The sequence below is a fragment of the Muscardinus avellanarius genome (assembly GCF_963383645.1).
Source record: "Muscardinus avellanarius genome assembly, chromosome: 1".
Classification (NCBI taxonomy): Eukaryota; Metazoa; Chordata; class Mammalia; order Rodentia; family Gliridae; genus Muscardinus; species Muscardinus avellanarius.
In genome coordinates this window covers 84,562,346-84,634,434 of record NC_137786.1, presented here as the reverse complement: position 1 = coordinate 84,634,434, position 72,089 = coordinate 84,562,346, and the positions used below count along the sequence as shown (strand labels likewise).

The following is a 72,089-nucleotide window of genomic DNA, read 5'->3' as shown; positions in this document are numbered from 1 at the left end:
AATATTTTTTTATTTCAAGTAATCATGGGACTTTAACTATGACATTTTTACTGTTATTTAATTAATCAGAATATCATAAATATATGTGTTGATAGAGGTAAAACTAGTTGATGTTGATAGTGGTAAAATTGTAGTTGAAATGTAGGTATTTATTCTAGAATGCAACCTGATTCAGCAGCAGTTTTATTTCTCACAGACTTGATTGCATAAATAAGTAGATGAAAATGGAAATTTTATTCAGACAATATAAAAAATTCCTTGAATTATTCTCACATTTTATGCCAAAAGTTCTACCGTGGTTGATCACCAGAAATATTTTAGTGATCTGTTAGCTGACACTTGGATTAGATGCACCTCCTATTTTATGGTAAGAAAGAGTAGAAAACTACTAGATTTGAAGAATGACTGTTACATTTGTACTAGAGTCATTTTCTTGCTTAAGCAGCATATCGAATGGTCTCCTGGCTTGAGACACCCCACATTCCTCAGCTCTCAGGACATTGCTCCACAGCAACACTAGGGGTGAGTGAATCTGGTTTAATTCGTACATCGGGAGAAGAGTAAGTATGAAAAGGGAGTAAACAAGGAAAATGAGCATCATCACCAATCCCACAGATGTTTCCAGGCAGATGAGTTTTTAAGGAGCACTACCTACAAAGCATGAGGCTCTGGGAATTGAGTGTACATAGCTTTTGAAAGTCTTCATCTATCCCAGTTGGAAAATCATTGTCCTAAATAATTGAAAAATGTAGAACTATTCTCACCTTGGGTCCTTTAAAATCAATTGAGTTGAGAATATGTGAGAAGTACACAAGCCTCAAATTTGATTTTTTTTTTGGTCTGTTTTTGTTATTGGGGATGAGGATAGGGCCATTTTATTTTGGAGCTACATCCCCAATCCTATTTTATTTCTCTATTTGAAAGAGCCTCTCATTAAGTTGTAGAGGGCTTCATTACATTGTTGAGGCTGGTCGCAAACCTGTGATCCTTCTGTCTCAGCCTCCCAAGTACTGGGATTCCAGGCATCTTTCCTCATGCCCAACTGTGCCTTTTTTTTATCATTATGTATTATAAGTTATTGAGACCTGGTAAGACATGCTGTTTCCATATGTTTTTCTTCAAGATGATTTCGATTTATCTCTAATATAACATTGGTTGTTTTGTTTGCTTTAAAAGCTTCATGGTAATAAAGCATAGCATGCATATAAATTTGAATAAATATCAGTCTGTAGCATGGTCGTTTAGCTGCCTTTAGAAAAATAATTAAGCAATTGTGTATTGATAGCATGATTGTGTGGTAGTTTATAAAGCTGATTGATTTTTTACAAGAGTCACTATACACAATGTTCTCTAGGGCTATACATCACTGTAGACAAGCATTTTAACAGATAATGTGCTGGGACTGGTGGCAATGGATCAATTTTCCAATAAAGTTCATTTATGTTATATTAGTCATTGGACTTAATCACACTTTTATTTTTTGGCTGCTTGTGCAAAAATCATTACACAGACTTGTTTGTTTCAACTTGTGCAGATTTACAAAATATATCCACAGTGGACTGCTCTTATTTATACTTCCAACTATATTTTTGAGTAGTAGTATTTACATTACCATTGGGTCACTTCTTTTAATCTTTAATGAGCTACTTTAAAGCTATGGATATATTTTCTTTGAGTTGGGATAATAGTAATGCAACATGAAAATGTAACCAGTCTCCATGATGCTATCCAATTCACCTGAGAGAACCAGCAGCTGAGGTAATAGATCAGTTCAGAGGCATGCAAAGTGGGAGTTTTTGATTGATGCAGTTCAGTCCCTGAAAGCTTAGAATTAGTAGAAATATGAAATTTTAGCATAAATTATAATGAGTATTTGCTTTCAAATTTATGAAATACATGTCAACCATTATCTTTTTAACTAACTGCCAGACTAAGAATATGGGACCAACTACTCAGGTAGTTGTCTATGGGCCTACTGTAGGTTGCTTTTATGATGTTGAGATATCTTCCTTCTATTCCAATTCTCTGCAGGACTTTTAGCATAAATGGATGTTGGATTTTTCAAATGCTTTTTTAGCATCTATTAAAATGATCATATGATTTTAGTCTTTGGTTCTCTTTATGTGATAAATTACATGGACTGATTTTTGTATTTTGAACCGGCTTTACATCCCTGGGATGAACTATACCTGATCATGGTCATGATGTAAAATTTTCTTGATGTGGATTTGAATGAGTATTGCTAGTATTTTTTTTTAGCGGTTTTGTATCCAAGTTTACAAAAACAAATATAGGCCTATAGTTTTCCTTCCTTGAGCTGTCTTTATTTGGTTTTGATGATGTTGGCTTAATAGAATGTATTTGGGAGAGCACTGGTTTCTTTTTCTATTTCACAAAATAGATTGAGGAGTATTGGTATTAGCTCTTCTATAGAGGTTATATAAAATTCACTTGGGAAACCATCTGATCCTGGGGTTTTCTTTGATGGCAGGCTTTTTATTGCTTTTTCAATATTATTGATTGCTATTGGTTGGTTTAAATTTTTTATATCATCTTGATTCAGTTTAGGTAGGTTGTATTTATCTAGAAAGTTGTCAATTTCTTCCAGATTTTCTATTTTATGAAGTATAGTTTTTCAAAGTAGTTTCTGATAATCCTCTAGATTTCTACACTGTCATTTGAGTTGGTTCTCTCTCTCTCTCTTTCTCTCTCTCTCTCTCTCTCTCTCTCTCTCTCTCTCTTTGGTTAAGTTGGCTAGTGGTTATTTATCTTGTTATTTTTTTTTTTTAAGAAACCAGCTTTTATCACTTCTGGGAAGATGGCAACCAAGAAAAGCAGCGTTTGCGAGTCCTGCTAAAACTCGATCTCTGTTGCCACAAAATCAGCGTTTTTCATAGTCAGAAAACACCATCAGCAGAGAAATAAAAAATGTAAACACAAGGGACAGAGACAAAAAAGACTTAAAGAACAACCAGAGACCAAAAATCAAGCCCACAATGTGGCAGCGGAGCTGTGCCAGCACCATCTTCCCACACAGCACCAGGCTCCATAGAGGAAAGGTAAACAAGGAGCTGAAGTGAGCAGCTGTGAATCATTCTGCTGTAATTCAGCAGTTCTTTCAGCTCAATGAACATCTAAATCTCCCAGTGGCCAAGCTCATCACGCCTTTCAGGGACTCAGAACAGAGCTCAAAACCAGAAAAGAAATGCACCAGCCTCAGGGCCGAGGGTGTAACAGTGGCGCCATATTGCCAGCAGCTACAGTGAGTTCACCGTGCCCTGCAACAGCTCCAGATCTGCGCGCACAATAACCGTGAGTGTAATTGCGGCCCCTACAGGAGAAATCTCTGTACTGCACTCCCAGGGACTTACGTAGCTTTGATAATCTCCTTGGGTCGGATATTTTGCAGTCCAACCCAGTGAAGGACTAGTGGTGGCAGAAATACCACACCCTAGTCACAGCTCCCCATGGGAAAACGCCCAGCCCAGCACCCCCATGGTCTCCCATAGCCTCGATTAACTGCCTGGGTATGAGACTTTGTGATACAACCCAGTAAAGGAATAGTGGCGGCTGAGATTACAACAGACTCAAGATACAGAGCACCCTAAGTGAAGTCGTAGTGACCCAGGGAAGGCACAAAATTCTCAAATCATGGGAAAGAAGAACAACAATGGAGCAATGAATGCCCACAACCCCGTATTATCAGAACCTGATAACAGAGAAATTCAAAGATCTCCAGAAGATCATATAATGAATATAACTGTATAAATAACACAGGAGTTTTGAAAATAATTTAGAGAGAGTCTAAAAGAAATAAAGGAAGCAATCATTGAGGTAAAGGCCTCAATTCAAAGTATAAACAATCAATTAGACCACATGGAGAATAGAATCTCACTCCTAAAGATGATCACTCCAAAAACGAATGCATAATTTCTAACTTAGTAAAGAAATCAGACAACAGGAATCTGACATTGAAGAAATATGGGCCCATTTTAAGAGAGCTAACCTAAGAATCATCAGAATTGAGGAGGGAAAAGAAGGTGAAACCAAAGGGATCAATAATCTCTTCAAAGAAATAATAGCAGAAAATTTCCCAAACATAGAGCAAGAGGTCGATACACAGGTCCAGGAAACTTATAAAACTCCCTTTAGACAAGATCAGAGAAGAGATTCCCCATGCCACATAATTGTCAAAATGACCAATGTGGAAGCCAAGCAGAGAATCTTAAAGGCAACAAAAACAAAAGGCCAAGTGACATTCAGAGGCAAACCAATTAGAATCACTCCAGACTTCCCAAACCAAGTCATGAAAGGCAGAAGGGCTTGGAGTAACATATTCCAAACTCAAAGAAAACAACTTCCAACCAAAAATTTTTTACCCAGCAAAACTATCTATCAAATTAGATGGGGAAATAAGAAGCTTCCATGACAAACAAACTCAAGGAATTTATGTCTTCAAAATCAGCACTAGAGAAAATACTCAAAGAGATTAACTACAAAGAAGAAATAGGTAATGCACACCAGAACCAGAGAAACAAGATTTTCCATCCAGCAGACAACTAAGCAAAGAATATATTCATGTGTTTATAGGTTAAAATCTTTGGAGATTCATTATTTATTTCAGTCTTTTACTATTTCTAAATTGTATTTCTAAATTGTATTGCTTGATTTTATTGTTGCTAATTTTTAGGATCTCTATTTGGAATATTAATATACCCTCAGATATAGCATTTGGAAATATTTTATCCCATTCTATAAGTAACTTTTAACTCTTTTTACATTGTCTTTGGATGTACAATTAAAAAAAAATTTATTTTAGTAAGTTTGTTTATTCTTTTGTTGCCTGTGTCTTTGAAATTATATCCAAGAAATCACTGCCAATTTCAATGTTGTGAAGTGTTATAACCCAGGTTTTCTTCTAAAAGTTTATAGTCTTAAGATTTACATTTAGGTCTTTTATCTATTTTGAGTTAACATTTGTATATGGTGTTAGGTAAGGGTCCAATTTTATTCTTTTTCATGTAATTATTATTTTTCAACAATATTTAGTGAAAAGATTATTATTTCCTTCACCAAATGTTCTTGGAAACTTTGTCAAAAATAATTTGATCATATGTGGAAGAATTTATTTCTAGGCTTTTTAAAGGTTTGAAATCAGAAAGTGTACATCTTCTAGCTTTGTTCTTTTTCGAGATTGTTTTGGTTATTTAGAGTTCACATTTCATGTTAGGATAGATTTTTTTCTGAAAAAAAAATAAATGTACGATAGTTTTAACTTAAAAAAAATAAAAAATATCCTCTGGTATGAAAGAAAGCAAAAAGAAATACTGAAATGTTATCTCTAAGTGATCAAAAGTTTGATATCAGACAAATGAATCTGTTATGTGAGATTATCATTGTTAATTCTGGATAAATTGCTATAATATTAGATGTCAACCACTAAGTCAAGTATGGGAAGGAGGGAATGGGTGGGGATTTGGTAGGGGCTAACTGGGCGATGTGTGCATGTATGTCTACACAAGTTTTTATCCCATTATGATGTATGAATACAGTGCACCAATAAAAAAATAAAAAATAAATAGTTTCTTTTGGTCTTCCTGTTATTGATTTATACTTTTTATTCCATTATGGTCTGAAAAGATGCAGGGAATTATATTACATCTTTTGAATTTACTGTTGCTTGCTTTGTGGCCAAGAATGTGATCTATTTTGGAGAAAGTTCCTTGATTTGCTGAGATGAATGTGTATTCTGCTGTTCCTGGTTGAAATATTCTGCATATGTCTATTAGATCCATTTGCTTTACCGTTTTCTTTAGTTCTGAAGAGTCTTTACTCATCTTTCTTTTGCCTTGAAGATAGATCTAGTGATGTGAGAGGTCTGTTAAACTCTCTCAATATTATTGCATTCGGATCTATTTGAGATCTGATATCCAGGAGGGTTTGTTATACAAATGTGGCTTCACCCACATTTGGGACATAAACATTTACTATCATATCTTCTTGGTGGATGTTTTCTTTTAATAAAAGGAAGTGCCCTTCTTTGTCTCTTGTAATGTGTTTTAGCTTAAAGTATGTTTTGTTGGATATTAGTGTTGCTACCCCTGCCCTCATTTGGTCTCCATTAGCATGATATATCTTTTTACATTCTCTCACTTTCAGTCTGTGAATGTTTTTGGCTGTAGGTGAGTTTCTTGCAAACAGCATATATTTGGATTGTTTTTTAAACCACATTGCCAGTCTATGTCTTTTGAATGGTGAATTAATCCTTTGATGTTTAGAATTATTAAAATATGATTTTTGTTTCCTGTCACTTTGTGTTCTATCATCTGTTTGGTATAATATTATTTCTTCTTTACTTTGATGACCAACTGATCATCTCCTCTTCATCATTTCATCTCTTCTCTGGTTCTGAAAATTGCTTCTTTTTTCTTCTTTATGGTTTATTTCTCTAAGTATTTTCCTTTAGTGTTGGCATTGAATTCATTACTTTTTTGAGATTCTGCTTATCTTTAAACACTTTGGTTTCTCCATCAATTTTGAATAATAATTTTGCTGGATATAGCAATTTTGTTTGGAAGTTGTTTTCTTCCAGGGTCTGGATCAAATCATAACAGTCTCTCCTGGCATTCATGACTTGGGTTTTATAGTCTGGGGTGATTTCTATTGTTTTTCCCATTCTTTTGTTCTCACTGCTTTTAAGATTCTTTCCTTGGTCCGCTCTTGGGAAGGCCCAGAGCCGGGCTGGGGGTTGGCAGTCTGGCTTGCTCCCGGGAAGGCCCGGTTCTGGGCTTGGGGCAGGCGGCCTGGCCTGCTCCTGGGAAGGTCGAGCCATGGGTACTGAGGAACTCAGCACTGCTGTGCTGCGCTGGGCCATGATTCACTTAGAACATCAGATCCTGCTCTTTGTGGTGAGGCTGTGGGACCTCACTCTTGGAAGGGAGAAAAAATTCAATCGTATGGAGTACCTGATCCCACAACCTCTTCAAACCACAAATACTGTCTTCTCTTATTCAAAAAAGAAAGAAAGAAAGAAAGAAAGAAAGAAAGAAAGAAAGAAAGAGAAAAAAGAGAAGAAAAGAACGAAAAAGAAAAGAAAAAATATTGGAGAGGGGTCAAGATGGCTGTGGCAACAGCCAGGATTCTGAAGATGCAAACAAAACATATCCAACTGACCTTGGAACTTTTGGAAAAATTCCCCGCAAAGGGAGACTGCTTCTTCCTTACATGCTTAAGAATCCTGGACATCATCTGTAAGGAGGGAGCTCAGCAGAGACCTAGGAGAAAGGCGGTGTTGGCAGTGGTGGCTTTGGTGGTGGTGGAAGCTTATATTTGAGAGAGGCAGAGATCTGATCCAACTCACCCTGATCTTCTGAAGAAATTGCCCCAAAGGTGGAGTGCTACGGTCGCTCATGCTAAGGAATACTGGATAACATGCAATGTGGGGAAATAGTTTGGGAAAGAATTGAGATGGTGGAGGCAGCAGTAACGGCAGCAGCCAGTACTTAGGAGAGGCAGAGATCTGATGCAACACACCTGGATCTTTGGAGGAAATAACCCCAGAGGCAGAATGCTACCACCGCACACGCTTGGGACAATATGCTGTGTGAAGAGGGTGCTCAGATCGAAGCCTGCCAAGGGGTGAGGCTGGTGCTGGGGACAACTAGGCTGGGATCAGAGCCTGCCTGAGACAAGGCCAGTACAGGGGTCTCCGAGGCCAGGATGGGTGCCTTCCGAGGAATTAGGCTGGTGCCGTGACCAGTGAGGCCAGGATTGGGGCCTACCATGAGGCAAGGCCAGAGCTGGGTCCTCTGAGGCTGGGATTAGAGCCTGCTGAGGGGTGAGGCCAGGGCTGTGGACAGCCTGGTTGGGATTGGGGCCTGCCGTGAGGCAAGGTTGGTGTTGGGGCCTCCAAGGCTGGGATTGGAGCCTGCCAAGGGGTGAGGCCAATGCTGCAGCTACCAAGGCCTGGATCAGAGCCTACTGTGAGGCAAGGCTGTTTCTGGGGCCTCTGAGGCCAGGACCAGAGCCTGCCGTGGAGTTAGGCCTGTGCTGGGACCAGCGAGGCTAGGATCGGAGCCTAGCGTGAGGCAAGGCCAGTGCCGGGGCCTATGAGGCTGGGATTGGTGCCTGCTGAGGAGTGAGGCCAGTGCTGGAGCCAGCCTGGTTGGGATTGGGGCCTGCCGTGAGGCAAGGCTGGTGTTGGAGCCTCTGAGGCTGGGACTGGAGCCTGCCGAGGGGTGAGGCCGATGTTGGGGCCACTGAGGCTGGGATTGGAGCCTGCTGTAAGGCAAGGCTGTTTTGGGGGCCTTAGAGGCCAGGACCAGAGCCTGCCATGAGGCAAGGCCAGTGCTGGGGCCTCCGAGGCCAGGATCAGAGCCTGCCGAGGGGTGAGGCCAGTGTCAGGGCCAGCAAGGCCGGGATTGGAGACTGCTGTGAGGAAGGCCGGTGCTGGGGCCTCCGAGGCTGGGATCGGAGCCTGCTGAGGTGTTAGGCCTGTGCTGGGGTCAGCAAGACCAGGACCAGAGCCTGCCATGAGGCATGGCCAGTGCTGGGGCCTCCAAGGCCGGGATCGGAGCCTGCTGAGGGGTTAGACCAGTGCTGGGGCCAGCGAGACGAGGACCAGAGCCTGCCATGAGGCAAGACCAGTGCTAGGGCCTCTGAAGCTGGGATTGGAGCCTGCTGAGGGGTGAGTCTGGAGCCAGTGCTTGTGTGGAAGGGATTGGAGTCTACCATGAGGCAAGGCCAGTGCTGAGGTCTCCGAATCTAGGATCAGAGCCTGCTGAGGGCTTAGGCCATCACTTGGCCAGCAAGACCAGAGCTGGAGCCTGCCGTGAAGCAAGGCCAGTTCTGGGGCCTCTGAGGCCAGGATCAGAGCCTGCCAAGGGGTTAGGCCTGTGCCGGGACCAGTGAGGCTGGGATTGGAGCCTGCTGTGAGCCAAGGCCGGGATCAGAGCCTGCTGAGGGGTTAGGCTGGTGCTGGAACCAGGGAGGCCTGGATTAGAGCCTGCCATGAGGCAAGGCCAGTGCTGGGGCCTCCGAGGCCGGGATCGAAGCCTGAAAAGGGGTGATGCCGGTGCCAGGGCCAGTGAGGTCAGGATCAAAGTCTGCTTTGAGGCAAGGCCGGTGCTGGAGCCTCTGAGGATGAGATCGGAACCTGCCGATGGGATAGGTCATTGTCAGGGCTAGTGAGACTGGGATCGGACCCTGCCATGAGGCAAAGCTGATGCTGGGGCCTCTGAGGCAGGGATTGGAGTCTGCTGAGGGGTGAGGCCAGTGCCAGGGCCCGCGAGGCCGGGATCAGGGCCTGCAATTAGGTAAGGCTGGTGCTGGAGCCAGCGAGGCAGGCATCAGAGTCTTCCAGGTGGCTATGACAGTGCCGGGGCCGTCAAGAGTGGGATCGGAACTTGCGATGCAGCATACACAGAGAAATATCACAAAAAATAAAAAAAAACCAGAAGCTTTCCCTAATATGCAAAAACTAGGAAGAAATAGGTAATAATAGGAGATCTAGTTGAAGAAAGGGCCCTATGGAGGAGCAATTAGGGTGACCATTAAGAGAGGATGGGATGGGGGAGGATGGAATCTCTTTAAAACTCATGATGTACGTAAACAAATGTATCAAAGTTAATCACCAATCAAGCATGGGATCGAGGGAGGGGAAGGGAATGGGATGGGGATTGAATAAGGGCTAATTGGATGATGTGTGCTTGTGATAGCCTCACAAGTCTTGTATTCCATTGTGATATATGACTACAATGCACCAATAAAAATATACATATATATTAAAAAATTCTTTCCTTGGCCTCCATGTTGGTCATTCTGATTATTACATGGTGTCATGAGGTCCCTCTTTGATCTTGTCTTAATGGTGTTCTGTATATTTCCTTAATGTGTAAGTACAAGTCTCTTTTCATGTTTGGAAAATTCTCAGAAATTATTTCTATTAAGAGATTATGAGTACCGTTGGTCTGTACCTCTACCTCTTTTTGATTTTTTTTTACCATCCCCATTTTCTCTTTCATCTCTTGTACACTTGTTTTGAGGCCTTTCACCATATTGTAGACCAGGATTAGGAATTATTCTTCTTTCATTTCTTGTAGGTCAGTATTCATGATTTCCATTATTTCTTCATTGTTTCTAGTTCTCATATGTTCGAGGTCCCCAGGCTTGTTTTTCTGATGTCATGGCATCTTTTGTGGGTATTATGTATAATCCAATCTTAGTAGTAGGAATTTAGAGGTGTCAGCAGGTAAGCAGTCATTTTTCCATTGGTGAAGGTTGGGTAATAAGGGAGGAGCTGGGATAATGGGTACAGGAGTTGGGTAAGGTAGAAAATATGATTAGGTTGAGTAAAAATTTAAGTATAATAAGGTAGTATCTGGTTGAGAAGAAGAGAAGGTTATATAGTATGACTCTTGTAGTTAGTAAACTATTTAAGTATAGAGATATGAAATACCTTGAATATTACTGAAGAAGATACAGTAGGGAAAAAATGTTTTGTGAGAAGAGAGTAGATAGGCTAGAGTGAGGAAGTTTGTAAAAGGAATGGGGGAAAAGAGCAAACAAACACAAATAAAGTAACAAAACAAGATACAAATGCTAACAATTATACATCAAAACAACAAACAAACAAACAAAAAAGGAATAAGAAATAGAGAAAAAAATTAAGGACAAAACTAAAATACAAAGAACTAATGACAGTGTGAGACAACAAAGCAAAAAAAAAAAATCCCAAATAAAAGTGAGAGAAAGCAACAGTCCTACTAATTCAAGAGTTTAGGACTGGGCCCGCATAATATTTTTATGTCTGATGAATGTAGTAGATTGTGTAGTATATTCCCATGTCTTTTATTTACTCTGTACCCTATTGTCAGCTATTGATCCCACTCTCTAAGTTTTTATACCCTTCTCTTGCCTCTGACAGCTTTGTGTTTAGGTGTCAGGTCATCGAGTGTCACTGTTAATGAGTTTTGTGTAAGTCCAGAATTCTGTTTTTCCAGCCTATGGTCTGTGCCCTCGGGTCTTTGCACTCTTCACCCAGGCTCAGGCCTTAGCTTCCCTACTCTCACTGCACCTGTATTTCCCTACCTGCAGGGTCAGAGGGCATCCAGTGTAGTCTTGGAGCAACCCCCTGTGACCCTGTGCAGGTACTGTGCCTATAGCACCTTTCCTGTGTCTCTGTGTTCTGGACTAGCTCGCTGGGTCCCGCGGGTTCTCTGTGCAGTTTTCTGCTGAGTACCAAGTAATGCAAGCAGTTACCTGGCTTCCCTGCTCTGGGTCTCTGGAGGGCTCGCTGTGCCACTACGGATGCTGCCTCTAGTGAGCATAGGGACATTTGGGTCTTTTTCTGTGTCCTTGAAATATGATGCTGGGCACCACTTGCCACTTTAGATGTTGGAGCTCTGTGGCTGCTTTCAAGCTTTTGGATTATTTTTCTGGATTTCTTGAGGCTGCTGCACTGGTGTCAGCCAGAAGTGGGACTCGCAGTTTGGGCCCTTAGCCCATGGCCTGTGGCCCATGATGATGCCAGCAGCCTGGCAGGTCCACAGCAGGTCCGTTGTGTGCTTGGGTTTTTTGCAGTGGATCTCGCAGTTCAGAGTACTGGATTCCTTTTGCCATAGTTCCTGGTTCTGTTTTGGTTCATAAGTTCTATTTATTTTGTTTGTCAAGATGCTGCCTTGTTGGTAGTTGAGCTTTATTTGTTTCAGCTACTGAGATGTGCTGCATCCCACAGTCAGCATTTTGAATCTCCATTCGGAGTAACTTTGAGAATGACATTAGGAATGAATAAATAGCTTGCCTTCTAGGTCAACATTAACTAAAATTTAAAATAAAGGCAAGTGGATGGAAGGGGAGGTTAGCACATGGCAAGCATTCAGAAACTATTTAATAAATGAAGAAGTTTAAAACTCTCTTCCACCATTTTGTTGAAACATTTTACATAATTGGAAAAATATCTTTTGCCTTCTTATTTGGTGAATTCAAAACTTATTTTTTTTTTTGTGTGTGTGGTACCGGAGATTGAACCCAGGGGCATTCTACCTCTGAGCTACACCCACAGCCCTATTTTTAAATTTTTTATTGTGTATCCGGGCATCACCTAGTTCTGGAGGGCCTCATTAAGTAGCTGACACTCACCACAAACCTGAGATTTTCCTGACTCAGCCTCTCAAGTACTTAGATTACAAGCATGTGCCACCATGTCCAACAAAAATTATTTTAATCTTTCTTTCTTTCTTTCTTTCTTTCTTTCTTTCTTTCTTTCATCTTTCTTTCTCTTTCCTTCTTTCTGATACTGGAGATTGAATCCAAGGGTGTTTCACCTCTGATCTACATTCCAAGCCCTATTTTTTTTTCTTTGTTTTGAACAGGGTCTCATTAAGTTGCTGATAGTCTCACTTGGTTGCTGAGGCTGGCCTGGAACCTTCAATCCTTCTTTTTTTTTTTTTTTTTTTTAATTGGTGCACTGTCTTTATACATGATAGTAGGATACATACTTTTGTAGACATACATGCACACTTTTCCCAGTCAGCCCCCACCCAATCCCCACCCCATTATCTCCCTATCCCTCCCTCCCATGCTTGGCTTAGTAGTTGACATGTAGTATTATGGCAATTTATCTAAAATTAAAAATGATAATCTCACATAACAGTTTCATTTGTCTGATACCAAGCTTTTGATGACTTAAAGATAACATTTTAATATTTCTTTTTGCTTTCTTTCTTACCAGAGAAAATTTGTTTTCTATTTTTTAGGTGAAACTATCATATATTTATATATTTACTTTTCAGAAAAAAATCTATCCTAATATGGAATATGGACTCTAGGTACCCAAAATGATCTTGAAAAAGAACAAAGCTAGAAGATATATATTTTCTGATTTCAAACCATATAAAGCTACAATAATTGAAACAGTGTAGTACTATTCTAAAGGCAGATATATAATTCATTGGAGTTAAATAAAAGCCTAGAGCTAAATTCTTCCCTATATTGTCGTTATTTTTTACAAGGTTTCCACGAACATTTGGTGGTAGAAATATTAATCTTTTAAATAAATATTGTTGAAAAATAATAATTACATGGAAAAGAATAAAATTGGACCTTTACCTAATCCCATATACAAATATTAACTCAAAATAGATAATAGACCTAAATATAAATCTTAAGACTATAAACTTTTAGGAGAAAATCTGGGTCATAAAACCTCACAACATTGAAATTGGCAGTGATTTCTTGGTTATGATTTCAATGGCACATGCAACAGAGGAGTATACAAACTCCCTAAAAAATAAAAAAATTATTGTATATGCAAAGACAATGTAAACAGAGTTAACAGTTACTAATAGACTGGGATAAAATATTTCCAAATGCTATATCTGAAGGTATATTAATATTCCAACTAGAAATCCTAAAAATTAACAACAATAAAGGCAAACAATACAATTTAGAGATAGGTAAAAGACTAACATAATGAATCTCCACAGATAACCAATCTTAGTTGTCTGTTGGATGGAAAATCTTGTTTCTCTGGTTCTGATGTGTGTTACCTATTTCTTCTTTGTAGTTAATCTCTTTGAGTATTTTCTCTAGTGCTGGTTTTGAAGACATAAATTCCTTCAGTTTCTCTTTGTCATGGAAGCTTCTTATTTCTCCATCTAATTTGATAGAAAGTTTTGCTGGGTAGGAAATTTTTGGCTGGAAGTTGTTTTCTTTCAGAGTTTAGAATATGTTACTCCAAGCCCTTCTGGCTCTCATGACTTGGTTTGTGAAGTCTGGAGTGATTCTAATTGGTTTGCCTCTGAACGTCACTTGGCCCTTTGTTTTTGTTGCCTTTAAAATTCTCTGCTTGGCTTCCACATTGGTCATTTTGACAATTATGTGGCGTGGGGATCCTCTTCTCGGATCCTGTCTAAAGGGAGTTCTATAAGTTTTCTGGACCTGTGTATCGACCTCTTGCTCTATGTCTGGAAAATTTTCTGCTATTACTTCCTTGAAGAGATTGTCGATCCCTTTGGTTTCACTTTCTTTTCCCTCCTCTATTCCAATTATTCTTAGGTTAGCTCTCTTAAAATGGGCCCATATTTCTTCAATATCAGATTCCTGCTGTCGGATATTTTTTTCTAGATTAGAAACTATGCGTTCATTTTTAGATTGCTCATCTTCTAAGAGCGAGATTCTGTTCTCCATGTGTTCTAATCGGTTGTTTGTGCTTTGAATTGAGGCCTTAACTTCATTAATTGCATCCTTTATCTCTTTTTGGCTCTCTCTGAGTTCTTTTCGAAGCACCTCTATTATTTCTATAGTTATTTTCCTGATTTGATCTTCTAGAAATCTCTGATTTTCTGTTTTATCGGGTTCTGATGTTGTGGGGTTGTGGGCATTCATTGCTCCATTGTTATTCCTCTTTCCCATGATTTCGGAAGTTTGTGCCTTCTCTGGGTTGTTCCCTTGGGTCACTATGACTTCGCTTAAGGTGCTCTGGATCTCGAGTCAGTAGTATCTCAGTCCCCACTACTCCTTTACTGGGTTGTATCACAGAGTCTCCGACCCAGGGAGTCGATAGAGGCTGCTTTAGACTATGGGGGGGGGTGCCAGGTTGCACGTTCTCCTATGGTGTGATATCTCTGCCACCGCCACTCCCCCACTGGGTCAAGTCCCAGGGAGTAAAGTACTGGGATTTCTCCTCTGTGGCCCGCAATTTGACTCACTGTTCTTGAGTACACAGATGTAGCTGTACTGGCCTTGCTGAATTCGGTGCTGCTGCCGCCGGTGGCAATATGGCGCTGCTGCTACGCCCTCGGCTGTGGGGCTGGTGTTTTTCTTCTTGGTTTTGATTTCCACTCTGAATCCCTGCAGCGTGTGCTGAGCTCGGCCACTGGGAGCTTTAGATGCTCCCTGCGCCGAGAAATCCCGCCTGGCTGTTCCACAGCGGCTCACCTCGGCTTGCTGTAGCCGTCCGGTGAACTCGCAGCTGCCGCCGGCAGTAAAGCACTGCTGCCGCGTCCTTGGGCATGAGGCCAGTGTATCTCGAGACTCTGTGGCTCTGAGCTCTGTTCTCAGTCTGCTTTCTCTCTGGAGCCTGGTGATTTTTTTGTTTCTCTGGTGATGGTGTTTTCTGGCTATGAAAGGCGCTGATTTTGTGGTAATGGAGATTGGTTGTAAGCGGGCTCTTAAGCCCCGCTTTTCTCGGTCGCCATCTTCCCGGAAGTCTCCAGGATTTTTCTTGATGACAGAGACATTTCTCTTTATTTAGTCATTCTCCCTACAACCAACAATGGCCATGAATAAGTTACACAAATAAAAAATTTTGTTTTGAGTAGGCTACCTTTTAACTTGTTTTAATTTTTTTTTTTTTTTTTTGCAGTACTGGGGATGGAACCCAGGGATACCTCCAAGCTACACCCCCAGGCCTATTTTTTCTCTATTTTGAAACAGGGTCTCACTGAGTTGCAAAGGGCCTCACTAAGTAGCTAAGGCTGTCCACGAACCATGATCCTTTTGTCTCAGCTTCCCAAATGCTTAATTTATAATAGTTTTAAATCAGGTTTAAGCATCTCTTTCTTGCTTATAAGAATGCCTTAAAAATATGAACACTTTTGCCCTAATGTTTCACATGAAAAAGAACTATGAGTAATTCTTATAGTAGCTAACATTAACTCTGGGGAACTGTTAGTAACTCTTCATATTTGAATAGGTAAGCTTAAAAAACTCCAAAATGTTCTTCCAGTTCTTAAAAATTCTAGACATCCATGTGTTTTAGTCTTTAGCATTAAATTTTCACTTTTATTAGTGCATTCTAATCATACATCTTGGTAAAGTCCAAAATGATAAAGACATTCATGCACACAGTACTTGGTGAGCTCCCAAAGGACTGAACTCAGAGGTATTCTACCTCCAAGCTACACCCTCAGCACAGGTCTCACTAAGTAGCTGAGGCTGGCTTCAAACCTACAATCCTTCTGTCTCAACCTCCCAAGTACTGGAATTACAAGCGTGTGCCACCACACCCGGCTTAAGGTCTTTAGGATGCAGTTTACTTAGCAGGGACCTAGAAAATCACAAATGGTAAATATTAGGTTTGGATTTAACAGTAAGAGAAAATGTCATATTTCAATTTCTCAGCTGCAATTTTTCTGGCAAGCACTTCCTCCTGCTGCACCTTTTAGTACCATTGGGAAAAATGCATCCAGGACCTCATGTTCTCTGCAAGCAAAATTTCAGTTCCCTTTCCTAGTTCCCAACCCTAGTGGAAGCCTTTCTGACATTTATCAGCACAGACAAGCCTGAAGACTCCCAAGCTCCTTTGATGATGAGATTTACAAAAATAAAAAGGAGTAGAAGGCTCGTTCACCAGAGGGCAGTCTGAATTGATTGTGAACACGTGTTTAATATGTGGGTCAATGAATTCTGGGGGTGGGCTCAGGTGGTTCTGTGAAGAAGGTTACATTCTTGAGCAATTTCTGACCTCAAGTTAAACTATTTATAGCTGGGATTATGTCATTTTTGCATGGCTTTAAAGTAAATTGAACAAGCCAATGGACAATGTGAGAATCCTCCACCTTGAAGGCCCCCATTCTTAAAAAAAAAGTGATGAATTTAGATATTTGAAAAAAACTTAATATGGGTCAAGGTGACAGAATTATGGGACAATTTTTAGAAACAAAGTTAAACAGCTCGTTTTTCAGATGAATCAATGGATCCGTGTTCCAATCACACCACCAGTGGCATCAACAAGCTCAATTGTTAGCAAATGATTATCTGAATAAAGTGGGAAGTGTGGGCCCAAATCATAGAAAGTGGCTTTAAATTTACAATATGTACAGATACTCATAATACTTCTTTTTTGGTTGTGATGATGGTGTGATGAGTAATACATGTGTGTGTTTGTTACCCAAACAATAAAATCTCAAGGATTTGCTTTCTCTTGCAGATTCTCTTGAGAATAAGATTCTCTTGTCCACACCGTCTTTTGTATCATTCCTAAATATCTCCAGGTATTTAAAAATGTTTAGGATAAGCAATAAAATTACCAAATGACAATTTGAGGCAAAATACTCAAATTTCAGAGAAGGAAGGAGGAAATTTTCTTTACACACCATCTATGAGATATGAAAATGATAAAGAGAAGCATTGATTAATCCCAAATTCTTGTTGTAAGGGAAGGCAATTGATGTTCCAGATAGATATCTAGTACATTTCTGTGCTGGATCTTCAAGGCCTGTATCTTTTCTATGCCTCATTGTTGCAGTCTAGTTAATCTAGTTTCTTCTGACCTGAAACTCACACTTAACTAGGTAAAACAATATGAATTTAGCTGGGCATGATGGCACATACTTGTAATCCCATTACTTGGGAGATTGACCACAGGTTCCAGGCCAGCCTAAGCAACTTAGTGAGACCCTCAGCAACTTAGGAAGACTTTATTTCAAGATAAAATAGGACTAGAGGGCTGGGACTGTAGATCAGAGGTAGAATGTCCCTGGTTTCAATCTCCAGTATCACAAGAAACAAAGGGAAACAAAAGAAAGAGAAAAGAAAAGAAGAAAGGAAGGAAAAAGAAATAAACAAAGTGAATTTTCCAGCAGCACTTTTGCAATCTTTTTCTCCAGAGCTATTTTACAAGAAAGCTCTCTTTTTGACATATAAATCAGTATAATATTATATAACATGTAGATTACTGTCCCAAGATCAGTAACCTGACAAACTCAACTATCCAGCACACATCCAACTATAAACATGAAGATGAAAAGTTATGTGAACACCAAAGAAGTCTTAAAGAATATTACTCACAGGAAAATCTCTTAGCTGTTACTCAGGACTTATTCACCTCTGTTTTAGATATAATCATTTTATGTTTAGTCAAGCAACTTCTTATTTAACCAACTTCCTATTCTACCAGAGGAAGAGTGACAAACAGGAGGAAGGAGGCAGCTAGATGCAGGAACAGTGGCAATAGCCACATACATCTGACAGTGGCTTTGGATGCCACAAAGAACTTTAAACATAATTAATTTTTTAGGGAGTTTGTATACTCTTCTGTTGCATGTGCCATTGAAATCATATCCAAGAAATCACTGCCAATTTCAATGTTGTGAGGTTTAATGACCCAGATTTTCTCCTAAAAGTTTATTGTCTTAAGATTTATATTTAGGTCTTTTATCTATTTTGAGTTAATATTTATATATGGGATTAGGTAATGGTCCAATTTTATTCTTTTCCATGTAATTATTATTTTTCAACAATATTTAGTTAATAGATTATTATTTCCACCACCAAATGTTCGTGGAAACCTTGTCAAAAATAACTTGACAATATAGGGAAGAATTTAGCTCTAGGCTTGTATTTAAATCCAATGGTTTATATATCTGCCTTTAGAATAGTACTACACTGTTTCAATTATTGTAGCTTTATATGGTTTGAAATCAGAAAATATATAGCTTCTAGCTTTGTTCTTTTTCAAGATCATTTTGGGTATCTAGAGTCCATATTCCATATTAGGATAGATTTTTTTTCTGAAAAATAAATATATAAATATATGATAGTTTCACCTAAAAAAATAGAAAACATATTCTCTGGTAAGAAAGAAAGTAAAAAGAAATATTGAAATGTTATCTTTAAGTCATCAAAAGCTTGGTATCAGACAAATGAAACTGTTATGTGAGATTATCATTTTTAATTTTGGATAAATTGCTATAATACTAGATGTCAACCACTAAGCCAAGCATGGGAGGGAAGGGATGGGGAGAGAATGGGGTGGGGATTGGGTGGGGGCTGACTGGGCGATGTGTGCATGTATGTCTACAAAAGTTTGTATCCCACTATGATGTATGAATACAGTGCACCAATAAAAATAAATAAATAAAATAAAAATGTAAATGTAAAAAAAAAAGAAAAATCCTGATAAGAATATTTTTCTTTCCTTTGGCATAGGTTATAAATTCTGGAAAGACATAATTTTTGACTTGTATATTTTTATAGAAGCTCCAACACTTACCAATATCATATTTGGTTTTGGTAGATTAATTTTCGTTGAACTGATAAAGAACTAATAACTGAAGGATTTGCCACATTGAGGTGGCATTAGCTTTATCATCACTAAAGACTGTGCTTGGATTTATGATCATGACCTGGGTATTAAAGACATGCTTCTGTGCTGAGGGATGCAGGTGTGTATTGTGTATGTCCTTGACCTGAACCAGGGCCTGTTTTACCATTGCAGAAAGTTCCTTCTCCACTGGAAATATTCTTCTTACCCCCAGGAAAGTACAGAAAGAATCACATCTCATGCTAGACAGAAGGTGATTCACTGTATCTAAAAATCTCAGTATAATGTCAAAATAATGGAAATGAAACATTGCTCAAAACAATGACTTTCCTATCTGCAACAGATGGTGTTTTCCAAAGTTATCTAAAGATATCTTTAATCTCATATTGTCTTCTGCAGTAGAGTCTACTCTATATGTATTTGAATTTGGACAGGCCCTTTGAGCATTTTGATGAGCAGAACATGGTGAGCATGGCACTAAACTAGTTCTTGGTGCAGACTTTAACTGTATTTGATTTATTATCTTTCATAGGAATTAAGAAGCTACTTCATGCTCTCTCTCAGAGCCACTATGCTATAAGAAGCCACCAGTCACACAAGAAAGCCATGCAGGCACTGTAGTTCATAGCCCCAGCTGACCTCCCAGTGGAGGGTCACCACTGACTGCCAGCCATCTGAGTGAACCATGCTGCATGCCCAGCCCAAGGTCACTGCTGCCCCAGGTTACTTCTAACCAGCAGTGCCTGAGAGAGCCCCCAAAAAACCACCCAGCTGAGCCCAGCCAATATGTGAACCATAAGAGAAGTACTTTGCCTTACTGAATGTTTATAGACATCATAAGCTACCTTTGATATATAAAAACTATCTTTAGCTCATTTAGAACATTTCAAAATTGAACACTGAAAGTTGAGCATAGTAGAATTTGGGTAGACTTTAAATTTGTCCAGGTAAGGAAATATGGCTATGCAATATTGAATCTGCAATTTTCAACTGCATGTTTGGACTTAGTGTATACTCAATAACTATTTGTTAAATACTGCCTCTTTCCTTCCACATTACACTCAAGTTTAGTTTTCTACTCACTGAGATTCCTATTCTGTTGCAGTAAGTTATAATTGAATTCATAATCCTATCTCGTGATTGCTAAAGAATGTGGTTCTTACAAGTGGACAAGTTTCAGCACATTCTTATGAAGTGATTACTGAAACCTAAATAAGTTCTTATCAACATTATCATATACAATATAAATGTACACACAGAGGTTTACATGCAAATCAGGCTAAATATTATTTAGTTTCTGATTCACTGCTTTGGAAAAGGGTGATAAAGTTCATTTTTATGAGAATTAAGCATTTGATAAGAAAGATTACAGGAGGAATATTTACCTTTTATGACAATATTCTCAGATATTTCAGATTAAACTGGAGACTGTTTCCTTTTTCATACTGTGCTATATTCTGTGGCCTGAACCAGAGAGATTCTTCCTGGGATGTGACTTCTCCATAGGTAGATGGAATTATATTCTGAGAGCTGGCTATGTTGCACCAAGAATACCAGAGAGGCAGGGAATGAGAGAGAGAGAGAGAGAGAGAGAGAGAGAGAGAGAGAGAGAGAGAGAGAGAGAGAGAGAGAGAGAGAGAGATAAAGAAGAAGAAGAAGAAAAAGAAGAAGAAGAAGAAGAAGAAGAAGAAGAAGAAGAAAAGAGAAGAGAAGAGAAGAGAAGAGAAGAGAAGAGAAGAGAAGAGAAGAGAAGAGAAAGAAAGTGCTGGTAGAGCTAGCGACAGAGGTGCCCGGGCTCACTCACTGCTGCCCAGACTTGCTCACTTTCCAGCCTAGTGGGCTCTGTCTGCATTCCTGGCCTTGGATTCCATGAGGAATCCAAGTAAACTTGTAAACTTAATTCAAGTTTACCTCTGCAAACTTGAATTAAGTCCCTTCTTTCTCCTTTTTTGTGGCAGTGGGGGTTGAACCCAGGGGTATTATACCTCTAAGCTACACTCCCAGCCTGTTTTATTGTTTGTATTCTGAAACAAGGTCTTGCTAGGTTGCTGAAAGTCTCACTATGTTGCCGAGGCTATTCTCAAACCTGCAATCCTCCTGTTTCAGCCTCTCAAGTACTGGGATTACAGGCATGCTTCACCGAACCCAGCTTTCTTTCTCTTTTCATGATGAAGATAGTTCAACTTGGATTTGTTGATGAAACAGAGAATGTTGGCCAATTAAGTTCCCCAATGCCTGAGCGATGTATAATCATTTTTAAAACACATGGAATCAGTGTAGACAATCTACATGGATCCCTCCATGGCTGCCTCAAGCCTGCATATCTCTATCTCTAGTCAGTGTCTTCATTGTGCACATTTATCAGCCATCCTTTCTTTACACTCTATTACTTTCTTCACCTTTTTCATCTCTATTATTTTTATAGTTTTTTTCAGTATCTCCCCCTGCCCCGTGGGGATTGGGGATGGATATCAGGAGCATTCTACCTCTGAGCTATTCCCCCAGCCTTATTTTTTTATTCTTTATTTTGAAACAGGATCTCACTAAGTTGCAGAGGGCCTAAGTAGTTGATGATGGCCTCAAATCTGCAATCCTCCTGTCTCAGCTTCCCAAGTACTGAGATTTCTTAATATCATATCATTAACCTTTTCCTGTATTCTTTTTATTGAGCATATGTGTGAGATTTCTCACACTCTTCTTGAGCCTCTTGCATTTGCAAACTATCTTAAGAGTGGAAGGGAAGGACTTTGATTGATGGGATGAATCTAAACACGTCGGCCTCCTGTAGGCAGCCTCTTCTCCTCTTCTATATGCAGCCCGATCAATGAAAACATTTCAGAATGTTTTTACCCAGATTAGATGGTCTCTCCACTGGGAATCCAATTTACTGAGGTGTATGATACATGGTCAGCAATCTCTAGCAGTAATATTTCAACAGGAGCAGCTTTTCCTCAGAGTTTCTATATTCTGAGACCACTCAATCAATCCCTTATGTTCAGTCCAGAGCAAATGGTTGCTCATGATTCATGGTCATTCTCTTGGTAAGAGTCTTAGGAAATTTAGGCGGATATTCTGGGGGCATCTGCAATAAGAGAGGAAGCAGGAGGCATCTCATATGCACAGCCTTCATTGACCTGGACGCCATGTTAGAGTTCATCTTCCTGATAGATGTGTTTATACTGCGGAATTTTGGCCCAGCCCTAAATTCTTGAAAGTTCACATTTTATTTATTTAGTTTTATTTATTTTTTGTGGTACTGGGGACTGAACCCAGAAGTATTCTACCTCCAAGACAAGCCCCCAGTCCTTTTTATTTAAAACAGGGTCTTAAGTTGCTTGAGGATCTTAACTAATTGCTGAGGTTGGTCTTGAATCTGTGCTCCTCCTGTCTCAGGGTCCCAAGACATGGAATTACAGGCATATGCCATGCCATCATGCCTGGCTGAAAATTCACATTTTAAAGCAATATGTTTCCACTAGGTGTGTATCAGGTACCATGCTAAGACATTTAGTTCTTATAAGGAAACATATTTAAACCTCCCAATAAATGCTAGGGTATGTTGCACTATTAAGATTCTTAAAGATGCGGAATCTGCAGCCTGAGTATGGGATAGCATGGTATGTCTAAGAAAGCACAATGAGCAAAACAGGTGGCTTTAAACTCAGAACCATGCAACTCCACATACATGATCCTGACCGTGATGGTAGGTTGCCTCCCTTGTGGTAGACTGCGTAAAATAAATATCTACATATGAATGGACCCTAAATAGTTGCCCTGTGGCTCAACATATAATCAAAATACATTCTGTCTCTATTGTTTGAGCCCTTTCTGTCTGCTGCCACCCTTTTCCGAACACCCCAGGTAAACTTCCATCTCTTCTCCAACCTCCAAATGCCACTCAAATGTCCAATTTGATAGGATGCTGAGGATCTTAAATTTTATTCTATCCCAAGTTACTTTACTCTTTCCTTTCCTTTTCCAAGAAGGAAAGTGCACACTCATGAGGAGACTCAGGTCCAGAATCTTTCCTTTGCACTTAGAAGAAGCTAATCAATAATGCTTCCCCCTCCATCCTCCGTGCACTGATGACCAACAGTGCATTAATGGCATTGCTACTTAGCAGAAGGTCTCACTACCAATGAAATTTATTGTCCCTCTCATTCTCCACTTTCAGTGAATCTTGCTTTACTGCTTCCTGTTTGGCTTTGGAGGTCCTCGGGGTTGTCAGATAGTACCATTCCCTTGGTGGTGTTACATTATTGATTAATATCATCCTACTTTAAAAAATGTTATTTATGGCAGGTGCAGTTCTACTTGGTTAATTTGTCTGTGGTTGGCCTTGCCTTCTCAGTCTGGTAGCATTAGAATGTTTACTTTTTTTTCCTTCTGGAATTGGAGTTTTTATCATTTAAATGAAAGATGTATCCCACACAGAAATATCGCTCATAAAGAATTCTCAGTTGCAAAACATTTCCCTGTTGCTTTCTTTCTGTGAAAGTTTGAGGGACCTGCTTTAATACATTCTAGCTGACAGAATTTGTTTGAACATTATTCTGATGAGGCTCAGGTAATATATTCCCAAGTCACATACTCCCTCTGCAGAATGTTAGTGGACCACACTGGGCCTGGATGCCTAAGCCTTTTGGTAAATCTGCATGCTCTTCACAAGAGAGATGAGGCACATAGACATTACCACTCTGAGCACAGAGTACTACATTTTGGGTACAAAAGGTGGAATGTTATTCCATTACTAGTGAGAGTGTCAAACATCTTGCTTACTAGAGGTACTGGGGGTGGGGAGTAAATTGAAAGGAAAATACCATCTAAATAATAATAATATGGATATGACTTGTCCATTTGGAAAACATACAGAACAGGGATGGAAGCAATATGAAATGAAAAATGGCAAACTGCTTCCTCTTGAATGTCTCACATTTTCTGAGAGGGAGATGTTCCTTGGTCCATACACAAATACACACTTGTTTATGGGAATGGAGGAAAATCTGCAGCAAGACACCTTTACTCAGAAAAGACAAATGAAACCTGTGTCTTCTCAGGTGAGTGCAAATAGAAGACAGAACTGTAAATGCTGTGGCCACAAGATTAAAAATGGGGGGAGGGGTAAATCAGATAACTAGGAAGATTCTCAGGGCTTATGTGCCATTTACTATTTAAGAAAATAAAGATCTACCGTTAACGTTTTGAGAGTTTCGTCCCTGAAAAATGGGAGTCTGGGCATGAATAGAGCATGTTGAATTATTTTTTTACTTTAAAGCATAAATTTCATTGGGACACAGATTCTGTACACTAGATACTCCGTGACTGTACTACTCTCCTGTTTTATGTGGCTCAGCTCCGTTTTTTATTTGTTCTAAACTGCTACATGCAAACACTAAGTGTAGTCCTTAAGCTTTCTATTTAAGAACTGTGTTTATTCCATCCACTCAGATTTGCTCCATTTAATAGTCTACCCAGTGACAGCAACAGTGCTTTCTTGAGTCCTTAGTTTGGATTTCTTTTTTAAACTTTTCTACCCTTTGGTATGCTACTTGAAGAAAGCCCAATTTATAATCTTGAAATATCTCTTTTAGAACACCTAAGGTTTATTAAAAGTTTTCAAAGCCAGAAAATTCTGCCCCCATGATCCTCTCCATCAGAAGTAAATGGTTAATCCATACTGCCTTAAAAAGAACCTAAGTGAGCCAGGTGTGGTGGTGCACACCAGTAATCCTGGTACTTGGGAGGCTGAAACAGGAGGGTCACAGGTCTAAGGCCAGCCTTAGCACCATGAGACCTTGTTTCAAAATAAAAAATAAGGTGTGTGTGTGTGTGTGTGTGTGTGTGTGTGTGTGTGTGTGTGTGTCTGTGTTATAGAGGCAGAACGCCTGTGGGCTCAACACCAAGTCCCCAGTACAAAAACAAAACAAAAACTCCAAAGAGCAGGTTACTTGTCTTCAAGGGACCTACACTATTACTAAACACAGACCTTTGGGTCAATACTATTGGAAGTCTCACAGATAATGATTTGTGACTACTTAAATGGCATAAAAAAATTGCAGTAGCAGCAAAGTGAGAGGTGGTGGTCAGGTGGCTCAATTTACTTCAGATACCATTGGATTTTGTAACCCCTCCCTCTCATGGCAGCTGTTCTCAGTTCTTCCAGCAGGTGCCTCTATAATCACAGAACAAACATTCCACAGCATGGCATGTCACTTTATTTTTCTAGCATAATAATTTAAAGTATTTACACACTGCACACTCACTGTTTTACACAGATACTTATTCATTTACCTATGGACCACATCTAAAAGTTTCTTTGCAAAGACTCAACACACCACGGGGGTTTCTGAACATAGCAGAGGACAAAAAAAAAAAAAAAAAAAAAAAAAAAAAAAAAAAAAAAAAAAAGAAAAAGAAGAAGAAAAAAAAAAGGTTTGGAGTCTTTTAAAGATAGCCAGGGGGAACATTTGTGAAAACCAGTGTTTCCCCCAAGTTCTGAGGCCCCCTAGGAGACCTGTGAACAGCTATAGCCTATCTACATGTTGGCAAGGCCTGACACCCATTTGGCTAAGAACTACATGAACCAACGTATGCAAGCAGCATTTTCTTTGGAAACCTTAAAGAAAATAAGCTTGACGCTTATCCAGGGAAAAAATTTAGATTTATGAAAGTTATCCATTCGGACTGTGAAGGTTTTACACTGATTAAAAATTAGTAAATGCACTAGTACTAATAGCAGTGATACCGGATGCTTTTAAACATCCTTTCCAGCTAACTGATGTGGCAAAGCAGCTAAATTTTCTTTTCCCCAACTATTAGTACAGGTAGTTGTTTTGTTTTCTTTGAAAAGGGCAAGGGTACATTAATCATAAACATTCTAAACCCAGATGCTGTAGAAATCTCTACTATTGCTTTGCCTTCACTTTTATACTAATTGCACAAAAATAGTGGTTAAAAGTATCCTTAATATTTTCCGTCCATCATTAAACTCAATTACAAAATTACCAGCTAACGATATCTTTTGAACTAGGCACGGGGTTCCACACTTCAGAGCTGATGGTAGATAGGTTTCTAGTCCAATTTCTGTAACAGAAAGACAGGGTAAGGTTCCAACTCCCCTGAGCTGGATCCGTGAGTAGGAAGTAGGGTGCCCTATTTCCCCAAGCTGCCCAAGATGAGCCTCTCATCTCAGAGGGCAGAGAGGTCTGCCACCTCTAGATGAATGATGAGTTCACAATTCCATTCTAACTAGATGGTGTTAACAGCTCATTAAGCAAAAGAACTTTACAAAACATCCTTTTTTTTTTTTTTTCTGCTATCTGGGCCTCTACATCCACTGGTCAACATGACATGGTGAACGACATCACCTAGCCAACCAAACCTAAGCACAGTGTTGGCCTAAATCAAGAATGGTATTTAAAAGTCCTTTTTGTTTGCCTTTATGTCAACTTGAAGTACATGACGCACCACTTCTTTGTGGAGCCACAAATTTACTTTGGGACATCACCATATAAAACTACCTAGCCTGCAGTTAACTTCCTGTTACTGCTCCTTTGCGTTGTTCTTTCTTTTTTCTAAGGGGGCACCAACAATGGAAAGGAAGAGGCAAAGAGAGGGATTAGGTGAAGAAATCATTTCAGTCAGTAACATCCTCCTTCACTTTATTATGCATATAAGACATGTAAAGGACTGTGGTGAAGACAGGGAGCAGGGGACAAGGGAGTCTAGAGAACTTTGAGATGGGATCTGGGTTGCAATATAAAGACTAACAAACTCTGTCCTCGTGGAGGTGGAGAGAAAGCAGTGTTCCTCGGCTTTTTAGGCTAAGACCATGGGCACCCACTAATTCTAGAGAAAGGGCAAGGCATGATTATTCCTAAATTATGGTTTCACATTTTGTTTAGTGAAGAATAGACTTAAGACAGGGGAAAATTATAATTTAAACTAGTATGGGATGAAAAAAGTCTGAGCTACAGAGATCCAGCAAGATGCCTGGTCTTTAATGAAACTGCCATCACTAGACCCTTTTTAACCTACAGACATGGTAGTTTCATAGGTGTAACCTAATATGCCATGTGTGCTAGAAATACAAATTAGAAATTAGTATCACTCTCTCCGCCTTCCATAATAAGTGAGAGCTGTCAGAAAGCTCCTTATTTAGTGTTTAAAAGAAATGCACCTAATGGGAGTGAACTATCCTTTCAAATTGAGTTAGGGCAGAAAAAGGGGTGAGGAAATACCTCAAAGGAAAGGGGGCAGCTCCATTGAGGGTGGCCAGCAAAAACAGCACACCGGGACACATCAGTAGCAATGGGGAAGGGCCGAAGGAACAGCCAGAATTAGCTACCAATAACTGGTTACCTTCAAAAGGAACGCTGCCTACGGTGTCTGTGTATATGTACTGTACATATTAACCAGGTACACACATAAATATTTAATATATAAAAAATAAAGTGCTTTCTAACAGGTCCCCAGGCAGGGACAATTATAAAACATTTCACAAAACTGCAAAACAAAATTGATACAATCAAAGAACACTACATCCAACGTATGTGAAAACAGCCAAACACAATATGTACAATCTGGTGGTGTCCCAGGACAAACATCCTGTCATATACATGGTATATACATATATACTCTTTTACTCAATATATTATGACAATATATATTTTAAATTTTTGTTATAGACAAAAAAACAAAAAACAAAAACAAAATAGAAGATAACCTCTACAAAAACACAATAAGGATCACACACATGAGTCCTAGACTAAGGGACGCCTGTCTGCCTCCATGAGGCGACCCGCTGCCATTGCTGGGGAAGATGTGCCAGCGCTCCTTCCTCGGGTGCAGCGCCTCCACGTCCTCCAAGGCACTGTGGGCTGCAGCGGTAAAGTTGGCATCACCAGTAGTGAGCAGGTCGAAGACACAGGACTGAAAATAGATGTCCTTCACTGGCATCTTCTCGTGGCACTGCGTGTTGGCAGTCTCTAGTGTGTAGCCAGGCCAGGCTTGCACCAAGGAGGTGCGTGGCAGGCTGTGCCCCAGGATGGCTGATACCTGGCCCTGCCCATCATCGATGCGCTCGCTCAGGGGGCAGCCGTTCACACACAGCTGCAGGTCCTGGCTTTCCTCATAGGACATGGCCAGGTCCTCGGGCATCCGGATGGCAAGGGTCAGATAGCGACCCAGCTGCCGCACGAATACTGTGGTGCCTATGTAGCGGGCATGCATCTCCACGTAGCGGCCGCTCTCCCGCTCCACAATACGCAGGCTTTTGGCATCGCCGTCCCCGCCGCTGGTTGTGCCATCCACAAAGGCAGCAGGCAGGTCATCTGTCACAGCTTGGTACACCTTCTGATCTGTACACTCATGGTGGGCTTTGAAGATGATAGTGATCTGTAGTAAGACATATGTATAAAGTTTAACACAATGGAAAAGGGAGAATGGTGTAAAACCCCTACACGATGAGACTTCTGGCTCCATTTTGGAGTTGGCTGGCTTAATCTCCAAACTCAACTCACAGACTCCTGTCTCACAAATGCATGGTGAAAATAAATCGTCCCAGCTAGGCTTGGTGGCACACACCTATAAGCTTAGTATTTGGGAGGATGAAACAGGAGGATAGCAAGTTTGAAGCCAGCCTCAGCAACTTAGTGAGACTCTGTTTTAAAGATAAAAAGGCCTGGGGGTATAACTCAGTGGGAGAATGCTCCTGGGTTCAATACTTCCCCAAATAACTAAATGAAAACATTATATAACATATATAAAACCATCTAGCATTTTTTTACAGGTTCATTTAACTATTTTTAGAAAAACTATTTTATTGGTACACTGCAATTATACATCAAAACATCACCTATAATTAAAATCAAAATTTAATATAAACCCAGGGAATGTGAGTCGAGGAAAGAAAGCAACTTTCTTTACTTTCCTATGACAGAGAAATGTTGCTGTAGAGAAACAGGCAATTTTTATTGGTAATTATCTGTCTCTTTCCAAAAATGGATAACTATGAGGAGGGAAAAGGGTTCCTTTCTAAGTTATATGGAAACTTTAAGGAGCTTAATTAACAATCACCAGAACTCTGTTTCTTTAAACAGACTCTTCTTTAAACCATCACTATACCCTGAGACCCAACACTACCAAACTTATAAACACTGAGAGCTGAGACAGAGCTGAGCGGCACCCCAGCAACGGTGACCCATCATGTGCTTTGGAATGACTGCGCTAAGTCCCTTAAATCAAATGCTTCGTGTTACTGGCTAATTCTTGTGACAGGGAACTCATTTGGCAAACAGAGCTCCTAAGCACTGGCAGGGACTATATCCTCCAAACCTAGTTACAGCAAATGTTTTCCCATCAGCACCAGCATCTTCTGACTCTTCAGGTCTCTCCCAGCCAACTCTCCATTCTCCAAAATAAGCATACAATGCAGAGACAAAACCCATCTGCTGGCAATGTAAAAGCCTCCCTTCAGTATACCCATTTTTGTCTCTGTAGCATCCTTTCATTAGAACAGTTATTAAAAAAAAAAACCAAAACAGTGAGCCCTTTGTCCACCTTTGCCTTCAACATGGGGTACAAGTAGCGGAAGGGAAGAAACTATGAGGAGATGGGCTTTTTTGCCACACCAGATGAGAAAACTGCTCCAAAGGAAAAATAAATGCATTTGGAGATTTGTGTTATTGTTAGCAACTGAGGTAACAGCTCATTTCTTTCTTCCTTCTTGAACATAAAAGATCAGGTGACTTCAGTCGAGGGAAGGCAGACAAGCCAAGGGCTGCAAGTGGCTCTGGATGGAGGGAGGGAGCTCTCCAAGCTCCAGCAAGGAAGCTAATCACAATAGACCCTTGTTTAAGGGGCCAGAAAGTGCCCCCCAAGTCCTCACTACCACCCTCAAGTCTAGGTCTGAAGTTTTCCCCCAACCCAGCCAGCATTTGCTCACACTCTTTAATTCCACATGTTCCCACTGGTGTTACTTGACTGGAATTTTCCAGCCATTTCATTTTACTTCAGCCAGTTATAAAGCCAGATCTGAACCAGCTGCACTGCAGTGACTGGTTAAATTCATATCCGTTGTTTGCAGCTGCAACTAAAAGCCAGACAATGTGCTATGAAAACGCTGGGCTCTCTCCCTTCCTAATTACCCTGAGCCACCAATGGATCTCACTACCAGCCTCCTCACATTTCAACACCTTCTTAACAACCTTAAGGAGGTGTACCAGAGATGACTTCAGGAAATTTGCTGTGCATCCAACCATAGGACCGTCCCGAGTGAATGGGGGTGGGGTGGGGTTGAGCTAGCTATCTAATGGGACTATAAAATAGATTTATTTGGTGGCTCTAAAGTCAGTTTGACACGTGCTTTTTTAAGGCACACTGGGATCCCTTGGAGGTGTAAAGATTAATTCAAGTAACTTCTGCATCTGAAACAGTTGAAGGTTAACAACACAGATGGCTAAAATAAGAGCTAGTAATGGACTCTATATAATTGCTATCTTCATTTTCAACTATAACACCTACATTCAAAGATTAAACAAACTCTTCTACAACAGTTAAGTAATGTGTCTTGCTAGCCTAACAAACCTCAAGTTTAAACTGACTTGAAGTTATTTGCAAGAACTATGTACTTTTTGTTCACGTTAGGAAAAGCAGAGATGAATTACTTTTGTTGGGATAACAAAGAAAAGATATCCAATTCCAAACAAGCTTCCAAAAGACAAGCTAGGTCAATATTAAGATGGAATAATTGTATATATCTTACACTAAGCCTGTTTTTTTTTTTTTTTGGTGGTGGTACTGGGGTTCCTGGAAGCCCTTCTACCTCCGGGATACACTCCCACGGGCTACACTCCCAGACCTATTTTTAAACTTTTTTATTTGGAAACAGGGTCTCTTAAGCCAGCGAGGCTGGCTTCGAACCAGCGCGATCCTCCTGTCTCCGCCTCCCAAGCGCAGGGATTACAAGCGTGCGCCACTACGCCCGGCTAAGCCTGTTTTTTTTAATTAAGCACACCAATTCCACTCAGGAACTCACAAGTAATTTCAAATATCCCACACTTTTTTGTCCTTTGCTCTAACACTATAATAACTTTATATATCTTTTACAAGATCCAGAAGATCACATAGAAGTGTGACTTCTCTACTATGTAAACCTACAGAATATTTCAGTCTACCTTATGGAATCTTTTCTGTCTTTCCAATTTGTTAGGAGAGACTTTCTCTATGAGAGGAGAAAATTACAGTGATATTTCGCTGTCTCACTTCTTCCTATTGGATGAGAGATTCTGCATAACATCATCCACTATAGCATGAGTGAGGTTTCTGTAATTTAAATATGTACTGAATAGGTACTTAGACATATCATTAGTGTACATGTAGAAAATGTTGGATAATCAAGTCATGTGACTTGAGTTCTCTAATACAGTTTCATTCTTTAGAACAATTATAACATGATAACTTAGAAAACAAGAATTTGGCTGTAAAAGGCCACACATTTATTTTCAGACTGTCTTCCTCTTCAGTAAGGCAAAATTTATTCATTCTTTATAATTTTTTCTTTGGCACTGGAGATTGAACTCAGCGGCATTCTATCTCCAAGCTACACCCCCAGCCCTATTTTATTTTTTACTTTGAAACAGAGTCTCACTAAGTTGCTGAGGCTCGCCATAAAACCTCCATGATCCTCATGTCTCAAACTCCCAAGTACTGGAATTACAAGTGTGTATCACCACGCCTGGCTCATTCTTAATAAGTCTAACATCAAAAACACTGAAATTCTACTGGAGTTTTTGAAAATTCCTAACTTCTTATGTTCCAAATAGCAACCATCAGAGTGTAAAAACTGAAAAGTTGCAACTGTATTCAAAAGGGTTCACACAGCATTCAAAAACATCAGCTGTGCTTTTTACCCCCAGCCTCGTGAACCAATCCATAGTCTGTAATAACTCAATTTGGCACATCTGTTCTATGCCACACCATTTATTATTGATGCATGGCATTTCTGTGCATTTAAAACATCAATGTCTTTTGTTAAACCTCCCCTATCCACCCCACCTTAGACAAACTACTCTAGTTCTCCTCATTCATTTTTAATGTTTCACTCCCAGAGAGCTTACCACCCACAAGGTCTATTAGGAAGAGAAAGACAGCAGCCACACAAATCAACCTCTGCACAAAAGAAAGGCAACAAGAACCTAAGAAAGTTTGTACAAAATGTCAAAATCAAGAGGCACCTGCCTCTTTTTTCCATCAGAAAAAAAAAATTAAATAAAAGTGCTCTAGCCCACAATAAGAAAAAAATGTACGTATTGTTTTGGCAAGAAATACAGAGATATCTTCCCAAGGGACAACAGCCTTGCAAAATGCTGCACATAGGTTTTATTTTTTATACTTTTATTGGTGCATTATAGTCTCACATCATAATGCAATTCATAGTGATACTGACATCTATGCATGGTGTTTGGTGGGCTTTCCCTCTACTCTTCCCCTTCCCTACATAAGACTGTACACAGATTTTAAAACGGCAGAGTTCCCCAAAGGTTGTTCACTTAACTATTTGTGCATATTGTGTTCTAGAAAAAACAGGCTGGGCGTGGTGGTGCACACCTGTAATCCCAGTACTTGGGAGGCTAAAACAGGAGGATTATGGTTCCTAGTCATCCTCAGCCACTTAGTGAGGTCCTTTGCAATTTAGTGAGACCTTATTTCAAAATAAAGAATAAAAAAAGGGCTGTGGGTATAGCTCAGAGGTAGAATGCCCCTGCAGTCCCATCCCCAGTACCATAAAAAAAAGAAAAAAACATTTATCAGTGTTAAATCAGATCACTTGGCACTGCAAGTGCAGGAATCCTTAAATACCAATACTGCACTTGTAGATGGAGGAACCTCCCTCTCTTAGCTTAAGATGGGTCTGTAACCAAACTAAAGTTATCTGGCTTGAAATTATGAAAACATGACACTGATATATACTTAGTTAAAATTCTGCTTATGTCAAAGGAAGTGAAAATGAATTTTATTTCATTTAATTAGCTGATACGTCTACTTTGCTATATCCTTTGAATATAACTATAGGTTAAAAAAACAAAACAGTAGAGTCTAAGGGCCCCTTTCACTCTTACATATGTGAGTGGCATGCGGCCTCCACAACCATGTCCCTTGAGAGAACAAGACCATTCCAACAAGAGCACATGCTTACAAGAAAAAAATATGTAAGTTTCATCTCTATTCATAACACACCAAAATTCTTCCTTCTGAGGGTCAGTTCTTCTAAAAGTCGAGAAGTTAGAGCCTTGGAAGCTCTAAAGATCCAAAAGGAAGCAGAGGCATTTGAAAGCTTTTTCCTTGACCACCTTCCTGGAAGTATAAATTTCAGCTGAAGCAGAACTTATTTGGTTTAGGCAGGGAGCCAACTGTCCTATGGTTATATAAAACTGGGAGAATTCTGTCTCCTTCCCTTTGGGGAGCAGGAAAAAATAAAGCATATTCATGTGGAACAACTTTCTGTCTGAAGAATTTCATGTAAAACCCAGAAAGGATTTTTTTATGTGCAATATTTAAGAAAATGTTGGGCTGGAAATATGTGATGTCATCAACAATTTTCCTAAAAAAATTAGGGAAGCCAATCTGTTAGGAAGTTGTGAACTCAATGAAGAGAAATGTAATTTAACAACTTGGCCAATGTGTTAAAAAGCTCTCACACAGAAAAATTAAGACTCAGAAAAGTATGAGCTGCTCAGAAATGTTATCAGACTAAGACAAGATACTAACCATGTGTTCATAAGATGAATGACTGACTAAAAATTCTTAGTCCAGACTCCATTTAGGGCTTAAATGAAAATACCTTGGGTATCAAAATATGTAGGATTCTCTAGCCTTAACTCTCTTTCAGAGAGCTCTATTCTTGGAGCCCTCAGAAGATCCAGAGAAAGGAACAGATCACACTCCTTCAATGTTGCCCTTGGTAATAAATACACACAGAAACAGGGGCTGCCTTGGCTGCTGGAGGGCTACTTGGCAGAAGATGCAGAAAGAAGCAGCCAAACCAGAGGACACCCACAGCTAAAGGCTGCTGGGGTGGTCCAGAGAGGCATCTAGCTCAGTGGCTGGAAAGAGCACTTGAGAAGGGAAGCTGCCCCAGGGATGACACAGGAAGGAGACGAGCTCCAAAACGTCAACTTTCAAGAATATTTTCTATACATTTAACACAAGGAAGGCTAGAAGCATAAACAGGCACAGAGACAGAAATTGGCCAGCTTCCTCCTATGCACTGGGGCAATGCGACTCACACTGAGCACGAGGCCAGGCTCTGGGCCTGTAAGCTTCAGCTGCTCCAGACACCATGAAGGGAACGTCCCTTCCACTTGTCTGCTGTGTTTGCAATGTGAAACAGCACAGATGTGAAGGTAAGCCTGTGTGGATGGTATGACGAGCCTGGGCTGCCACTCCATCTTAGTTCAGAGGCAGAAAGTTTTAAAAGGTGGCAGCCTGAGTTGGAGGCAGTAACTCTCAGGGGCCAGAATCTGTCCTCAGGGTCTCGTATTCAGACATCCTCCTCATGATGGGAATAATGGGCAGGACCAGACACCCCAAGTCTGGGTGGGGTACCAGGCAAACGCTCTGGGCCTAGGTTCAGCAAAGCTGTGGCCAAACTTATTGGGGAAAAAATAAAACAAAACCAAAAACCATAGCCTCTTTGATTACTTCTCAGCTTTAGGAAGTGACCATAACAGTGATAGGTCTTGAAAGGCTTCACTACACAGTCCTGCATTGTCAGTTCTAGGGGAAAAAAAAAAAAAAAAGCAGCCCTTGAGAATCCAGGAACAGGAGATGGAAGCAGTGACTATATACTTCAAGAAACCAGTAACAGGAATGTGGCTTGATAATATCCTTCTGTCTGTGTTTTCCCTGGGCAGGGAGAGAGGAAAACATCAATACCTAAGTGCATACGGTACTTATGTGCATACACCTTAAATAGAAAGACTAAATCCTAACCCCCACTTCAGAATCACATGCAGAGCAGATGAGGAGCTAAATGTTTTAATGCTGTTAAAGCAATTCTATCCACAGCACATATACTATGTTCCAACATGAAAGAACTTTACCAGCATTGGCCAAATACTCTTTTGGCTCCAACTCTCCAAATAACCAGCCAGGCAGGCATAAGAACCCTCTCCACAGAACCAGTTTCACCTGAAGTTCTATACAGGCTCAACACCATGTTTTTACTGCAAGCCAGCCCAGTTAAAAATTCTGCACCAGCAGATGCCTGTTAGCTATTCTTGTGACTTATCACTAACTGACAAGCCGAGCAGTTTGAAAGTCCTTAAGTTACCCCACCCGCGAGAACACAAATTCAAAACAGTGGAAGAGCAAGTTCTACTGCAGTCAAAACAAATAGACAAAATGGAGAAGGTAGCATTTGCATTGTTCAACACTGTAGGCAACTCTTTTTACATGCCACATTCCACACGAGCAGAAACTGTTTGGTTAGCATTAATTGAAGCCAACAAAAAAGTACCAGCCATCCAATGTTTCCTTCTCGCCCCTTCCCCTTGAAATGTTGACTCAAAGATTTTATAGGGCGGAGAGAGAGACATTTGGAAATGTGACAGAAAAACAAGTTCTAACTCTCAGCTGTGTATCAGACTTGGCCTCATGCCTCTGGTTTAAACTATGGAGGAGTGCGGGTTTGTTTTAAAGTGACAGAGGCCCACAGCTCCCTCACTGAATCCTGCCTGGCTCTGACAGTCCTTTACAACTGGAGATTTCTGAGAGCTCCTCCTCCTTCCAAACCATATCTGGGACAGAGGGAATTGACACAGTCAGGGAGATTAAAAAAACAGTTAAAGACTGTTTAAAGATAGTTAAAGAGTGTCTTAATGCATACACACAAAACATGGAAAGTACAGTATAAACAATAACCAAGGTGGGCCTGTTCACCTAACAAAATGATATTTCCATAGGCTCATGAGATGTATTTGGATTTTTTTTAACTTCCAGGTTATTTTACTGAAACTCTATTAAGCAAAGTTGAGTGGTTCCTGGGCCTAAGACCTTATAATCCAGTACAAACAAGAGCTATATAGGAAATAGAAAGGGACAAATATGAAGACTGACACCTGGAACTGCAGCTGATTGTTGCTCTTCTAAAACCTATCCTTTAATGTTTCAAGACAGTTTCTACAACAACAAAAAATTCAGGAAAGATAAGAATGTCTAAACTATGGTTTCATAAGAGTTTTAAAGATGAAATGCGACCCTAAACAATGAATAATTAAGAACTAGTGACTGGAAATACAGATGCTGGTCAGGGGCCACATGCAGGTGTGTGTGTGTGTGTGTGTGTGTGTGTGTGTGTGTGTGTGTGTGTTAGAAAGACTGTGCCAAGTGCCAGAGGTAAGAATGTGACTTGTGAAAGTAACCAAGGCGAGGTGGGGAGGGGACATGCCCTGGTGATGGCGTGCAGCAGGCTTTACAGCAGCTGCTCTCTCTGGCCCTTCTTGACACCCTGTCAACTTGCTAAGTAATATGGGAACCAGCTTAAGAATGAAGTCAACCAGTGTTCTACAAAGAAACTCTGAAAACAGCTAACATACAAACCCCACACTTTTCCACTGATTGCTACAAATGTCATTTAAGGTGCTTAGACTGAGGCAGATGATATATTCACATCTCCTACACACAGTGGGTCCTTTAGTACTTAACACTGCAAGTTAATCACAATATTCCATCAGACAAATGATTTCACTGAGCAGAGAATAACTACAAACTCTTTTCCTATGTGTTCCCAATATGCCTCACCAGTCTTGCAACTCTTCATGATAGGGAACAAAGCCTATTACCTATACAACATATATAGCTAAAATAAAAGGCCATCTCAGATTTTAAGGATTAATTACAATGTATCTGCAAGAGAATTGTGCTGTTTGGAAGAAAAGTGCTTTATCCTCCCCTAAATACCACTTGTCTCACCATAACACCATCATGTGTACGAACAGTACCTGTATATTCAAAACACTACTCTGTCAATGGGAGGATAGAGCATCTTTCTCAGTCTATAAAAATTTTAAAAGAGATCCCTCCTGAGAAGTTCATGTGGTTTCTGTAGAGACACTAGAAACAAGATGGGATGCAAAAACTTGGCTGCAAAAAATGTACTGGGCTTAGGGTCAAGAAAGGACAGATTTCCAAACCCTGATCCAGAGATACACTTAAAATGACAGTTGAAAGACTCTGCAATGTAGGCTCCTCTGGCTCCGATTTTGTAACCAACAGAGAATGATCCAGAACACTGGTTTGCCTGCTCACACGCTATTGTGAAAAGTATCTACATGCTAAACGGAACCAGAAAACTGGACCCACCTCATGTCTAGGAGCCTACAATGAAATAGGGTTTCATTACAGTGAAAAACCTCTGGTTATACAATTTGAGGAAGACATTAACAGGGAATGAACAAAACTAAGTTTTTCTACATCTCTAGTGGCAAATCTCAAGAACTTCCAAAAAAAAAAAAATAGCTACAGAATTTGAGATTTAAGGATGATTATGAAAGCACACACACACTCTGGTGGGCAGGGCTTCCTTCTATGCTTGGACAGGCCCTGGGTGCTCCCCGTGGGATTACCAGGAACTGGCGTAGCTATGGCACGAGAGCTTATGAGAAACCTCAGTGTCCACTTGCCTGGCCAACAATCATCTGGGTTGGTTGAGCACAAAGAGTACATTCCTCCCCAATTCAAACTGCCTTAGGGTGAACCCCTTTTCCTACCCAAGGATGAAGTACACTAAAATGTGTAGTTGTAGCATATCTATTTTGTTTTATTGAAACTGAAGAAAATTAAGAAAGTCACAGTGGTGAAAAAGGATAAGATTACATTAAAACTAAGGAAAAAAAAACACAAAGGTATTCAAATTGCTTGTAAAACATAATTACTAAAAAAATGTCATTGTTTAGGTGTGTAATAGTAAATTTCTAGAAAAATTTTTAAAGAAAATAACTTTAAACGCACTTGCAAGACTGGTGGGGTTTTTGTTGTTGTAGGGCCTTAAACATGTAAGTAAGGGATCTACTATGTAGCCCTGGGGATCCCAGCCCTGGGGGTTTTGATATATGGTACTAGGAACACAGTGGTAAAGTGCAGAATCTTTCCATTATATAAAGAAAGTATTTCCCAGCTAATATCTGTGTTCTTGGCATATACAGATCCTTACTGAATATCTCTGTTTAAACAGAGATATACAGATCTGCGGAATGAGAGTCACAGTGTTGGGGGAAAAAAAAGGGATGAGAAGGAACAGAAGCCAGCCATCTTCACTAACGTGGTTCCTCCTGAGCGTGAGGCATAGGAGAGCTACTGACATGTGTCTTCTGTGGAGCACAGAGTGTGGGATTCATCTTCTACCTAAACAAAAACTGCTTTTCTTCTCAGTGCAGCTAAGTGTGAGTTCTAAGCCTGCCTCTGTCTTCTAACTCTGCCCCAGTGCCTGCATGCCTACAGCTGCCTCTCAGAGCCAAAGGTGGGGAAGATGGCCCAGAGCTGATGTGGCTCACAGCCGAGAGGTGTAGGTGTGCCAGAAACCCTTGAGGCCTCGGGGTGGGGATGAAAAGCCAGTCTTAGCTTCCCCTTTAGTAACATATCTACTTGGCAAGCTGGCCAACCGGGGTAGACTATTCCAGAGAGCATGAGTACAGCAGGCTGGCAGAGGGCATAAACAAAAACATGGAGCCCAGAGAAAGCCTACCTGTGCACACCATAGCCACCTGGAAAACAAGCCCCACCTTTCGCAAGGAAGGAAAAGGAGTGGGGTGAAGAGCATGAGGCAAGTGAAGATGGGGCCACTTCACACCGCAGGCCTAGCTGCCTTAAACTCACTGCTTGTCTTGAGGAAAAAAGAAGGCTTAGCTAGTGAATGGCCCCTTGAGTACAGATAACTTCATTCTCTTTCATTCTGTTTAGATCCCCTTCCCCCACCCCCAGGTCTTGTCTTTTCATGATGAGAGAATGGGAGGTATTCATTGGCAGGTGGAGCTCACTAAGTTAGGCCTGAAAATGGCTTGCTCACGAAGCCAGGCTCTCAGAACTGAGTTGCCTTAGTGACCTGGCTGAGCAAATACCCCGGGTCTAGTGCTTCAGTACAGCACTGCAGGCAGGAAAATGAAAGGATGTTTAAATATAATTCCACTATCACAGATGGCCAGCCAGCCTCCACATCATAGGTCTTTAAATGTAATGACACTAAGCACGTGGGTTATTAAATATGCTTGACCACACAAGGATGGTTCAGTATCTGCACTGCCCGGTTACCCAATAATTTGGTCTATGTATATATGTGTTAAGTTCTCAGTAAGACTAGGACCCAAAGAGTTTTTTAAAAAGCACTGCAGAGCTGGGCATGGTGGTGCATGCTTGTAATCCCAGTACTTGGGAAGCTGAGACAGGAGAATCACACAGGTCTGAAGCCAGCCTCAGCTACTTAGTGAGGCTCTCAGTAACTTAGTGAGACCCTGTTTCCAAATAAAAATAGGTCTGGTAGTGTAGTCCAGAGGTAGAAAGCCCTTGGGTTCCATCTTCAGTACCAAGAAAAAAAAAAAAAAAAAAGGCACTGCAGTAGCCAGGCATAGTGACACATGTCTGTTATGTCAGTACTTAGGGGGATATGAAATTGGAGGCTTGCAGTTCAAGGCCAGCCTCACAACTTAGCAAGACCCTGTTTTAAAATAAATATAAGTTCAGAGGTAGAATGCCCCTGGGTTCAATCTCTAATACAAAAGAATAGAAAAAGAAAAAGAAAAAAAAAGGGAAAAGAAAAGGACTGCAGTAGATAACAAGGAACAAAAATTTGATCTTGTTTGAAACTTACTGTGTAAGTACTTTTTTTGTGTGGCACTGGATATTGAACCCAGAGGCATTCTAACTTCAGGCTATACCTCAGAATTACTTTTATTTTGAAACAGGTTCTTCCTAGGCTGGTGAGAGTCTCATTCCTTGCTGAGACTCCTCAAACCTGCGATCCTCCAGTCTCAGTTTCTCAAGTACTAGGCTTATACGCATCCCTGGCTTGTAAGTACCTTTTGACTCAAATTGTGAATTATTTTTGTTTTTTATTACATTTTTAATGCTTAGTGTCTATAAGTTTAATTTTGGCCCTTGTGGGGTAAAATGAGACTGTATTGCTAGATTTTCAGCCTTTGCTTGGTTTCATCAGCACATATCATACCAGCCTTGAGACAGGCCATCATGAGTAACCTTTCAGATACTTATGTGGGCTCTGGATAAAGTTACAAACAGAAAGGGGGTGGGGGGATGACAGAAACCCAACAACTACTAGAGGTCATGAAGCCATAGAGTAATTTGCTGCTGAACAGCATGGTCACCAGATGTGGCAAGATATTTTCCAATAGTGCAATTAAAAAAGCACACTCTCATTGTCCACTTGAATTTATGTCAGAGGACTGCTTTTCTCCCCTCCTTTTTGGAACGAGTAACACATTTGGCCTTTAACAGAGAGAGAAAACAAAGTTGTGTTTTTATTTATTTACTAAAAATATGATAGATTTGCTAATTAAAATGGGCTTAAGTGCTTTAGTGTACAGGGTTCCGTTATACAATATTAATGCTTATAAGGTTATTGGTTATTCCCTAAATATTTTCATCATAATCAGTAAAATGTACAGAATTTTGAATAGCTGAGTGACAAGCAGAAGCAATGTGTACTTGGGTGGAAAGTATGGAAAATGCAACTCTGGGCTTGTGATAAGAACCACTATTTTCTAACATACACAGCTCTTATCTCTGAAATAAGCTTTTATTTATCACTTGAAGGTGACTCTTCCAAGTCTTTGATTATTTAAGTAATTAATGGCCATTCCCAACCAATTTCCTTCTTAAATTATCAGCTATTCACGGATTATTCTCAGGTTTTAGGTAGTTTATGACTGTAGCAATGATGCATTCTTGGCTATGGTCTATGTGATAACTTCAGAATTGTTTCTTTGTAACATATTCTGAGATACCTGTATAAAAACTATTTGTATATATACAAAAACCAGAGGAAGAAAATTTATTTTAAGATGTAGAATTTTACATTATTTTTTTTTCTTTTCTTTGAGGGCTTTTTTTTTTTTTTTTTGGACTTCCTGGAACTGGGGATCGAACCCAAGTGCGCTGTACTTGCAAGGCATTTGGTAAGGTAAAAGGCAAGCTTGAACATTTACTGGGAGTTGAAGTATAAACATTTTGGAGATCCCCTAAGATGTCTGGATCAGTGTTAATGGTCTTCTTTGTTCAGAGAAATGACTTCTAATCTTAGATTTGTGATACCCTTGGGCGACTCCAGATATCTCCTGAGGTGCTATAAAACTGCCTCCACAAAATGCCAAGTGAAATAATGTAAATTCATTTTAAAAAGCACACCGCACACATTTGGAGGTAAGAGAGGGTATCCTGGAATCAAAAGAACTATAAGTACTTCAAAAGCTTGACCCTTGTCAGTTATATTTTAGTTTAAACCAACTTATGAATAGGTGTGGCACAGTAAGTTAAAGCAAGAAGAGATGGTCTCAAGGTTTGTGGTTGGGATGATATAGGGAAGGTGATGGTTTACTTGGGACACTGAGGCCCTAAGATTACATGGTTATATATCACACTGTTCTGCAATATTCAATTCATAACTTTCTTGGTCACTGAAAGGTTAGAAACTGCAACTCCATCATGGGTTTGCCATCAGGAAGCCTGGCTTATAGCCATTATATTTTACTAGAGCTTCCAAATCTCCAATAAAATATGCTTCCTTGTGGGTCACTGCCTCAGACTTTGCAGCTTTATTACAAACACTCACTTCATTCTTTCGATAAACCTGAACATGAATTTCTTCAGGATAGTCACATACATATACACTCAAAAGACATCACTGAAAAACACACACATTTTTTTTTTTCATTAAATAGGTCTGTCTTTTCTCCATGGGGAACTCAAATAGCACTGCTTACTTTTTATTTTTCATATCACTACCACATTGGACTCACATTTTTGATTAAGTTTCTTACTAAATAATTTTTATTTATTTTTTTTACCAACTCTGTTGATTGTATTACAAGACACACACACACACACACACACACACACACACACACACACACACACACGAAAGATTCCTGTAAAGTAGTCATTTGATATTTCAAAAACTATCTGAACAAATATCTGAAAGTTATACATAGAAGGGGGAGGAGTACACTTGCCTTATTTGTCGCAGTAGCACTGGATCCAGGGACCACTGGCACATTTGTCACTTGAACTGAAAGATAATTATTATCTATGAGTGGCCAGGCCCCTTCCACTTTGCATGTTTGGAAGTGATCCTTGAAAGTTCTAAGGTGAGGATCTCCGAACAAGCCACAAAACAGGTAATTAGGAGGGTTCTGGTCCCCTCCTTTCTGTTCTCTGGCTCCTGCGTGGCTGTGATAGTTACAAGGGTCATGGGTCAGTTCAGGGTTGGTAGAGGATGTGGGTCCATCCTTGGAACAGTTCCTCTGGCTCATGAGGTCACTGATACCTAACACAGCAGAATGGTATACCAGGTTGCCACGGCAGGCTTTTGAAGTTCGCTGGGTGCAGGCAGAATAGGCACGCAGCGCTTTGCAAAATTCAGAGTCAAAGCCATCAATGGCAGAGTTCAGGTGCGAAGTCAGGGACACAAAGTCCGTGGTACACTTCTGGATCCGACACTGGGCTGGCTGTTGACAGTCACCTATGGGAAAGAAGATAAGACCAAATGTGTAAATGCGTCATAACTTCCTGAACTACACGAGAAAAAGACAAGCTCCGCTGGGAACTGTTTGTTCTATTTCATGTACTCCCATTTTAAGAAGCTTTCAGAAACAGGCTTGTATTATACTCCATGTCTTTCTCAAATCAAGCCACTGGGAGAAAAACTGCATGAAGTTAAACTTCAAAACATGGGCTTTTGTGAGGGATATCTAGTGTAGTGTTCCTAGGTTAAAATGATAAGAAAACAGTAAAATTTTTTTCATCAAGCTTGCTATTTGTTTATAGATTTTGAGAAAGATACTTTTGCTCTAAACCAAAGCCAGGGACTTCGACTTTGTTTGGATTTTGAAAGCTTCGTGAGTAATTTGCTTTGGAAAGCATTATACAAGCAGCACAAAACCATGATTAAAGTCTCCACATCCAAGGAAGGGGTAAAATCCTAAATTATAGTATGATTAGTTAAAACACCTTTACCTGATTCTAGAAACAGAGTAAAGGATAGGAATATTAAGAAAAAACACCCAGGTGCTAAGTTATGCTAACTTCCACAAATTGTACACAGTCACACTTTACTAGTTTCTACAAAATCTAAATATTCTACTTTAAAAAAAGTGATTCACTTGACCAAGCTATGTATTTACTTCTTCCTTAACACGTATCACTGACACCTTAGGATTCTGGCTCTCAAGTTGATCACTAGTAAAACTACACTAAATAAAAAAAGTATACACTGACATTGTGTTGCACAGAGAGATGATCCCAGCCATACTCTTTTTCAGAAAGAGAATCAGAGTTAAAAAGGACAGAATTCCAGTATCTATAAACCTTACTTTCTCCCTTTAATCAACAATTTATATAGACCCAATAATTTAAACAAGACTAAAATGAAGCAATAAATCTCTAAGTTTTACTGCCCTGTATTAGAAAAAAATCATTTTCCAGAGTATCTTTTCTACCATTAACTTCTCAATTTATAAAATTTCTCTCAAAGTGTGTGTATGTAAGTGTGAGCACACAAAGAGGTAAGAACTGCCAACACTAGATCAGTCACATGTGCCAGTCAATATTCTGTTCCATAAAAAAAAAAAAACAGGAAAAGGAGACTTACTAAAAAGATAAATGTTCTTCAGCATTAATATCAAATTTTATAGGAATGAATTGTAACATATATTTGTGTCACTTAAAATGTTTTTATAGTTCTTTAAAGTTATGGAGAAAGCTTCTCCCCACCAACTTTTTTTTTTTTTTTCTTTCAGGATTAAGACTGAACCAAGGGGCAGGGCATTCGATAAATGGGCTGCATCCTCGTTTTTTTAATTTTGAGATATCGAGTCTTATTAAGTTGCCAGACTGGCCTCAAACTTATAGTCCTCTTGCCTCAGCCTTCCAAGTACTGGGATTACAGGTTTGTACCTTGAGGAAATTTCTTAATCTGTTCAAGTTTTAGGTTACTTAATTAAGAAATGAGGGGATTTTCTAAAATGAACTAGAGTGGGCAATCATGGCCAGTTTATTATTTTTAAAAACATATTATCTCATATTATTCTTAAATGCATATTATTTCAAGATGCTGTACTATAATAAACTTCAGGATAACATCAAGATTTAGGGCTTCAGTTGATAAAGACTTAATAAATATTCTAATTCTAATATTATTTTAGTAGCAATCTGCTTTTGATTGAACAGCCTGCAATCTCTGTTTCTAGCTTCTGTTGGGGAAAAAAAGTGTGAGTGGTAACAGCCAGTGATAACAATTCTGTCATCAGTTTAAATTTCAAAGACCAAAGAAGAAAAAAATATTGTAGTCTAGACTACTTTAGATCGAAGAAAAGAGAAGGTCGGGATTATTTTAATATTTGGAGCTATGGACTTAAAGCAACAACTAAATGACATATTTTTTAAAAATATCACAAAATCTTCTTCGTATGTTTGGCCTATCTAATGCTTACTTAGCTCAAAGCTGACAAGAGCAGCTCCAATATTTATAGGGTTCCTCTCTCTCCAAAGCTGATTAAGTCATTTTCAGCTTTTTTTTTTCCCCCCTCAGAACTGGCTGGGCTATATCCCAACCCTATTTTTTATTTTTTTAGTCTTTATTTCAAAATAGGGTCTCACTAAGGCGCAGAGGGCCTCAGTAAGTTGCTGAGGCTGACCATGAACCTGCGATCTGTCTGTCTCAGCCTTCAGCTTCCCAAGTATTGGGATCACAAGTATGTGCCACCATGCCCAGCTTATTTTCAACTATTTTTATGGAGGAAAACCAAAAACAAAGAAACAAAAAACAAAATTTCTGAAAGGCCTTAAAGCCATTTTACAGATGGTAAAGATCTAGAAAAGGCTTTATCCTGTCTGAATGATAAGCCAGAGTGTAGTAATTTTATTCAAATATCACATTTTTCCTATCATAGGTCATGTTTTCCTTTAAATTCCTATCCCAAACAACAGTTAATAGTTGATAGCTAAAAAATGACTGGAGTAACATGAATTCAAATCATATTCATAGTAAGTAGAAAACACGGCCAAGATCACTCAGCAAAGAAGAAGTTTTAGATAACAAATAAAAGATAGCACAAGAACTTTCCGCTAAACTTGCAATGTCTATTTCTTCTTTTAATGGCCTATAAAATCTATCCGAGCAGACATTTACTTATAATTATTTCAAATAGCCATAAAATATCAAAAGTAAGAAGAGCTTGGAAATGCAGGTGCAACTACTCAGAAGGGATAAGAAACAGAATTTAGATTCTCAGCTTCTTTTCTTTCCTGCCCGCCCAACCCCCACTCTCCACTTTTCCATTTTCCATGACAGGTAGGTGCTGACTGCTAAGAGAAATCACACATGAAACGGAACTGGAGTTCTTTTGCTTTGGATAAGATTTCCAACAGCCGTCTGCTATGGAGAGGATGGTGGGGGGAGGGCTAACTAGAGAGGAAGTGCTCTTGGATCAGCATTTTCAGCTCCACTGTGGGCTCCTGCATAATGACTAATTTGTAGCATACACCCAGAAATATCCTGGCTTCATGAATTTATAATGACAGTGCACACTTTGCCTGTTATAGGCGGTAAAGTATGCCTCCTGTCAAAATGCCAAGACAATGTAGAATAGAAACAATCTCCAGGATGTAGCCAAGAAGGCCATGAAGTGTATGAGTAAGCAAATAACTCCCATATTGAATCTCCATTTAGCAACTGCAGAGGTTTGCTTAAAATAAAACTAAATACACATATGTATATATGTGTAAATAAACAAATAAAAGCAAATACCCAAGAGCACAATTCAAAATCTGCAGTTATAGATTTCTCTATCTTTGGGTCAGAACACCTACAATCAGTGTGATAGTAATTCCATGCCAGTTACTAAAAGTGCTAAAGGATTTGTGGGTCTAGTGCTTTCATTTGATCATTTTTTTCATGAATCAGACATAAAGGACTCACCATTCAAGACAGCTTTCTTAACACCAGGACTGCATGTGTGAATCTGCTGCACAATTGCCAGTTTATAATAAAAGAAAGGAGATATGCTGAAGCTAAACTGAGTGAACTGCCGAAGCCATATGGGGTGCTGAGGCAAATGAAATGGATCCAGACATAAAACATATGGTAGTCCATCTGCAAAGAGCATTACTAGGCTTCTTACTCTGGGAAACAACCCCTGAATTTCAATAGCACCACTCTTCAAAGAGATGTCTCAAAAGGAGCCCTCTTTTCTAAAACCAGATTAATTGCTCCACTCCAACAAATTCCACAGAAATCAAGTCCCCCCCCCCCCATGCCCCCAGCATGCTGGGTTGAATCTAATGGTGACCTGAGCGAGGCACACACTGAAATACTGAGAGGACCCTCAAGTTCCAAATTCTTGAACGAAGTCACCAAAATTTTCCAATTTCTTACGCCTTTCAAAGGCCAGCAAAGAAAGCTTCAAGAACCAGATTCCAATCCTGCCTTAGGACCTTACAGCAACTATGGGAAACAATATCCAAGAAGCCAGAAAAGGGCTAGCACAATCCAACCTAGCTAGCACGTTCATGTCCAGCTCATGAAGAAACTACACTCTGGCATTACAGACACATTCTTTTCCTCACACTTCTGAATGTATCTTTTGGCATGTTAAAAATTTTCCATAAAACTGCATGCACAGTAACATTTTCTAAGGTTCTAAAGGTGCTAACTAAAACTTTTGATCATTCTAAAACTTGCTGTTAATTGTTCTACTACTAAGACTTCTTCAGTCCCTTTCCCCAGGTGAAGGTGTTAGATGTAACTGTTAGATTACCCTGCAAAGTTAAGCAAAGTAAATTAAACTGTCTCCTTAAATTTCACATTGTTTCCCATTACTGAAAAAAAAAAAAAAAAAAAACCTCCCTGATAGCACGTTGGTTATGACCTAAGTGAAAATTTCTCAGTGTGACTGCTGTCATAAAAGCAGGATAAAAAGGCCTGGAAGGGAAAGAAACCTATCTAATATTTTCGTTGTTCTCAAACTAAAAGACATTTTCCTTTCAAATGCTGGTAATTAAAGGAAAATTCTTTGTCTAAGCAAACTCTGAAAACACCGTGGTACTGATTTGCAAAGAGCGCCTTGGATTTCTGTTAAACTTTTAAAAAAGAAAGACAGGTTTTCCGTGCAAGAAGGCTCGAGTGCAGGCTGACTTCCCTTAAAACATTCCTCCGGCTGGGCAGGCGCTGACCTCCAGAAGGCGGCCGGCTATCTGTCAACCTCTCACGGAACTCCAACACACGCGGCTAGCCACAAAGCTCGGGTGTTTCAAGAGAGAGGCAGGACGCTGAATTAAAAGCGGCTTTGGCAAAAACCGAAAGAAATCCCCGTTCAAACAGACTTAAGTTACTTCGAGATCAACTCCCTCCCCCTTCCAGGTCTGCAAACCCTGGTGAAAATCTTTCCATCTGGTGCGATTCCTTCGCCTCGCCGCCACCCCCAACTCCGGAGACCAGCACAAGGCTCCTTGTCTCCGCTCGGAGGCGGCGGCGGCGGAAACCTGATCCGAGCCTGACTTTCAGTAAACACCAGCGCGGAGAGCAATAAAGCATCCGGGACGCTGTCTGGGGCGCGCGGCCCCCGCCCGTCCATCTTTGATAAGCAGCTCGGGGCGGGGGGCTCGGCGGCGGCGCGGGGCTCGGAGCCTCGGGGCGCGCCGCCCTCGGGGCCGCTGTCGGGGAACAAAGCCCTGGGCCCGGGCCGCCCCGCCACCTACCTGCGTGGAGCAGCCCGAGGCAGAGCAGCAGCAGCAGCAGCAGCGCGGGCGGCGGCGGGCAGGGCCGGGGGCGGCGGCGCGGCTCAGCCCCGGCGGCGGCGCGGGACGGTGCTGCTCTCAAGCCCATGCCCGTCCATGCAGGTCTGGCGGGCTCCGGCGAGGGCGGCGGCGCGGGCGCCGTGGCGGGTCCGGGCCCGTGGCCGCGGCATGGGCCGGGGGGCACGCCTCGCTTCCTCTTCTTCCTCCTTCAGGCCCGCGTAGGCGAAGGGCCGCCGCCACCGCCGCGAGGAGCGGCGCGCCGCGGGTGGAGACGGTCGGCAGCGGCCGCGACGGGGCGCAGAGGCATCGCGGCGGCGGGAGGCGGCAGGCGGGGAGAGGGGGGCGGGAGAGAAAACGCAAGAAAGACGGTGAGCGAGAACCCAGACCGGCCGCGAGCGCGCGGGCGCCCGGCCCGGCCAGCGTGGGCTCGGCGGGCGTGGACCTTGCGGAGGGCCGGGCCCCTGCGAGCTGCCGCCGGCCGCCCGGAGTTCTCTGCTGGGCGGCCCCACCGGTCAATCAATCTCAGCCCCGCACTGCTGCCCCGCCCCATTCCGCAACAGCCAATCACAGCCGCCGCACGGACTGGCCACGCCCTCCCTCGCTCCCCATTGGCTGGGGGCGTGCGTCCTCCCGGGCCAGCCCGCCACTCTCGGGGCTCGGAGCGGCCGCCCCCGCGCCTCCTCCCGCCCATCGGTGTAATTCGAGTTCCGCGTCCGCAGGCCGTGGGTCCTTCGGCCGCGAAAGGGCCAGCCTCCTCGCCGCTCCTTTCGGCTTTCCCTTCTCCACCCCCTTCCGCGATTTACTGTTTCCTGGCACCCAATAGGAGCCCGCGACAGCAACTCTCACTCTCGCCGGCGTTTCGAGGGAACCGGCCTTTGACCTCTCCTTGAATCAATACGATCAGGTTCAGCTTCCTCCAAGTTTTAGTTTGTTTTTAATCACTCCCGTCTTCCTTGTCCCGTCCCAGCCAGTTCTTTTCTAGAGCGCGGTGCAGGTCCCCTCTCAGCCAATCACCTAGAGCGAACCCCGTAACAGGCCAGTTGCGAGCGCCTGGTGAACCCCAGCGCCCGCCACGTTAGACACCGAACGCCCCCCGCCGTCTGGAGCGGGTCGGGGGCGCACTGGGGGCCGGCGAGCTCTCGGCGGAATTCTCTGGCAGCTGCGTGAGAGGCTCGGGCATTCAGGTTTCTTTGACATGTTTCTGTCTCACAGCGGTGAGGAGGGGTCTGAGAGTGGGCGAACTTGAACGTGTTCGGTTACAGGGTAATTAGATTAATGAGAGTGGTGAGTTTTTATGCAGTGCAATTACGCCACGATTTGTTGTTGCTCGGTGGCAATCTTTTTCACAGATTTCCAGTCTATTAGATTAATTCAATGGCCGGCCAGTTTCTGCTTTTGAAATAGTATGGGGAGAGGAGAGGGAGACTGCAAGAAAAAGATCCACCAAAAGGAGCCAGGAAAGCAGTTGTCAGATTGATGATAGGCTCCAATTTGTTATCAGCTGGTGTGAAGTGGCATCTCCTCTCAAGAATGGCCTCCAGGCTAGAAGCCACTTAATATTTCTCTAGCCTCTGCCTTTCCCGAGCCGCTCAGGGCTGCCATTTTAAATCCACTTACTGTATATCCAAATTGCAGTTTGCAACCCTACCCGCTACATTACTCAGAATCTCTAATTAGGAACTTGGTATCAACCGCAAACACGTTAATATTTCACATGTTACAATGTGCTAATCAATGGATCAGGATAATTGGCTGAGGGTGAGGGGGCAAAACGTAGGTCTCACCAGCTTACTCATTAGACACATCGTGAATTGCTCAAACCACTAGGTCCCTAATGAAGGAGACCTGCTTTTACTGTAACTTTTCATTACTTATTACACACAATGATGACTCAAGTGGTAAACACACCTTTCACTACTCACGATATAATCCAAGCCTTGTGTCTATCTTTAATATGCTAATGATAGCTTCAGAGCTGCCTGGAGAAATGACTTCTGGCAGGGAGTGAGGTGTCTGAAATTTTTAGATAATGCTGTGGACTACATACTATTAGAGAAAAAATTTACTCTCTTCCAATTACTACATGTAATCCTTGAAACGCAGTTCATAAAATACTAGTGTCTTTTACAAAAAGTAATCACATATGGGATAGTGTTTTTGCAAGTATTTAGTTAACAAAGAGTAACAGTAAGATGTGTCTTTCATCTTTTGGCCCAAGATTTAATCTCATACCTACAGAAAAGCATCTCACTTTATTCATCATACTTCAAAATAAATAGCCTCAATGATCCTTAATTTCAATTTGGTTTGGGTCTTTTCTGCTGATGATTCTCATCCCCCCCACCCCCTTCATTAACTACAATAGTGCTCTAGAGTTTCTTATCAATAGAGGGCATCCTCGAGTCACTGTAAATCCTGGTGTCAGAAACATAACTGTTCTTCAGAGGAAAAACTTCCATCTCCTCTAAGGTGCTTTATTGCTCCTCTGTTGTAAAATTTGACAAGCTCAAGATTTATAAGCCTAACAATTCACTTTTTATTGCTGCATAAGTGTTCAGCTGCTAGAGGAAAATGCTAATTTTCACAATTAAACCACAAGGTGGTTCCTATTTTCAAGACATTAGGTCAGTTGACACACACGCGTGAGTAAATTTGGGCTGTTAGCAATATCTGGAATCCACTTGGAAATAAGAGCGTGCTGAATGGCCGGTTAGAGTGCACCACTCTTCAAGCTCATGTGCTGCAAGTTGAGGAGGGTTTTGTATTCTACAAAGAAAAGTCTGGGAAGGGACATGGAGCACGAACATAAAATTGATGACTTGTAAAAGTTTTAGGTTTTAATTAGAAAAAAATTATGAGGTGATTGGCAACTTGTACAACTCAAAATCTACCCTGTTTCTTGCTTTCTTGCCACGAGTATTTTCTCTTGTCTTTGTTTTCAGAAAGAAAAGAGATCAGAACTGTCTGTTCAAGGGACCCAACAAAGCATACCACAGTATGAACATGCAAGTGGACAGAATTAAAACACATGCCAGGAACATTTATGGGCGAGATGTGGTCTCATTTCCTGAACATATAGGTGATGTCTGAACTGCTCCCCAGTTACTACGTTTCCATTTCCAGAAATCTAACAGGAGAATCTCTACCTAACAGATCACCCAGGACAGAGGAACCAGATTTCAGACCGAGGTTTGCAATTTGTGCAATCTAGAGTAAGGGCTCCTTGGTTTCTCCCATGATCACTGTACGTGCAAAGCAAGGGCTGAAATACCCCAGAGTCCAAGTGCCCAGCGGCAAGCAGCTCCTGGTTGGTACTTACATCATTCTTAACTCTTCCGCTTCTGGAGGGGGCTTGACGGGATCAGGGGGCCCCTGAGCTCCGGAACGCGCAGGACCTGGGTGTGAGAGAAGAGCCCCAGAGCTCGGCGTGAGCGCTGAACCCCCGGCGGGAGAGAGGCGCGAGCATGCAAGGGGTTCATCACCCTCGCGTGCACGAGAGACACCCCGCGATCCCTGCGGGCTGCACCGCGGCACGGAGGGCTCAAAGCGGCAGGTGCAAAAAGCATTTGGAAGCCGCTTGCCAGCGCGCGGAGGTAATGCGCTTCCTGTCCATTTATCTCAGGAAACCGGCGCAGCCTTCCCTTCGAAACAAAATTAACCTCTCATTAGCCAGCCACGCACTCCCAAGAAAGCCTTAAAAGCTTTACCAGCTCGCTAATGTATTTAGGCGTTTCTTCCAGGCAAACGCAGCCGCGGCCATGACTCTCATCAGCCCCCGGGGTTCCTCTGCGCTCCCCCAGGACCTAGCCGCCTGCTTCTTTCCAACTTAGAGTCTGGGAAACGCTGGCCAAGCTGGGACCTGACACCCTTGCAACGAACTTCACGCCAGTAGCTTGCAGACCAAGTTCTCACTAATTTCTTGGGTGCCCTTCGCATCAAAACCTCAGCTCCACTGCCCTAAACGGAGCGGGGAGGGGTACTCGAGAGAACTACAGACGACCAGCCTGCCCGGCCGTGGCGCCCCCTGCCCTTAGAAGCGCCAGTCCCGTCCTCACAGGGTGTGGGGCGCGTCGGTGTGGGGTCTGGGGGCTGCGCCAGCTAAGATGGAGCCTGTTCCAGGCGTGGAGAATTAAGTGTGGTCCTAGGTCGGCCAGTGGCGGAGAGCCGGCCATGTGGAGCCCCAGTGTTTTCTCACCCTGGCCCCCCGCCGCCCCGAAGCTGGCAGAATTATACCACACAGGTGGATGGAGACCTAAACAAAACAGTCCCGGTCGCTGCCTGCCGCTCGCCCCCCACGTCCCCCAGGCCCACCGCAAACTTCAACAAAATAAACAACTTACCACAGGCATTCCCTTGTCTGCAGCGCGACGCTTGCCAGCTGGGAAAATAAGCCGCAAGCCACGCGGCCCCGGCGCAGAAGGAAGGCAGCGCGGCGCCCGCCCTCCACCCCAGGTGGGGGGCTCCGGGACGGGGGCGGCGGAGGCTCCGCCGGGGCTGCTCCCCCAGCGCCCGGCTCCCCAGTGAGCTCTCCGCCAGGGGCTGCGCCCTCCAGCCGGCGAGAGCTCCCCGCCACCTAGAGGAGAGGGCGGGAAGCAAATCACGCTCCCCTCCCAACTTCCTCCAAACTGCGCTCCCCAATCCTGCCCCAAAGAGGGCCCGGCCGAGCGCCCCCAGCCCGGCCACCTCCCAGCGCCGCTCCGCCCTCTGCCCGCGCCGTCAGCGGCGGCCCGGGTGGGAGCTGGGACGCCCCAGACGCCGGCCCCCGGTCCCAGCTCGGCTCGCTCCTCGCCTCGCTCTCCCCAGGCCGCGCACAAAGGCGCCTTTCAGCCCGGTGCGCGCCTTTGCGCACCCCGGACCGGCCGGCCCCGGGATGGTGCCGGTGCCCGCAGCGGCGGGCGACACGTGCGGGCCGTTCCCACCACCTCCACGCGCGCAGCGGACGTGGCCCCCTGCCTCCCCACCCCCGCTTTCCCTGCTGTGCATCCTCGCCGCAGAAAGCAGCCCTCCCCTCCACAAACCGTCCCCGAGGGTCTTGCTAAGACCCCGGTGTCCAGATAAGGGAGGAGGTGGCAGGACATGTTCTCTGGACTCCAGAGGAAAGAAGGAACTGAGCGATCTTTCCTGCCACCTGAGGTGCCAGCGTGACTCGAGCTTAGAATGTAAGGAAACGCAGGATAAAGATGTGGGAATAGCTTAGGGAGAAAGCCCTAAGACCCAGGTGGGGAAATGTGTTAAGAACAAGCCCAAGGAATGTTCGAGTTCGACAGCTGTTTGGAACAGCCTGGAAGGTGTAGGGTGCAAGAAGGAAGCGGTTTACCTTCTTCCCTAGGCTGATCTTTCAAAGTTGAGTGCAAGTGTCGCAGCTATCCAGCAGTAGCTATTCAGCGCGTTCAATGCCTGTCTAATCGAGACAAATGTTCCAGCATTTTTGACTCAGGTAGTTGTCACCCTCTCCAGCCTTAGCCTCTCCTCACCCAACCCTTCCTTGGAGTTCCTCCATCTAACGCTAGAGGCAGCAGAGGGCAGTGTAAAGAGGGCTGGAGTGGGAAGTCATCAGAAAGGGTCTGGTCCTCACTTTCTGGGTCTGGATCTTAGGCAACTAATATAGCATCCTTGAACTTGGGGTGTGTAAGAAAGAGTGTGCAGGGAGCAATGTTCCAGCTTTTTCCAGTCCTGAAGTTCCATGAGTATGGAACCCCCTTCCCTTTTTGTGTGTGTGTGTTTTTTTTGTGTGCAGATTCCCTTTTTGTGTTTTCCCATCTCACTTTATCTTCCTCAAGTGCCAATCAAACTGAGAAAACAAAACAAAGCAAAGCAAAACTGAGGATGTTTCAAGGCAAATGTAAGATACATTGAAATATGCTCCTTTGCCTCTGAGGATTAAAAAAAAAAAAAGCCAATCTCAGCTCCTGATCCACAGAAACAAGGAATTTTAATGTCCCCACTTGCTTTGCCTTTGAAAAAGCACTCTAGCAATCAGCAAAGCTGAGCTTTGATTTAGAAACTAAAGGCTGGTCTCCTGTGCTTTTCCTTTCCCTTCTACCAACACAAAGACAAGCTGCAGCATAAAATAATGATGAAAAAGAGTTCAAAGCAAGCCCAGAGAGTCGGCCCAGAGGATGTTTCTAATGCAGCACCAGTCCTTTGCCACTCCCCAGGTAAGCTGCCTTTGGATGGTACATAAATAGCAGGCACAGGCTCCCAGAATCCCTCTTCTTGCCCACCCATTTACTACATTGGTCACTGGAACCTGGGTGCTAACATGTCAATCACCATGTAAATGTGTTCATTAAGCCAACTCTTAGTTTTTTCTTAGTCTTATGATACTTTTCCGGATTTTCAATTTGCTGCACACTTTGGGAACTTGAGCCTTCATTCTCTGATCAACAATGCTTGTTTTGTTGAATCTTCTCTGGAACCAAAGCAAAAAGGGTGAAATTTCCTAATGATGTACTAATTTTTAAACTACAAATCTCTTGCTCCTTCAATGTCAACAATGGAATTTTAGAATTGCTTAAATTTCAAAAGTTGTTCATTGAACAGAATTGTTTTTAATTGTACACATTAGTGATGTAGAATATGATAATTTGATACATGTATACAGCGTGCAATGATCAGAATCAGGATAGCTAACATTTTTATCTCAAACATTTATAATTTTTTGATTAACACCTAATAATTATACATTCTTAGGGGTCTAATGTGATATTTCAATATGTGTATGATATGTATTAATCAAATCAGAGTAATTGACATTTTCATCTTTCTTCATTACTTTGCATTTAACTGTTCTTAGTGGGGAAGAAAAAGTTTCAATAAATAAGAGTGGCAAAAAAATGTGAGCTTGTTAAATTTTGTTGCTTGTTTAAAAACATTTCATATCACATATAAATATTGTGCATAGTTGTGACAACATGGTATTTTGAAATGTGAATATATTATAAAATGATTAAATTGGGCTAAGTTGACATAAACATTACCTGATAGACTTGTCCTTTTTTTTTTTTTGTGGTGAGAACACTTGACCACTTGACATCTACTCTCTTAGTGATTTTCAAGAAAATAATATGTTGCTATTAACTATATTAACTTTCCTTTTTATCAATAACAACACTTTAATTTCAATATGCTGCAAAATTCCTACATCTAAATAGACCTTGGATGTTTCATTAGTTAAAGGACAAGACTTTTTTTTCTCCTAAACTCTTTAGCTTGCTAAATGTTATATACTTCCCCCCCCTTATATAATTTTGACCTTTTTTGTCTTTTTTTTCTTACACTAATACAAATAAGCTAAAGATGGGAATAGAAAAGAAAATAGAGGTCACTTTTTGGTAGAATTGACGTAATTTCTCTCTATAAAGAAACTTTCTGCTGATACAATGTGTATATGCACCATTTTTTGAGACGGAGGCGCTGCCTACTACGCTAAGGAGGCACCTTATGCACCATTTTTTGAGTGTCTATTTAAAGGCTGTAAAACTTGAACTGTTAACATGTTCAGCTGATGTGTACATAAAACTCTCCAGCTGCCAAAGTCATAGCTTGCTTACTTTTGATACTTCTAAGTTTTTCCTTTTGCAAATTGTGGAGGTCATCTCAATTATCTAGAAACATATGGATCCATTTTGTGGTCATTCTTGTTTTGATTTTCTTGCATGTTTTGTGGAAATTCTTTCCTAAACAAGTTCAGACTGATGCCTAATTGAATCATTCATTTGTTTACTAACAACATATAAGAATTATTATTGCTATTCAATTATACCATTCTAAATATTAATAGTCTGATCATATTATTAGTAAGCAGAAGGATATTTAGAAAAATGTCACCTTAAATGTGATTTAATAAATATATTTTATCTAGCAAAATCTTATATTTTGTTTATCCTATTTTTCATTTTTTGAGGTACTGGAGATGCAACCCAGGGGCGTTGTACCTCTGAGCAACACCTTCAGCCCTAACTTTTAGTCTTTTTATATTTTGAAACAGGTTTCACTGAGTTGCGAAGGGCCTCGCTTTGTAGCTGAGGCTGTCTGAGAATCTCCATCATCTGGTCTCTGCCTCCTGAATGCTAGGATTACAAGTATGCACCATCATGCCTGGTTTAGCTAAATCTTATTTAAGTTTATCAAATTCTTTTTCATTTACAGGATCAGGACTTAAATTAAGCAAAAAGAATTTATGACCTACTGCTAATTTTAAAATGGTGAGAATTTGCTTTGCTCCTCCCACCCCAACAAGGAGACAACACAACTATCTTAAACTATGAACTCATTTTATGGTTAGGATAAGAAATTCTGATATAAATGTTAAAAATGAAACCTTTGATTACATAAGTCAATGAACAAAGTAATTGCTAAGACTGTCCTCTAAACCGTGGTACTCCTGTTTCAGTTTCCTTAATACTGGGATTATAAGCATGTTATCACCACACCTGGCTCAAGCCTGATTTTCAAGAAAATTCTTGCCATTATAAAGTATTCTTACATAAGTATTGAATACACAGGTACACAATAAAATAGGTAAATGAATGCATGTAAAATTAGTAAAATCAATATTCATAAATACATAGGTGGGTAAAAAAGAATATCAAGAGCAATCTTCCTGAAGTACCAGAAGAAAAGCTGGGTTTTGTTTGTTTGTTTATTTTGGTCTATTCACTCTTAGAAATGCTCTTCTCATCTACCTTTTAGCTGTTCAGTGTAGTGTAAAATAGCAGAACATAAAACAGCAGAAGCTAGACTTCTCTATTGTATCTGTGGGCTATATTTGCAGTCATTATTGATCCATAAAATGTGAATATGGATACATCAAATGTGGACATATCCTCCTTAGATCTTATGATGTAAATCTCAAGAAGAAAAATATATATACTTCAAAGATATTCGTACTTTTACATTTTTTTTTAATAAAATGAACTTTAGGAAGCTAGTAAAGAATCTTTTTAGAGAGGCAAGTAACTGTGAAGATGCCCATATAAAAAACAGGTTAGGTCTCTCATCACAATTCATGACTTCCTTTAGAGACAAAAATCTCCGTCCCCAGGATCACTTGTATTCACAATGGCAAAAATATGACAACACAGAATATGCTACAATCATTAAAGTGCCATGAAACCTAAGACAAATGGAATATTGGTTTGAATTACAAGTACAAAAAAATTCTAGTAGTCCTGTTTTTCTTCTCATGGTTCATCATCTCATCATTTTAAATTGTCTGAGCCATATGAGGAGACTCAGGTAATATTTGTGCCAGAAGCAAGGTTAGACTCAAGTCTGAGAATGAACCCAGGGATGAAAATAGTGCATAGTCCTTAGATGTTTACATAAAAGCAATCTGGCTGAATTCAGGCGTGGGGGCCTATTTCAAAAGAAGAAGTAGCTTAGGAGCAGGAAGGGGTTCTCCAAGGCCTGAGCTCCTGCTGGTGAGTGGTTAATTGTGCTCTTCAGCTGTTCCAGCTGGGACTGTCCATCTAAGAAGAATGTCAGGAATGCATGACTAGGGCAGGTGGCTATGTGAAGTGGATGAAGCTTCCTGCCTCTTGCAGGATGAAGGTGGATGAGGAGATGGGGCTGCATACTCTAACATCTGGTACACAATTAATATCCTTCATATTTGGTTTATGTCAAAGAAAGGATCTGATGCACATTCATGCTCAAATAAAACACTTTACTTCTTTTATTAAGTAATATTTTTTGAGTACTCATTAATTAGTGTAGCAATGTTCTAAATCCTGGGAGTACTGCTAGAAACAATTGAGGCAGGTCTTTAAAAAATATTGTTTCTAGCCGGGCGTGGTGGCACACACTTGTAATCCCTGCGCTTGGGAGGCAGAGACAGGAGGATCGTGCAGGTTCGAAGCCAGCCTAGCTGGCTTAAGAGACCCTGTTTCCAAATAAAAAAAAAATATAAAATAGTTCTGGTAGTATAGCCTGGAGGTAGAGGGTTCCATCCCCAGTACCACCAATAAATAAATAAATAAATATAAATATAAATATAAATAAAATAAAAAATATTTTTTCTGGTGGTGGGAGAATTAGCAGGTAAATAAGTCACTTAACAAAATAACTTCAATAAGGCTATGACTGGGTGTGGTGGTGCACCCTTGTAATCCCAGCGCTTGGGAGGCTGAGAAAGGAGGATAGCATGTTCATGGCCAGGCTCAGCAATTTTTTTGGGAGGGGTGGTACTGGGGTTCTTGGAAACCCTTCTACCTCTGGGCTACACTCTCAGACCTATTTATACTTTTATATTTGGAAACAGGGTCTCCTAAGCCAGAGCGGCTGGCTTCGAACCTGCGTGATCCTCCTGTCTCGGCCTCCCAATCGCGGGGATTACAAGCGTGCGCCACCACGCCCAGCAAGCCTCAGCTATTTAGTGAGGCTCTCTGCAACTTAGTGAGACCCTGTTTCAAAATAAAGATAAAATATAGGGCTGGGGGTGTAGCTCAGAGGTAGAATGTCCCTAGGTTCCATCCCCAGTATTGCAAATAATAATAATAATAATAATAATAATAATAATAATAATAATGCTATGAAGTTTAAGAAACATACAACTGTGATAGAGAGCAACAGGGCATTACAAGGAGGCAATGTTTGTTTGTTTGTTTATGTGTTTTTTTATGCGGGGCTGGGGATGGAACCCAGGTGCATTCAATCTCCGAGCTACACCCTCCGCCCTATTTTTTATTCTTTATTTTGAAACAAGGTCCTACTAAGTTGCGGAGGGCCTCACTAAGTAGCTGAGGCTGTCTGTGAACCGGGATCCTCCGGTCTTAGCCTCCTAAGTACTGGGATTAAAAGCGTGGGCCACCACGCCCAGCTAGGAGTAGGTATTTATAGCATGGTATTTTTTGAGATATCATGTTAAGGCCTGAATACATTATAGTTATATAATAGAATGGAGGAAAGGGCTCTAGGTACAGATGAAGGTCTCAAGGTAGGAACAACTTTGGAATGTTTAAGAAATAGATAAAACCGATAGGTTTTTATCTATGAGAATTTTTAGCAAGTTAAGCAAGAGTCCTTTAAAAATTTCCAATTGACATTTGAATGAGGGAGATTTCTTGGTTGTTTCCAAACCTATGGGAAATAAAGAATAAAAGTAGAATTTATTTAATCACTTTTAGAAGCTCTGTCTACAGTCTGGGTCTGGAGGATGTAATTACATGCACCCTCACACCCTCTCCTTGAAGCATAGATAATTGTTCTCATTTTATAGATGAGGAAATTTAAATTGAAACACTTAAAAGCCTGCTTAATATGCTGCATTCCTTACCAATCACATATATTATATGGCATACTATATATAATAATGAATATATAGGAATATGTTACAAAGATACAATAATTAAAACATTATGTTACTAGTTTAAAGGCAAGCATATAAACCAATGGAATAGAATTTAGAGGCTAGAAATAAATCCAGAACTACAGAATCAGCTAATCTTTGACAAAAGAGCCAAGAATATATACATAATTGGGAAAGGGAAGTCTCGTCAACAAATTGTGTTCAGAAAATGAGATGTCCATATGCAAAGAATGAGATTGAATTCATATCTTACACTATGCACAAAAATCAACTCAAAATGAATTAAATACCTAAATATAAGATCTGAAATCAAGTCAGCTGTGGTGGAACACACCTGTAGTTCTAGTACTTTTGAAGGCTGACACAGGAGGATTGCAGGTTGGAGGCCAGCCTCAGAAACTTTGGGAGATCCTATCTGAAAACAAAATATGAAATAGGGCTGGAGATATAACTCAGAGGTTGAATGCCCCTAGGTTCAATCTCCAGTAAAAGAACACAAAACACAAAACAAAAACAAAACTATAAACAAACAAAACCTCTGAATTTGTAAAACCACTTAAAGAAAATATAGGGAAAAATGTAATGACATCTGTCTTGGTCATGATTTTATGGGCATGACCTCATAAACAAAAATAGACAAGGGGGACTATATAAAATTAAAAAGCTTTTGCACAGCAAAGGAAACAGTCAACAGAGTAAAAAGGCAAACTATGGAATTGCAAAACATATTTGTAAACCATACACTTGTTAAGGGTTAATTTCCAAAATATATAAAGAATTCTCATGTCTCAATAGCAAAAACCACAAACAATCTGATTAGAAAGTGGTCTAAACACTTGAATAGACATTTCTCTAGAGAAGATGCACAAATGGCTAATATGTATGAAAAGACACAAATCAAAACCACAATAAGTTATTACCTTATGTTTAACAGGATGAATGATAGCCCCCCCAAAAAAGAACAAAAAAGAAAAAGGGAGAGGTAAAACAACACACATTGGCCACAGCGTGGAGAAATTGGAAACTTACAGACTGTTGGAGGGAATGCAAAATGGTGCAGCCGCTATGGAAAATAGTATGGAGGTTTCTTAAAATTTTAAAGATAGAACCACCATATGGTCCAGGAGTTCTTCTGGGTTTGAATCCAAAAGAATTGAAATCAGAATCTTTAGGAGATTAAAAAAAGAATCTTGAGGAGATATTAGCACGTCCACATTGGCTCCAGCACTGTTCACAGTAGCCAAGATGTTCAAAACTGTCCAATGACAGACAAGAGATAAAGAACAAATGGCATCCATGTTTACACAAATGAGTCACACCGCAGAACATTCTTAAGCCTTAAAAAGAAGGAAATTCTGCAATGTTACAACATGGTTGAACCTTAAGGACATTATACTAAAATGGAATAAGTCCACCACGGAAGAACAAATACTGCATATTCTAATCATATGAAATGTTTAAAGAAGTCAAATTTATAGAATCTATGACTGGAAGGATGAATGCTAGATGGCAGGGGAAAGTATAGATTGGGCACTGCCTAATTAATGCTAATTAATGCTAATTAATATAATTAATTGCATAAGGTTTCAGTTAGGAAGATGAATAAATTCAAGAGCTATGCTGTACAGTTTTCTACACATAGCTAATAAAACCTTCCTGTACACCTAAACTTTTGTTTAGAAGGTAGATCTCATGTTAAACAGTGCTGCCACTGAAAATTTAAAAAATAAACTTGTTGAAAAACAGTCAGTGCTAGGTATAGGATTTGAACCTAATATTTCTGATTATAAATCCAGTTGTTTTCTCTAGATAGCATTTCTCTATATTAAATATTGGATAGTTATGATATTAGAATGCACAGAGATTAATCATAAAGGTTTGAATCAGTGGTAAATAAAATAAGTATAATTAGTAGGAAAATTGAAAGTAAACTGGTTGAAAGAAAAATCTAAAGAACTATTTTTACAATTTTTAAGTTAAACCTATGATCTTTTATCCCAACACAGAAACTCTTTCTATAGTGCAGAGAGCTAAAGGGTTTCTAATATCTCCAAATTCAAACTCTACCATCTTTTATAGCACTTGCCAAGACTTGAATGAACATTCTTGGCTTGAATCAATGCATAGGGGCAGATTTTGGAAGTACAGATTTGATACTACTTCAGCCAGAGAGCTCCAGTTTTTAACGGATTCAGTTGGAATGATCTTATGAACATGCTTTGGAATACTTGTTTCATTTCCTCTACTTCTGTATTTAGGCCTGTGTGATCATCGGGAAGCATATGTGGTAACCATGGTGTTATGCAGTATTAATGGTTTTCAATCACACTCAAACCTTGGAAAGACAACTAGAGGTAATGGTGTGGAAAAAGCTCAATAGGATTCATTATGGAACATAACCCAGGCCATCAGTGCACAACTTCAACACACATTATTACTTTAAACAGATAGCTAGTTTGTTATATCTGTTCATTCATTCGTTTAGTTATTTGGTCAATCACTCTCTCAACCAATATTTATTGGACCACCTACTACATGCCAAAAACTCTTCTAGGCACTAGGGCTTTATCAACCAAAAGAGGAAGTCAGAAATAGATTAATGAATGAAACATAAGAATCCCCCTCTACTCTAGAGGAGAGATACACACTAATCACAGACCCAAGTATATTACATAAGAGAGGGTATGAAGAACTCTGTGGAAAATGGAGCATCATAGTGGGATGTGGAATGTGTTTGGGTAACTTTTAAAAGGGTGGTTATGTCACTATCACTATAAACCACATTATGATGTTATACTATAATGTATCAATACAAGTATAAAGAATAATAAAAGGGTGGTTAGGATGGGGTTTGCTGAAAAAGTGACATTTGAGCACACACTTGACCAAGGCAATGGAGCAACTCCTGTGGCTGTCTGAAGAGGGGAATCCAACACGAAGGAAACAGCAGGGCATAGGCTCTGATGAGGTGTGACCGACATAGGTAAGACAAAGAAAAGAGGAGAGTTTTGCAGATTGCAGTGAACAGGATAGAATGGTGGGTGATGAGTTCCCTAAGTCATGTGGTTACCAGATTGTGGGCCATTTTAAGAAGTCATCTGATTCTAGGCCATTTTAAGAAGTCTGACTCTAGGCCATTTTAAGAAATCTGACAGAAGTTGGTGACCTTTAGAGAATTTTGAGCAGAGGAATGACATGATTTAAATTTTGGGAGTTCACTTAAGTAACATGATTGAGAGTAGACTATAGTCAGGCAAGGGCGGGAGCTCACAAGGGCAGGAGCTATGGTGGCAGGCTGGGAGTTCATTAGAAGTGGTTGGACTCTGGATGAGTTTTGAAGTTAGGACCAAAATATTCTTGGTTGATTGGATGGGGATAATTGAGAGAAAGAGAAGACTCTAGGGTGATTCCAAGGCTTTCAGTTTGACCCAACATCTAGATGGAATTGCCATCAACTGAGATAAAAGTTGGTACAGGTTTTTGTCCTGTGAAAGTCGAGATACATCAGACAGTTAAGGAGATAGACTTATTCACTTTCTTGAACTAGGAGGGAAATTTATTAATGAGGATGATCTAAAAGACAAGGAAAAGGGCTTTGAAGGAGAGGAAAATAGACAAGGGTGTCATCTGGTCATCTTCTGAAAGTTGTCAGGAGTGGAGAGGGCTCTGAACTGAGTCTTTGAAGAAGATAGTGATAACTTTTATTGAAATACTCCGAGGCATTGTGATCCTATGTGGTTAGCCGTTTCTTTGAACAAAAATCATGGAAGCACAGAGTTCTGAAAATGTTAAAAATTGTCAGATGAAAAGCAAGAGTTCAGCTTTGAACTTAGTGGATTTAACATTTCTGTTAGATTTCCTCTTGAAAACTCCTTTAATATTTCCTTGCCTAAGTATCAAAATATTTTCTATGTCCAGCCTCAAATTCTCATGCTAGCCGGGCGTGGTGGCGCACACTTGTAATCCCCGCGCTTGGGAGGCTGAGACAGGAGGATCACATGGGTTCGAAGCCAGCCTCAGCTACTTAGTGAGGCTTTCAGCAACTTAGTGAGACCCTGTTTCCAAATACAATATAAAAAAGGTCTAGGAGTATAGCCTAGAGGTAAAAAGCCTCTAGGTTCCACCCCCAGTACCACCAAAAAAAAAAAAAAAAAAAAATTCTCATGCTACATGTAAATATATATGATTTTAATTAATCAAGTTTATTTCATTTCATCTGGCAAGTAAGTCCTTAAACTCTTTTTTTTTCCCGTAGAAATAGTTTTGTTTTTAACAGCCTTCATATTACTAAATAATCTATTTTAATAAAATCAGAGCTTCATCTGACCCATCAGATATTCCATATCTCAGTGATAAGATTTATGAGGATTGGGGGGTTTATGCTATGAATGAGTTCACAATTACCCAAGTACATCATAATTACCCATATACATGCTTTTTTAGGCACTTAGACTACCATTAGATTGGAAAAATTATATTGTTTTTAGTAAATCATCCTAGAGAACATGAAAAAATTTAGATAGATACATACAATAAAATACATAAAATGGTGTATTTGGTTGTAGATTATAGGTTCTTTACCTAGATTTTCCTCAGAGTATCCTCCATATCCCTTATAGAATACTTTATATTTCATGTGATATTTATGATAGCCAAAGTTTGGTCAAAATAGTCAAAGAAGGTATAAGAAATGTGAACCATTAAGGGAACAACTGAAAAAAAGTAATTGCAAATAATATGTATGTGGAATAAGAAAGAGTGATGATATAAAGGTTTATATAGGAAAAATGTTAAATAAGAAATCTTTCAAATTAATTTAAGAAATAGATAATACAAAGGGTAAGACTAAACTGTAGTCTAAAAACAAAAGGCATTTGTGAAATGTAATAAAGTATTACAAACAAGCATTGTTTTGCAGGTTTACAATAGAATTAGACCATTCCCTTTGTTTTGGGGGTAAATGCTTGAATATAATAGATATTTGGAATCTATTTCAGTGTTACCTCTTTCTTGGCTTTAGAAAAGCATCATTTTAACTAAATTCTCTTAATGAAGGAAGTTAGATTGAAAAACCGATATAAATTTTGCATTACATGTATTATCTCACTGAACCATCACAAAACTCCTACAATCCTAGATACCATTAGTTCCTGCATTCTGCAAATAAGGAAATTTAGAGAGTGAGACTATTTACCAAATTATGCTATTATGTGGACAATAGGAAGTGGAGGAAGTAGGATTCATATCCATGTCTGACTCTATCACAAATCTCTTAACTATTGTACCTTGTACTACTTTTCATTTATATATTATCCAAGAATTCTATCATCCCCCCCCTTTGCCTTCTTTTTTCTAAAAATATTAAGTTTCTATACTTTTTGTATTGGGAGCATTTATTTTTTATTTTTTTGTGGTACTGGGGATGTAACCCAGGGGCCTTCTACCTCTGAGCTACAAACCCCCAGCCCTATTTTTTATCCTTTATTTTTGAAACAGGATCTCACTAAATTTTGGAGGGCCTCACTAAGTAGCTGAGGCTGTCCACGAACCACGATCCTTCAGTCTCAGCCTCCTGAATGCTGAGATTACAAGCATGAGCCACCATGCCTGGCTGGAAGCATTTATTTTTTTAACTTAATTCTTTTATTTTCTTCTGCGTGATGTAATTTGTCTGTGGCTCTTATTACATAATACTTCCAGAGTGAACCTCAAATTTTACTTGATGCTAAACAAAAGTAATGCAAATGATGTGTTAAATAATATGTTTAATAAAGAATAAATATTATACGTTTTTGTATTAATGACATCTTTCATTTCTCTCATGCTTTTTGGTGTTCTGTTCCTGTTTGTGTTTTATAGTTTTCATCATTTCATCATTTTCTATGTGAAACACTTCACATTTCCCCCTTTTTTTTTTAAGCCTTTTTGTGTTGTTTTAAACCCATTTGACCCCCTCCCCTCCTACCTTAAAAAAATTAAACCCATTTGACAACTCTTAGATTCTTAATCTATTTTAACCCTAATTTTGAAAAACATTATGATTCTCCTAATCATTTATAAGCTTTATTAGTATTACCATCTCCAATCAAAATTTTAGATGAAACTGTTGGGTGATACTGTCTTTTAAATGATCCCTGAAATCAGCATGGCAGGGAACACCTATAGTCTGAATATTTGGAAGGCTGAGATAAGGAGATTGCAGGCTTGAGGTAAGCCTCAGCAATGTAGCAAGACCCTGTTTCAATAAAATAAAATAAAATAAAATAAAATAAAATAAAATAAAATAAAAAGGGCCAGGAGTATAGTTTAGTGATGGAATTCTATTGGATTCTATCCCCATTACTGGAAGAAAAAAAAAAATAAAAGTGATCTCTGAAGTCAAAATGGCATTTTGCTCCAATCATGATATTTTACCTTTAAAATTACTTTCTGGATTATTATTTTTTCTGCCAAACAGCACACTCTTTTATAGCATGTCATCTAACCAATGGGTTCATTTCATTTTATTTTTTATATTTTAATTTTAGATTTAAATTCTACATTTTTGTTGCATTGTAGTCATACATCTTAATGGGGTACAAAATGGCCAGTGGCTTAATTTTAGTTTCTCTTATTTCTAGGATATGAACATAGAAGAAATTATAAACATGTAGTATTAGCTTAAGTAATAATTTCTTACTTGGGAGGCTGGGAGAGAAGGATTGCAGTCTCAGCAACTTAGTGAGGCTCTCCACAATTTAGTGATACCCTGTTTCAAAATTAAAAATAAAATAGGGCTAGGGGTGTACAGATGTGAAATGTCCCTGAATCAATTCCCACTATCACTGATTAATAACAATAACAATAACAACAACAACAACAACAACAACAACAACAACAATAATTCCTACATAAAGCTAATTTGAGTGTAGCTGCCTTTGGTCATTTTGCCTTGCCAGCTGCCCAAATACTGCCCTCAAAGAACATTCACTTCAAAACAAGCAAACCAGATGGTGTGCATCTGCAGACCTGGTGACATCAGGAAAACATTTCCAGCTATGGTTCTTGAAGCTGGTCAATACTGGGCGGTCCTATTAAGTTATCCAGTAAAGAAACCATGAAGCCAGTACATCCTTGAACTCACAAATTTACCCTTCTGTTTGTCACATGAAACTTGGGTCTTGGAATATTCCTGAGTATTTCTGTTCTTCAAGGCACTTTGTGTTAACTCATTGGGTTTCAAGGCTGACATCAAGGAAGATCTCAATCAAATCTCATTTCCTTTTCTTCTTTCATCAGCACTGGTGATCAAATCCAGAGGTGTGCTACCACTGAGCTACACCCCAAGCCCTCTTTATTTTTTTATTTTTAAGACAGGATCTTGATAATTTCCTGAGGCTGCCCTTAAATCTGCAGTTCTGTCTCAGCCTCCTACGTGCCACGATCAAGCTGGTTTTGGTGGCCTATGCCTATAATCCCAGTACTTGGGAGGTTAATGCATTAGGATCACAGCTTCCAGGCCAGCCTCAGCAGCTTTATAAGACCCTCAGCAATTAAGTGAGACCCTGCTTCAAAATAAAAAATAAGCCGGGCATGTTGGCGCACGCTTATAATCCCCGCACTTGGGAGGCGGAGACAGGAGGATGGCACAGGTTCGAAGCCAACTGCGCTGGCGTAAGAGATCCTGTTTCAAAAATATAAAATAGGTCTGGGAGTGTAGCCCGGAGGTAGAAGGGCTTTGAGGAACCCCAGTACCACCAAAAATAAATAAAAAAAAAATAAAAAGGGTTGGGGGGTCTAGCTAAGAGGTAAAACATCCTTGTGCTCAATACCCAGTCCACACAGAGCTCAAATCTCATTTTCTTATATGAAACTTTTAGGTTCTGTTTAGGTTTATACCAGAATGGATTTATTATAAGTCTTCAAGTCAATCGTTTGCTTCTATTTTTATAAATAACTGAACAAAATGCAAATTTAAAGGACTTTTTTGATCCTCAAAAGACTGTTTCTAATCAGAAAGGTTAAGAAACAGTTATGCATTTAAAATTAAATAGTAGGAAGAACTCTGTTTCATTGTCTCAATGTATCTTTTATTAATGCCCTTTGTTCTGAGACTAACAGGTAATTGATAGAACACAGGAGCCTTTCAATCATCCATCCTCCAGTCTCTGATTTGACAAGTATGCAGTTAGCATCTTCATGCTATAATTTAGAGCTGTAAGAATCCATGCTATTTTGAAATGAATTATGCCATAATTGTTTTTTTAAAGGCTTTGATTATATCATAACTATGTGAATTCTTAACTGATGCATAGAAGAATGTGGTTGGTTTTTCTAGGTAGTTTTTTTTTTACTATGTACTTTATGGACAGTTAACTAAACATTATTTTGAAGATCCTGGCCTTTAACAAAAACCAAATTACTTGTTGAATAAATAAGTACATATGTAGGAAAAGTAGAGACTTCCTAGCTTATTATCGGAAACATGTTTTATTCTACTTTTTGTGTTGGAAATTGAATTTAGGGCTTTGTGCATGCTGGGCATAAACTCTATCACTGAGCTACACACACACATCTACCCTCAAACATATTTAATTAACAAAATAATTTAATTAACCCTCCTGGAATAATGTATATTAAAAGGTAATGAGTGATGTCACATCAGAAATATATAAGCTAAGCCAGGTGTGGTGGTGCACGTTTGTAATCCTAGCTGAGACCGGAGGATTGAGGTTCATGGACAGCCTCAGTTACTACTTAGTGAGGCCCTCTGCAACTCAGTGAACCCCTGTTAAATAAATAATAAAACATAGGTCTGGGGGTGTAGCTTGGAGGTAGAATGCCCCTGGGTTTCAGATATATATGAAATAATAATGAATAATAATGAAATAAATGAAAGATATATATATATGAGATACACATAACGTATATACCTGTCACCTTTTTTGAATGCAAATGAGCCTGAGGGAAAGTTATTATTCAGAAAAATGCTTACTGATAAATACTTAGTGCCAAGAAACAATTTATTTTCCTATTTATGGTACTCCATTTTCCACACTTTAGTGCATATATTTTTATTAGTTTGCATTATGCCTCATGTTCCCAGGAAAGAGACACCTAGATGCATTGGAATAAAGGAAACAAGAAAGCAGAAAAGCAGATATACAACAGGAAGAAAAGAGTTCAGTACATTTAAAGTGTCTGCTAAGCAGGGAAGCCAGTGTGTGCTATAGCTAAAAACCTGTGAGAAAGAGGTAATTCAAGATTTAGCATAAGCTTCTCAGTAATAAGCGTGTCCGAGCGAGCCTGAGTATTTCAGGTTTATTTCCCTCTCCTCATGCAAAGCATCCATGCAGGCCTGTCAGTTTTCTGCTTCTCCTTCCCTAAATAAAATGCCGTTTGTAACACTGAAATTGAGTGGGGGTCACGAAGGAGGTAAACATCAGCCTAGTTATCAAAAGTGGCTTTAATCAACTGGTGCTTTCAGGTGGGTCTGCCAGGTCTCCCGACCATGAGGGAAGGGACTGATGAACCATGTGGTCAGCAGAGTCATGGAGGAGAGCGGAATACCCTGATATTATTTATTTATTTATTTATTTATTTATTTATTTATTTATTTATTTATTTGTGGTACTGGGGTTCCTGGAAACCCTTCTACCTCCGGGCTACACTCTCAGACCTATTTTTATACTTTTTATTTGGAAACAGGGGCTCTTAAGCCAGCATGGCTGGCTTCAAACCTGCGCGATCCTCCAGTCTCACCTCCCAAGCACGGGGATTACAAGCGTGCACCACACGCCTGGTGTACCCTGATATTTAAAGTGTATGGGCATTAGGGTGGGGCTAGAAGTGTGGGAATGCCCATTCTTTCACTACATCTGGAGTCTCGTGATGCCTGGTGTCTGTCTCGCGATGTTTAGAGTCTTGTGATACCCGGAGTCTTGCATTATTTCTGTTTCTGGCCTCCAGGGTTCAATCTCCTGTCCCTGCTGTGGTTCCTGTGGGGGAAGGGAGGGACCTAACCTATCACCTTTATCAACAGGATTTTCTTGTGGAAAATATATGTTACTCATCTTCCTAGGTAGAATTCAGAGGGAATGAAAGGAGATGAAAGGCCTTCTGGGTAATGAAAGTCAAAATTTTAAATCTGTATTCCACATGTAAGAACTTCTAGTTCATGTGTTGCTTCCCCCTTGGGTAGCTTAGTGGATCAAAAAGTGTGGTCTCCAAGCTGAGCATGGTGGTACATGCTTGTAATCCCAGTACTTAGGAGGCTGAGACAGGGGAATGGCAGGTTCTCGGCCAGCCTCAGATACTTAGTGAAGCCCTCCACAATTTAGTGAGACCCTGTTTCAAAATAAAAGAATGAGCTGGGCATGGTGGTGCATGTTTGTAATCCCTGCACTTGGGAGGTGGAGACAGGAGGATTGCACAGGTTCGAAGCCAGTCTCGCTGCCTTAAGAGACCCTGTTTCCAAATAAAAATACAAAATAGGTCTGAGAGTGTAGCCTGGAGGTAGAAGGGTTCCATCCCAAGTGCCACCAAAAAATATAAATAAATAAATAAATAAATAAATAAATAAATAATAAAAAAATTACAAAATCGAGCTGGGGGTGTAGGTTGGAGGTAGAGTGGCCCTGGGTTTTATCCCCAGTACTGCTCAATAAATAAATAAATACCCTCATTTAATTGTTCTAGGATATTGTCTAGGCACTAGAAACTAGGGTTTTTGTGTTTGTTTGTATATTTTGTACTGAACACTGAACCCAGGAACATTCTCCCTATGATCTATACCTACAGCCCTTTTTATTTATTTATTTATTTTGCAAAAGGGTCTTTCTAAATTGTTGAAGCTGGTCTCAAGCTTCAGTCCTTCTGTGTCTGCCTCCCAAGTTCTGGAATTACAGTATGTACCATTATTTCAGTTTTTTAAAATAAGGTCCCCAGATGTTTCTGAAGGGCAGACAAGACTGAAAATCACTGTTATACACCCTCAAACAGACTTTATTTATTTTCCTTCTAGTTTTATTTGGTTTCCAACCCAAAACCCTGATGAAAATCTTAATCTTTAGCTACATTAAAGAACATCCTAGATAAGCAGTGATTATTTTAGCTTCCTGTAAACGATTAGATCCAACCCAGAGAGCTATCTTAGTGCTGGGCTTCCTATTGGAGAAAATGTAGAGAAACTAAAGCAGCATTTTTAAAAAGTAGCCATTCCAATGAGAATTGTCACAGAAGTTTCTCATGTTTGGGCAGCCAGAGTGATTTTAAAAAAGTGTGCATAGATTTATTACTCTCATTCCTGTCACTTGTGGTTGGGTTTAGAAACCCTGGACCAGATCCTTATAGTATCTGGTGCTATCCCAAAGCATCTCAGGCCTTCCTACTCCCCATTTCTCACTCTTCGGCCACGATTGTATCCTTTAATGCTCCTTGATCACTTTGAGGTTTTCCTTATCTGAGAGTGAATGCTCTTGTTGTTCTTTTGCCTAAAGACTTTTACTCTTGGGTTTTGCCTCTGGGTGAAGCTTCAGCTTTCAGATCTCTACTCAGATAGGGAGTCCCAGTACTCAGTGTTCTCTCAGTACCTTTCTGAAACAAATGGCTATTCAAATGGTTTCTTCCTGATACTTTCTACCATGGCCAATACTCTGTAATTATCTTGTTTGCTCATTTACTTTCTTATTGTTCCTATCAGAATGTAAGTTTGTTGAAGGTAGGACCTTTATGGTCTTATTTATTGCTTTATTCCCAGGATCTAGCCTAGCACAAAGTAGTCTTGACAGTGATTCGTTGAATGCATGACAAATGAAGGAAATTAGATTTGGGGTACCACGATAGATATTTTCAGACATTTGAAATAGAGATTTAGATTTGAATGGCTTCAAATGTTAGCACTAAAATAAAAAGAGAAAACATTGTAAAAAGGCAGATTTTGATTTAATATAAATAAGAAATTCACAAAGTTGAAAGGAGAAATAGGTGGCCAGAAGAGGTAAACTGTCATAAGTTAATGGGCACTGGTTTCAGCTCAATGGCATCTTGGCAGGATTGTCAGCTAGGTGACTTGGACATTCAGAAGGTGATTGGTTTTGGTGATAAGAGATCCAATCCAATCTCATGAGTCTATGGAATGAAAACAAAAGGGGATAGGTGTACTGTTGGTATGGAGAAGACAGAGCAGACAGCCTAACAACCAAGGGAAAAGCAGACACAGTTCAATAGTCAGGCATAAGACCTTAAAAAGACCAGTTATTCTGATATTTTTGTATGTACAAGCAAATAGCTCTATGCTCATCAATAGATCTTAAGGGCACCATCGTAGCATTGTACAATACCATAATGTTTTTACAGTAACATTTGGATTTTGTCATTTAAAAAGTATGACATGCTCACTGTCATTTTTATTTTGTCAAAACAAAAATATTGCATATTTCACTCATCATTTGTGCTATCTTAGTGACCCTTGAGTATACATTATAAATAAATCATCACTTAGAAAACCATTCTTGTTTGATATTCTTGTGGTAAAAATCTTTGTGTACCTTTATGATCATACTGTGAAGATAAATTCTTAGTAACAAAACCATTAAATTAGAGAGTGTTCAAGTATTTAAGGCTTCAATAATTATTATTTTTCATAGTGCTAGAAATTCTACCTCTGAGCCATACCCCTTTCCCTTTCAATTTAAAAAAAAATTGGAACAAATTATCATATGCTGGACTTGA

General features: G+C 40.4%; 1 protein-coding gene across 1 annotated transcript; it reads right to left on the bottom strand.

The window, feature by feature from the left end:
• Positions 1-27,772: 27,772 nt before the first annotated feature.
• On the bottom strand, positions 27,773-48,266 carry RGMB (repulsive guidance molecule BMP co-receptor b; the record flags this gene model as incomplete). Its single annotated transcript, XM_080712495.1, has 3 exons — positions 48,029-48,266; positions 42,286-42,794; positions 27,773-28,441 (listed from the first exon to the last, which is right to left on the bottom strand). Exons 1-3 carry the CDS (start codon positions 48,153-48,155, stop codon positions 27,773-27,775), a joined length of 1,305 nt encoding a protein of 434 aa, XP_080568621.1. The 5' UTR covers positions 48,156-48,266.
• Between the last annotated feature and the right edge of the window lie 23,823 nt (positions 48,267-72,089).